Below are 72,089 nucleotides of genomic sequence, written 5' to 3'. Positions count from 1 at the left end.
TTATGGAGGATCATAATATTCCTCCGCTACTTCATGAACAAGATCAAGTCTTATCGGTTCACGATCGACCACCTACATCGATTATACAGTCCCCTGAATGCTCCGAGGGGTACTGATCAAGCTTACTCGCTGGGCCACCAAGCCCCCATTTTCGAGTATCGACGAAGATCGAGACAGGGGCTGGAAGGGACGCTTCATTCGAGTGAAGATCGCGGATTTGATCCCCCCCTCCGAATACATGTCTTTCCCTGAGAAGTGGAATATGGAAGTGCAATCTCTCTTTAAACGTCAAAATTCATTTTCTTCAATTTAATTCTTCTCATTCATGCTTGTGGTTGTGCAGCTGTCGCCCGGGTTCCGAATGCGATTCCCCGGCTAAAGGAACGGATCGAGGGCATCTGTACTCAAATGTCGTACTTTGAATGCTCGTGGCATGGACTCTCGAAGGGCCGATGGGAGGGCCGTTCTCATGGTAAGGCCTCCTTTTGAATAGCCAATACCATGTTTCTATCTTTTATTACACTAACTCCTCTTCCCTTTTGTTATTGCAGGTTTGCCAAAGACCACTGAACTTAGGCCTTCAGAAGGGGACAAGGATGCTCCCTCGTCCGTTAATCCCTCCATCTCTGCCACGGAGGAAAAGAAGAAAAGGAAGAGAAAACCTTCGGGCTCCCTGGGCTCTGAGGTGAAGAAACCAAAGAAAAGGGTGGACCGCAAGCCCAGGAGGGGCTCCAATTCCCAGGGTGCCGGATTCCGACTCGCTTCTCCGGCTTAGAGACGAGCCGGAGGATGAACCTATTTTTCTTACCCATGGTACGACTTATCCCAGGGAATCGGAGGCATCCAAGGGGAAGACTCATGAGATCGACCCCCCTCAAACTCAAAATATCGATGTGGATACCCGTAGTGAGACCAGGATACCGGCTCTGCTCGAAAGGAAATGCCCGGTATAATTGAGATCTCGGGGACGCCCTCCTACACTGAGTCCATGCTCGAGGAGGCCCAAGCGAGAAAGGAGAAGTCCAATGAGGGGGTCCATGGTGCGGACGATCCTCTTCACTCCTTTTTTGATGGTGTGGACTCGTCTGCTTTGGGAGACTTCTCTAGGTTGGGCGGCCTGGAAGTTCCGAAGAAGGACATATCCTCGAAAGCTAGCGGGTCGAGTTCGAGCCCGAAATTGATCAACCAGTTCCTCACTCCGAGTGTGGATCCCGGTCGCAAGAGATCGGTTATGCTGACCATCCCGAAGGATGCCCGATATTTGTCTGCTCCTGTGGGGGTAGCTAGCTACCTCTGATGCCTGGTGACCGAGGAGGACCAGGAAAAAATGAATGAGGTGAACGTGCCATGCCTTTTCAATGAGGCGCATCAGGCACTGAACCGGGTAAGGCATCATTACTTTCCATTGATCTATTATTATCCATGTTTAATATTTCTCACATTTTTTGCCTTTTTGCAAGCCTAGGTACTTCATCATAAGAGTTTCCTTCGGTACCAGGTTAAGGTCAATCAGTTTGAGTTCGAGATCAAAGAGCTTGACTAAAAAAGGGACATGTACAAGCTTCTCAGCGAGCAGCAAGAGGGGGTCGCCAAGAACCTCCATGCCGAGCTGGATGTAGCTCAGAAAGAAGCATCGACCTTAAGGCAGGAGCACACCGACTTGGTGGAAAAGGCAAAGGTTTTTGAAGTTAGAAACGAGGGTTTGATCGCAGTGGCTAACAACAATACCTCGTAGGTCCAGCAGAATATCGACTAGATCAACCAACTTCGAAAGGAGATGGACGAGATCCAAGCAATGGCCGACTGGTGGAAAAGCAAGATGGACATGCTGACCTCAAAGAAGGAGACCGCCCAGGCCAAGCTATCTTCGGTGGAAGTTCAACTTCGGATGGAGAAGGAGAAGGTTGATAAATGGGCTCAGCAAAATGAAGAGCTCCGAACACAACTGAATGTGATGCGCTTGGTAAAGAGCTCAAAATAATGAAGTCCAAGTTGGATACAATCTCGACTGATGCCAACGAGATGGTGGCTCAATACAGAACTGATGTCGAAGTAGCCGAGGCTCGCCTAAAGATCACTGCTGAGTACCTGAGGCGGCTATCCTGAAGGGAGACCCTTGAAGAAATTCATGCCCGAGGCTTTGACATGTCTTCCGAGATCGAGGATGCAAAAAGACTTAAGGTCGAGGCGAAGAAGCTAGCTGAACCCGAAAGTAAGGAGGTCTCCAAAGAATTCGAAGGCCGCGATGGTTTTGGTGATGAATTGGGCTCCGGCGAAGATCAGGCGTAAATGCCTTAGGAATTTTTAGTTTTTGTATTCTGTACATATTTTTTGTTCAATTCGAGGCCATTTTTGTTGGGCCTTTGTAAAGATATTCCGGAATATACAAACTTTCCCCCTTTTGGCAATTTCAAGTCTCTACTCTCTTAGCATCTTTTTATAATTGCGAATATTTCTAATGCCTTAGCACATAATCAGATGTAGTAATAAGTCATTTATTTTTCGGAGGTCCGAACAAAATCTGACCTCAATGCAATTTGTGCTCGAAACGTTTGAAAACTCGAAGTGACCAGAAGTTTTCCCAAGATGCTTAAGTGTCCTTAGATGATACCATTGCCGAGGGTAACCTTTTAATAGGTTTAAAGTTTTGTTTAAGGCCTTACGTTATGATTACAGGCTTCGGACGTCTCCGAACCATTTTTTAGGGTGGCCGTAGCCTTTTAGGTTTAGGCACTGCCTAATAGGTTTTGTGTCTCCGGGTTTTGATGACCCGAGCTGCCCGACCTTATTTCGGACGACAGTCCGCGAGTGGGGGTAGCCTTTTGGGCTCGAATAAGGGTGGCCCTTGGGATCGATAATCCCCGGGTAGGAATAGCTTTTAGGCTCGACGCTTTTTAAGAAGCAAAAGTATGTAATAGCAAGGTAGAAACTTCCTTTCATTTCTGTGTGTAACGTACAAGATTGAAAGCGTTAAATGCTTGTATTATGGATAAGGTGGCCTACGCGGGCACGGTTCACTTGACCGTTTGGCCCTTATAATAAATCCTAACCACCGAGCCTAGACTATTTAAGCATAAAATTTCCTTCCTTGCTTGCTAAGAAGCTCAACCCGAGGGTGATGGACCCCAGTATTCGAGGTCGATATTGAGAGGGCTCAGATACTGTTGATGAGACCATTGACTCCGATTTAAAACCGGTCTTCGATTCTAAGTTAGCACGATTTACTATTGCCTCGTTAAAAATCTTACCAAAAAATCCATTTGGGACAAAACCGGTTCAAGGAAAAAAGAGTGCAACGCGTGCTTTCAGACCTAATAGTCACATTCTCCTTTGGTTGTTGCTTGCAAGTGTTAGCCCGATTCGTAATATTATAAAAAAGGTGAATGAGGTCGTACCTTAGTAGTAGTACCGCTTTAAGTGCGTCACATTCCAGTTATTCGGTAGTTGTGCACCATTTCCTACTTTGAGTTTGTACGAACCCTTACCGGTAATCCCGATGACTTGATATGGTCCTTCCCAATTCGGTCCCAGCTTTCCTTCTTTCAGGTTCCGAGTGTGCAGTGTTACTTTTCTTAACACCAAGTCCCCGATATTGAAGCATCAGAGGTTGGTTCTTTGGTTGTAATATCTTTCTATCCGTTATTTTTGGGCGGCCAACCAGACTAGCGCGTGCCTCGCGCCTCTCATCTAATAGTTCCAGGCTCGTGCTCATGGTCTCACCGTTTGATTCATCGATCGCATATCGGAACCTGAGGCTTGGTTCTCCCACTTCGACCGGTAGTAGTTCTTCGACGCCGTAGACTAACAAAAATGGAGTGGCTCGGGTACTAGATTTTTGTCACGCCTAACCTCGGGAAGCGCGACCGGCGCTCAACCGAGTGAACCCGGCCGAGCAAGCCTTTTAGATACTTCTACCCAATTAACCCATGATTAAGAAAAGATGTGATTTCATTAATTATACAGTAGGAATCTCATTCATACAATCCTAAATCGTTTCATTAGTCATTGCGCCTTTAAGTCTCAAAATACACATTTCTTATAGTTCGAGTGGAACAACTGATCAAACAAAACATAACTTGTTTAACATTCCTAACACCCATATACAACTCACATAGTGTCTACGGAGCCTCCAAAGATACAAAAGAGAGTAAATATGGTGCCGGCAACAAGGCCCCCGGCTATACCTCAAAAAGTGACCACAATATAAACAAAAGTTACAATACATGACCCCGGAATAAAATGGGGCTCACCGAGTCCGCTGAGAAGAGGATGCCGCACTATCTGTGATCAACACTGTGTGCTATGTAACCACCTACATCCATTTAAAGATGCAGCACCCCCGACAAAAGGGACGTTAGTACCGTCGAATAACACTAATATGTAAAGCTAAACACAAACTCAATAGAATGAATAATAATACAAGAGGAACAATCAAGAATTCAATAAGGGCTTCAAATAATAGTAAAACAACAAGTTAAGGATCATATACGTTTTTGAGACAATTTCCATATTATTAGTTTGGGTGACCCTTAGTACCGATATTCCACAATTCACAATACCTCTATATTCTTACACGGAGTCCAATCTCAGCCCGATTGGCTAGGCCATCTCATTTGAGACATTACCACAATTTCATTATAATTTCCAGCACAGTGCCACCATGTGTGCGACATGGCGTCCGATTACGGCCCGATTGGCTAGGCCATCTCATTTGAGACATCAACCCTTTTCACAATTCATCCACAATACCACCGTATTCTTACACGGAGTCCGATCTCGGCCCGATCGGCTAGGCCATCTCATTTGAGACATCACCCATATTCTATCTGTCATCTCAATTCATATTTCTTTCCCATACTTTCAATATAATGGCACAAGTGGCCCCAATTATAAAGTTATTCTTAGCGCTAGGCCGTATTTCAAAATTCAAGTTCTTTTCCACATTCCAACATTTTTATTATCAACAACAATAAGGCTTCCAATTCAATATATTAAGTTCACATATGAGCAATTTGGGAGTCTTAGACACATAGAGGCTTTTCATACAATTTGGCATAACAACCTTTATTTTGATCTTGACATGAAGTCTTAACATTCTTAACACATATTTCACATTTTGAACATATTCTCAAACGGCAAGATGACATGGTGAAGCATTTAGAATAAACATTGAACAAACATCCTTCAATACAACCACATTAGGAATAACCAATTCAATAATGATCAAGGACTTACTCCAATTACATGAACACCATATGATTCGATTCTAAGAAGAGGGGGGTTTAGCCAACATACCTCAATTGAGCCTCTTAATACTCTAAGTTGTTCCGGACTATTAGCAACTTCAATCTATTTTAGCAGTATAACAAAAATTGAAACCAAATTAGAAAGATGAACATGGTTTTAGCTCATTTGAGCATATTATCAAACACTAGGTGTGCATCAATGTTTTAAGCCCCTTTTTGTGGAAGATTCCATCTTTTTACAACCCATTATCTATCACTTTTAGCTCACAATCTTCCCACATACCTTAGGAACAAAGAAATGCAAAGTAAGCACCCTCATCCCAACGAATTATCTTACTAATGGCCCATTCTAGTCACATTTTGAAACTAAGAGTTTGGGTGATAGAATCTTACCTCTTAGGAAGAAGACCTAGGTGACTCTCTTGATAATCTCCAAGATTTTAAGTGAGAATTGAAGAGCAATGTGATGAAAATTACTTCTCCCTCTAGGACCCTCTCTCTCACTCTAAAAATATCAAAAAATATGATCAAAATGGTCCATGGGATGTGTTTTAACGAGATAGGGTCGGGTTTAAAAACCCCAAAATTGAAGCTCCTGAACGGGTTCTGTGGTCGCATATGCGACCGCATAGTGGTTATGCGGTCTGCGAAACGACCGCGAAAATGGATGCCAAAACTGGGAAAATAACTGACCTGGTCTGCGGTCACTATGCGGCCCACAGACCTGTTCTGCGGTCACGTAATGCACCGCAGAACAGTTTTGTGGTCGCATAGTGCACCGCATAACCTCCCTCCAAAAAATTCCAAGGCGGGATATGCGACAAGAATGCAACCCGCGAAACGGTTATGCGGTCGCATAGTGGCCGCGAAATTGGGCATAAAAAATATCCCAGAAATCTGCCCCACTCTACGACCAGTCTACGATCTGCAGAGTGGTTCTGCAACCGCAGAATGGGCCGCAGAAATGCGTTCTTCTGCCCAGCATTTTCCTTCAACTCCCAGTGCATTGTTCAATCCAAAAAGTCCGAACCGCAGCTTGCAAGCTTGTCGCGAATAATTTTTACTATTATTAACCTCTACACCTACTTGGCATCACGGAACCCGGGTTTTTAGGAAATGTTTTACGGGGCCTTACAAATTTAAGGTTGTACGGTATGTCCACAAGACTTCGGGCAGAATTTCCTTCCATTTCCCTTTGGCATCGATCAACCTTTTCTTTAGGTTTTGAAGTATGGTCTTGTTTATAGACTCTGCATGTCCATTCCCACTAGGGTGATAAGGTGTTGACAAGATCTTTTTGATCTTATGGTCCTCGAAAAATTTGCTTACCTTGTTGCCGATGAACTGCTTCCAGTTGTCATGCACTATCTCGGCCGGTATTCCGAACCAGCATATTATGTGGTCGCAAATGAAGTCGACGACTTCTTTTTCCCGGACCTTCTTATACGCTTGAGCTTCGACCCACTTAGAAAATTAGTCAGTAATAAACAGTATGAATTGAGCCTTACCGGGTGCCCAAGGTAGGGGACCGACAATGTCCATTCCCCACTTCATGAACAACCAAGGTGACAAGACCGAATGTAGCAGCTCTACAGGTTGATGGATCATTGGTGCATGCCTCTGGCAGCCGTCACATCTCAATACAAAGTCCTTCGCATCTTTCTCCATGTCGATCCAGTAATAGTCGGCTCTGATTATCTTACGAACCAAAGATTCTGCCCCCGAATGGTTTCCGCAAGTGCCTTCGTGAACTTTTCTCAAAACATATTCGGTGTCTCCCGGCCCTAAGCATATGGTGAGTGGGCCATCGAACGTTCTTCTGAACAGAGTACCTTCGGATAAGCTAAACCTGGCCGCCTTCGTGCGCAGAGCACTCGATTCTTTAGGATCCGAGGGAAACATCCCAGTCTTCAGGTAGTCTATATACTTGTTTCTCCAGTCCCAGGTTAAACTTGTTGAGTTTATTTCGGCATGGCCTTCTTTTACTACCAATTTCATGAGATGTACGACCATTCCTGAGCTGAATTCATAGTCATCAACCGATGACCCCAAGTTAGCCATAGCATCGACTTCACTATTTTGATCTCGGGGTACGTGCTGTAGGATCCATTTCTTGAATCGATGCAGCGTTACCTGTAATTTGTCCAAGTACCTTCGCATTCGTTCCTTTTTTACTTCGAATGTCCCATTGACTTGATTTACCACAAAGAGGGAGTCACACTTAGCTTCGACCACTTCGCCCCCAGGCTTTTAGCCAATTCGAGACCTGTAATCATGGCCTCATACTCGACCTCATTGTTAGTCAATTTCACAGTTCTAATAGATTGCCTAACTACGTTACCCGTAGGCGGCTTCAACACAATGCCAAGTCCGGACCCCTTTGCATTCGAGGCACCATCCGTAAAGAGGGTCCAGATTACTGAGAAAGTCCCCGAGGTTAACAACAATTCCTTTTCGACTTCGGGTATTAAGGCCGGCGAAAAGTCAGCCACGAAGTCTGCCAAAATTTGAGATTTGATGGATGTTCGGGGTCGATATTCGATATCGTACACGTTAATTTCTATGGCCCATTTGGCCAATCGGCCCGAGAGCTCGGGTTTTTGAATTATGTTCCTTACTGGGTAAGAAGTCACGACGTATATGGGGTGGCATTGAAAATATGGCTTTAACTTTCTGGAGGTTCTTAGCAAAGCGAGCGCCAATTTTTCTAGGTGAGGGTACCTTGTTTCGGCCTCGCTTAGAGTTCTATTAACATAATAGATAGGAAATTGCGTACCTTCCTCTTCCCGGACTAAGACTCCACTTACCGCTATTTCGGATACCACTAAGTATATGTACAACTGCTCGTCTTCCTTCGGAGTATGGAGAAAGGGTGGACTCGAAAGGTATTGTTTGAGTTCTTCCAAAGATTGCTGGCACTCCGGGGTCCATGAAAAGTTATTCTTCTTCTTCAATAATGAGAAGAACTGATGGCTCTTATAGGAGGACCTCGATATGAACCGGCCCAGGGAGACTATGCGCCCGGTTAACCTCTGAATGACCTTGAAACTGTCCACCACAGTGATATCTTCTATATCTTTGATTTTGTCGGGATTGATCTCGATCCCTCGGTTGGACACCATGAATCTAAGGAACTTTTCGGATCCGACCCCGAATGCGCATTTCTCCGCATTCAGCTTCATATTATATTTCTTCAGTATGTTGAAGGTTTCTTGCAAATGTTTCAAATGGTTCTCTACTCACAGGGACTTAACTAACATGTCGTCAATGTAAACTTCCATTGATTTTCCTATTTGTTCTTCGAACATCCGGTTAACTAGGCGTTGATAAGTGGCACCGACATTTTTAGTCCGAACGGTATTACGTTATAACAGTAGATGCCGAATTTAGTGATAAAGGAAGTTTTTTCTTGATCTCGGAGGGAAAGGCTTTTGGACAAATTTTTTGGAATCCAGGCCTTTCAATATCGGGGGTGCTCCTGGGATTTGATCAACCCTGGAGTTATAGGTCTCCCATTTTTTGTCGTTGGCTTTGATCTTCTTTTCCCCCGATTCCCCCTGCTTTGTCAGTTCCTCAAGCATCTTTATTATTTCGGGGTTGGTCCTGGGTTCAACTTCACTAGCTTTTCTGTGGTTGGTTCATTTTTTCGGATATTTTTTCGGGATGGTTTGGGCTCAACTTTACTAGGGGCACGGCTTTGGTTCTGTAGCTGGGCTATCGCCGCTTGTTGAGCTTGTAACATTTCGAAGATCACCCGCAAATTGATCCCATCGCCTTCACCATCGTGCGTACCCCGGGCTATTGATCGGGCTCCTCCGCGAACGCTGTTCTCGGGGTCGGTAGGTAAGTTTGCGTCGATGGCCACATGTGAGTTGGCATCGATTGGGTCTGTGACCGGAACTCCGTTGGGGTCAACAGGGGGCACCTCATTGCTGGGCACTATATTGTTGTTCTCACCATGGTGGCCAGACTCAACATCAATGTTCAAGTGGGCAGATTGAGAGTTTGACATTCTTAAATTAACCTGAAATTAAAATCTGAAAGAACAAGCGTAAAACAGAGTGTGTTATGGAAATTTGTATCAAATTACCACTATTATCCTTAGCCCCACGGTGGGCGCAAAATTATTTACCCTAAAAAATGGATAACAATTAAATTTATACGCGGTTTTAAGGATATGTGAATTAATCCAATACAAGTGATCAACGACGTTAGATTAAGCAAAATAAAGATGTTATAAATGACCAAACCAATGATAAGAGTGATTCCGAGCTCGGTTAATGGCCTAACGAGGAACCTGCCTTCGGTCCCGAGCTTGCACTTATGAAGAACTTATGAACAAAAATAAGAACTTTGAATAACTTTTAGAAACAGAGAGAATAGAAGAAAATTGCCTGGGTATGCGTGTTACAATGTGTCTAATGAATAATTAGCTTCTCCTTTATATAGTAGGGGAGTTTTACCCTAAGTACAATCCTAAGAAAGGTTAAAATCTTTCCTTTCGCTAACCACTGATTTTCTGTCGATACGGGCCGAGATTCACGCCGTGATATCCGGTTGGGCACGGACATTACAGCCCTTTGTTAGTCGTGTGCAGTTATTTGGTAATACTCTCCGAAGTCTTGGGACTCGAATCGGATCCGGAGGACGTGGTCCCGATGCCTCTGAGGGCAGGTGTTTTGCTCGAACCCCGATACGAGGGGCTCCTCGCTCTGATTCCGATTCCTTACGGTTACGTCACTACTCCATTTGCCTCACCGGGAAATCAGGGTTCTCAGTTGGCTCGGTTTTACCCGTATACAGGGATCAATCAATTTTTTTTTGTTTAAAAAATAATCCATCATATTCACGATAAAAAAAGCTATATTCTCTTTACATTCACGACGTCTTTTGTTCTAATTCTTACACCATCACAAACAATAGTCAAATATAATTTTTTTATTTTTTGAATTACTTCAATTTTCTCTTGCTTTCTGTATCTCAAAAAATTGTTTACCTAAGAACGAAGATTGTATAAGGAATCAAGCAAGAGATGATACCTTAATAGATAAATTGGACAAAGAAGCAGAAGGGAAATTACTATTTGATTGTCATCAATTCCCCTGACGATGTTAATATGATCAAGCTTGTTGTGAAGGTAATAATGGTTCTGGCTTATGGCAGGCTTAAATAGACAAATACATTCACAATATAGATGAAAACTTCCAGGCAGCAAAAGGCAGAAAATTTCTAATAGTGACGAAAATTAAACTTGCAAAAGGCCACATTCACAAGAGGCAAAATACAGGAAAAAACGAAAAGTGAAATTGAAAGAGCATACAACACTGTGATTTCACACTAATTTCTTGATCAATTCAAAGAAAAAAATCTTCTAAAGCTTCTTCCTCTTCTTCGATTCAGAAACATAAAACGTCTTGATAATACTCAAACCTAAATAATCGATTTTCCCTCATATCTGGAAAAAAATTCAATAAAATCTTGATATAATACTCAAACCTATATTTAGTTCATCTCTATCACTTTATTCTTATACATGCGAGTAACTCTTTCAGATAATTAATCAAATATGTCGTAATCACATTAAATATACATGATATAAACTCTTGTATGCATTATTAACCAAACGAATTATAATTTTCCTAGTGCAAATATAGGGAGTGACGAAGTATCAAGTGGATAATGATGTAACATGCAGTCTACTCTATCCTACATCAATTGTACACATAAGTTGCTCTAATTGTATGAATGGAATTTAGGAGGTTAAAAAATTAAGCACAAACCTGATAACCATAAGTACTCTGAAACAATCAATAAAACTGGTCAGATGAACAAAAGGTGAATTGTAAAAAAAAAAAAAAACAATCAGGAAAAAAGAGAGGAAAGAAGTAAAAAGTAAGATACAAAATGAGCGAAAATGCAACAGAGCACGGCGGAGCCCCGGGAATAAAAATAACTTTGATAAAGCATGCATAACTTGGTTTTGAACAACTTTCTTTTTACCATGCTTTGATGTGTCCCCATAGAGATGTATATGTACGCTGATTGAGAGCTTCAAAAAATTGGATCAATTCCCTGTTGCAAATGAATTTCGGTAGCCAATGCAACATTTAATAAGGATTGTTTTTGAGTCTGATTAATTTAGCGTAGGTTACAAACGGTATTTAAGGTGGTTTATCGTATCAACTTTCGTATAATTATTGTTTAAATTTTTTCAGTTATCACCTCTGTTTTAAAAGACGTTTCTGGGGCGAGGCATACCAAAAACGCACCGGAGCGATGGTGTGGGCTCAAGAGGTGTACGCCCCGTAATTTGGGGCGTACGCCCGGGCGTTCGGGGCGCATTTTTTTAGTAAGGAGGAAGCCCTAGAGACTTTTTCAAATTAAAACAAAATTTATTGAATTAGTCCTTCATATAATACCTAAATTCTCAAAAGTCAGTTTGGTAATTACTCAAAAGGTTTAAAAAGGAACTCAAAAGTATTAAATTTAAAAGTAAAGACCTTTTTTATTGATTTAAGCCCTAATTCATGGTTTTCTCAATTTTTTTATCTTGTCCACTAGTCTGCTAATATCTCCCAAAAGCAACGAATATTTAATTTTTTTTACAAATAGAAAGAGAACTACATTTTTCTTCATAGCAGCAAATTCAAAGTTCAAATTGCAGGTTAATCATCATTTTTGTTCCTCCATATAGAAAACTTTATTCTTTTAGACTCAAATTACTTGTACTTGTACGTAACGTATAATAGATTGTTTTGATTAGTTTTGTGTGGGGATGGAGCACACATATATATAGTTTTCTTCAATTTTTATGCAATTTTACCTGTTTATAAATATTAACTGTCATTATATTATTTTATAAACTATTAAAAATTAAATACCTATGGGGCTTACGGAACTCCCGCCTCGGGACTTACACCCTGCTGAAACATATGTAAAACGCCCAACCTTACGCTCACACCTTTTAAAACACTACTTATCACATTAATTGAACGAAAATACTTAATTAAAAAGAAATTATAGGGTAAAAAGTGGGCCCCTAAAGTTGGGGGCCTAAATCTTGGGCTTCAAAGGCTTTACCCAAAAGCCGGCCCTGGCCCCAACAACAAAAGAAAGTCTGGCTTTTAAGGGTATTAATGTCATTGCATATATTCTAATCCTAAATTATCTGCAAGTGAACACGTTACATGCAGCAACAGTCAACACCATTGTTTGTTGTCTCTTCGGCTGGCTCTTTAGCCGCCATGGCAGCAACGCCGCTTGAGTCTCTTTGAATCTTAAATATCTTTCGTTTCACTCCTTCATCTATGTTACGACTTTAAAACAGTACTTTTTCCTTAAGCAACATCATATTCATTTTCCACTCCTCCCATTTGGTTGACGAGAAATTGTAAATGAATTCTAGTTCAACCGTTCATCATCCCGTTCTTTGAGCAGTTACTTTCCTATTTCTGGTGTTTTTTCAAGCGGATATATGGCTACTATTAATGAGATTGCATGTTTTACCTACCTCGGGATAACTAACGCTGTTTCTCCTAGACGACGTCGTTTGGTTGTTCCTCAGACTTGGTTGAAATTGAGGAGTCAATCATGTTCAAAGGTTCTGGGTGCAGATTGTAGTCAGAACCCTAGTTTTGTTACTCCGAGGAGGAATAAAATCTGGGAATTTAGATTGTATAATTCTGTTGAATTGGATAGGTTTGTGACAAGCGACGATGAGAATGAGATGAGTGAAGGTTTTTTCGAGGCAATTGAGGAATTAGAACGAATGACAAGAGAACCGTCAGATGTTCTTGAGGAAATGAATGAGAGGTTATCGGATAGAGAGTTGCAGTTGGTGTTGGTGTACTTTGCGCAAGAAGGGAGGGACTCATGGTGTGCTTTGGAGGTGTTTGAGTGGCTAAGGAAAGAGAATAGAGTCGATAAGGAGACAATGGAGCTGATGGTTTCAATAATGTGTGGATGGGTGCAGAAGTTGATTGGGGCGAAGAGTGAAGCCAGGGATGTAGTGGACTTGCTGGTGGATATGGACTGTGTAGGGTTAAACCCCAAATTTAGTATGGTTGAGAAGGTTATTTCTTTGTATTGGGACGCAGGTGAGAGGGAGGGAGCTGTGTCTTTTGTGAAGGAAGTGTTGAGGAGGCAGATTGCATACTCACATGGCAATGGAGATGGTCATAAGGCTGGTCCCACTGGTTATCTTGCCTGGAAAATGATGGTAATTCTTATATACTCATTGAGTTTAATGCTAAGTACTTGTTAGCAGTAAATATTTGGTGTATTTCTCCCATTAAAAAGGTGATGTCATAGAGTCCTGGCTTTGACTCTTGATTAAAAGAAAAAAGAGTCCTGCCTTTGACTATCTTGTATTCTTTTCTAGTCCTTCAGTTTGGTCATGTTAATGTCATGCTATCTTATGCTTAGTGACAAGTACTTATCTCCAGTTACAATCAAATCCAGCTTAGGATTTCTCTTCCTAGCTGTGTAATATGGTATTGGAATGAAACAAATAACCCCCATGATATTAATAGGACAGTTTCGTATGTATTCATTCTATCGTCGTGCATCCTTATTGTGAGAAACATGTGTGCCTTGTTGTGCCACTTGAAATAAGATTACCTGTGGAATGTTTGTTGGCAAAATTTTTGAGTCACTCTGATTGGATGGGTTGTGGCAGCCAAATTCATGAATTATGATTTCCAAATAAAGTTTGACAATTAATGTTGACGGGGGACTCTACTTTTTTGCTACGGGATCAAGGGTCACTTCGCTGGAAGTCCAGTAACAGCCTATGGCCACTGGTAGTTGAACCCAATAGGAGATTTACTGTGAAGCTTGCCTTACACAAATTTCACATCGAAATGGGAAAAGAAAGTTAGTACCATATAAAGGCGAGTGCATGGTTCTAATTGTTGAAGTGCTTTTGGGTTAAAGCTTAAGAGAACAAAGTCGTGAGGCATAATTGTTGGGCCAGAGTGGACAATATTTTAGCAGTTAGGCTAGACCATGACAAGTGGTATCATTGCCGGTACCTCCTCTAATATGGTGGTGGGGCAAACTCAGCACGACGTTGAGTAACATCTATGAAGTGCTGGCGGTTGAATTCTCTGTCAAGCTTGCCTTAGGCGAATTCCACGTCAAACTGGGAGGAAAAGTTGGGGACCATGTAATGGCAAGTACAAGAACCCAACCATTAAGGCGCTTTTTGGGTTAAAGCTCAAAGAGGAAAAAACATGAGGCCCCAAAGGTTGGGCTAGAGCGGACAATACTTTGCAGTTGGGCCTGGGTTGTGATAGGTCCTAATGCTGAAAGATCAAAATTGTTGCACTAGGGCAAGTGTGGTTGTATTTAGGAACTAGGTTGCAAGAATTTAAAACAAAAGAATATAACAGAAGCTGTAAATGCTTGTAGTGATAAAAAAATGACTACAAATGTTTGGAGTTAACGAGATCTTGATAAAGAAATTGAAAAGAAATGAATTATTCGACAGGTTATTGTTGTATATGTGTTATTAATGGATGATAGATGAAGGATGTTGTATGATCTCCATCATATATACAAAAGGTTGCGGCGTTTATGGGTTCGTACCACCTTCATGTTGTGATCTAGATTGTACATTTCAGTGCTGTAACAGTAACAGTTTTATGCTCGCTTGGTTTTCTCCTCTTTATACCTTAGCTTTCTTATTCTCATATTCAGTTGACATATCTGATCTTGTACGGAAAGACAATTACTTGTCCGATCAATGTGAGATAAACAAACCTTTACCGATGGGTCAGATACGATAATCCGTTTTACCCACTTTCTGAGATGGATGTTGGGATTAGTCCATATAGACAACTTGCTATAAATGATGTTGATCCCCTAGTATTTTTTTGGGCAATATTGGGCCAATTCATTCTCCATCAAAATATATGCCGATCCGAGTTTTCGTCCGTCAGTGCCAAGGGAGCATGAAGCAAGTAGGATCAATGATATCCAAAGATATGGGGTACGTTTGTCGAATTCAATGCCAGGTACTATTGTACTAGTAGTGCGGAAAGGGCTTCGAATGCCAATTGTGCAAACTCATCTAAAAAAAGCTCAAGAAGACTCGATCGGTGCGTTTTCAAGAACCAAATATGGACGTGTTACCTAAGACTGTTGTTCACTCACAGAATGTATTAGTAAAAGAGTATCAAAACCTAGGGAATTATCCATAATGTCCTCTGACACAACAAGAATGTGGGACTCTATTGATGAAATTTTGAAAGTGAGCTTGCATAGGTGCTCTATGAAAAAATAAGTACATGTTTAATGACATTGTTCTTGTGTATTGGTGTGCTTTTCAGAACATATGTGCCCCTGGTCATAGAATCGGGGAAGGATCCAATTGATGTGCTTTTTTGAACATATGTGCCCTGATTTCTTGATCCAACCTATCTTGATAGTAAGAACCATGCATTATTTTGTTATTCATATCATAAGACCGTGTCAAGACGAAACTATATACACAGCAAAAAGCTATGGAAGATGAAATCATGAATGCTTAGTATGTATTTAATAATCTTTAGATGAAATAAACTAGGATTATTTCACCAATTATTATGAGCCATACAAGTTGTATCCTTAAAACTTACTTAAAACATTTATTTTTATCACAAAAAATGATGCATGTTACATATTAATTTAGTTCACTCGAAGAACTTGATGAAAATAAAAATAGTAGATGTTTGGTTGAATATTTTTGTACCAAATTAATTTTTTGGCTTTGATACGATCTAAACCAAATTTAAAAACCCTCAAAACCTTAAACCTTAAATACTTTTTCAGTCAAAATAGATAGCCCCCCCGACACTTTTGTCAATACCACATGCAATGTAGCTAGCAATATTACAGTGAATGAATGAAAATCTACCAAAAATCTGAAATCCGAGACCAGATAGAGCGATGCTTAATTTGCCAATTATCTAAATATTTTTTATAGCACTCAATCCAATTCTTCTCAGCTACTCCTCCTTTTCTATTTAGATAATTGATGAAATAAGAGGGATCTCCAACTGAATAGTGTTTAGGGTTTGAGGGTTTTTTTGTGGGGGGGGGGGAGGGGGGGGGATTTGATATTACCTATTCAACTTGGTATCAGAGCCAAAAAATCAAATTTGGTAGCAAAAATATTCAACTGACTGTCTATTGCTTTTCTATCTATCAAGTTCGGGTTCATGCCGGGACGTTCTACTATGGAAGCTATCCACCTTATCAGGAGGTTGGTGGAACAGTACAGGGATAGGAAGAGGGATTTGCACATGATGTTTATTGACCTAGAGAAGGCGTACGACAAGGTCCCTCGGGACGTGCTTTGGAGATGCCTGGAGGTGAAAAGGGTGCCGGTAGCGTACATTAAATCGATAAAAGATATGTATGATGGAGCTAGGACACGGGTCAGGACCGCGGGAGGTGACTCAGAGCTGTTTCCGGTGGTTATGGGGTTACACCAAGGATCTGCGCTTAGCCCGTTCTTATTTGCCCTGGCGATGGACGCCCTGACACACCATATTCAAGGGGAGGTGCCATGGTGTTTGTTGTTCGCTGATGATATAGGCGATGGATGCCCTGACACACCATATTCAAGGGGAGGTGCCATGGTGTTTGTTGTTCGCTGATGATATAGTTCTGATTGATGAGACGCGGGAGGCGTTAATGAGAGACTGGAGGTTTGGAGGCAGACCCTGGAGTCCAAAGGTTTCAAGTTGAGTAGGACAAAGACGGAATATGTGGAGTGTAAGTTCAGCAGCGTGACGGGGGAAGCGGACATGGTAGTGAGGCTCGACTCACAAGTCATCCCCAAGAGAGAAAGTTTCAAGTACCTAGGGTCAATCATCCATGGAGATGGGGAGATCGACGAGGATGTCACGCATCGTATTGGGATGGGGTGGATGAAATGACGGTTAGCATCTGGAGTCTTGTGTGACAAGAAGATGTCACCGGAACTCAAAGGTAAGTTTTACAGAGCGGTGGTTAGACCGGCTATGTTGTATGGGGTTGAGTGTTGGCCAGTGAAGAATTCACATATCCAGAAGATGAAAGTAGCCGAAATGAGAATGTTGAGATGGATGTGTGGGCATACTAAACTAGATAAGATAAGGAATGAAGATATTCGAGAGAGGGTGGGCGTTGCCTCCATGGACGACAAGATGCGGGAAGCGAGGCTTAGGTGGTTCGGGTACGTGCGGAGGAGAACCATAGATGCCCCGGTTAGGAGGTGTGAGCAGTTGGCTTTGGCAGGGACGAGAAGAGGCAGAGGGCGGCCTAAGAAGTATTGGGGCGAGGTTATCAGGCAGGACATAGCGCGACTTCAGATTTCCGAGGACATGCCTCTTGATAGGAACATGTGGAGGTCGAGCATTAGGGTGGTAGGCTAGGGGGTGGTCGAGAGTTCTTCCTTCTTTGTACCGGGTAGTCTGATAGAGTTTTGTTTAGGTTTGTTAGCGGTCTATGTTGTGTTCATATTGTTGTTTTGCATAGTTTTTGTGTTATTGTTCTTTCACTTATTCGTTGCTGTTATTATCTTTCTTGCATCTTTTGTTATTACAGGTCTTTTCTTTTGTTTCTCTCCTGATATTATTGTCTCTTCTGTTGAGCCAAGAGTCTCCCGAAAAAAACCTCTTTACCCTTTTCGGGGTAGGGATAAGGTCTGCGTACACTCTACTCTCCCCAGACCCCACTAGTGGGATTTTATTGGGTATGTTGTTGTTGTTGTAAGTTCTTAAGATGCACTAAATTAATATGTAACATGCATCATTTTTTATGATAAAAATAAATATCCCAAGTAAGGATAATGACTCAAAGCAATTGGTGAAGCAATTGTAGTTTATTTTGTCTAAAGACTAATAAATCCATAATAAAGACTTATTTGATCTTTTGTAGCTGTTTGCTATGGATATAGTTTTGTCTTGCCATAGTGTAAGGAAAATTTCAAATATTATGATGCGAATAATGAGATTATGTATAGTTTTTACTATAAAGATAGACTGGATCAAGAAATCAATGCACATATGTTCAGAAAAGCATACAAATTGGATCCTTCCTCGATTCTATGATCAAAGACACAAATGTTCAGAAAAGCACACCAATAAAAAACACACAACAAGAGAACAAAGTCTTTAAACATGGACTTATTTTTATATTGTATGTATAATATGTGTTATATATAGGTCTTTTGTAGTTGTTTGCTATGGATATAGTGGTCTTGCCATAGTGTAAGGAAAATTTCAAATTTTATGACGCGAATAATGAGATGATGTATAGTTCTTACTACTAAGATAGACTGGATCAGGAAATCAGTGCACATATGTTCAGAAAAGCATACAAATTGGATCCTTCCTCGATTCTATGATAAAAGGCACAAATGTTCAGAAAAGCACACCAATCAAAAACACACAACAAGAGCACAAAGTCATTAAACATGGACTTATTTTTATATTATATGTATAATATGTGTTATATATGGGTCTTGCTAATCTACTATCGGTAGTAGGTTAGCAACTTAGCTCTGCATCCATTTTTGGATTATCCAAAATATCCTCACTCTTTCATTAACTATGGGGGCTTTTTATTTTTTTTAACAAAAAATTAGATCCAAACCAGCCCTTTCTTTATCTTCTCTCTCTTCGATCCCCTCCCCCCCTTCTACCGCCCACTTTTTCTCTTTCATTTCACAAGCCTTCTTTTTAAATTTTTACTTGTCCATTCTTTGTTTCTCTTCTCAACATTTTTGAAGAGATTAGCGATATAATCACTAATAAGGGATGAAACCTTTAAGTTTCTATGCCTTCAATTAATTCTCTCTCACTTCCATAATACAAGAAAATATGGCAAATAATGAAGAAGATCAAACTCTTATGGTGTTCAATTGCAGAGAATGCTTGATTTCAAAGGGGGATCACGAGTGATCTTAGAGGCTCCATTGCTGTTGAAACGTCGTCTTCTTCCCTAGGTCGTCCTAAAATCTCTATCATGAAAACAAAATGCAGTGATGAACGCGGGTTTAATCAAACATATTATAGGGGTTTACCAAAATTAAACATACGTTTTAGTTTTTAGAGATTAGACCATGATATCCATTTACTTTGATAATGCTCATGAGAATCTAATAATCTTAAATAGGGTGGGAAAGAAGAGAAGCAGAAGAGAGAGATAGAGGGGAGAGAGAGACTCATTAGGGACTAGGGAGAGGGAGGCTGGCAGTACCAAATATGTTGGATTTACTTTTTGCAAAAAGACGGAAAATCCTCCCATGTTAATGTACTCCAGTATACTGTTAAGGGTATTTTTGAGAATTCAAAATGGGTATAATTGTCAATAAGAGACGATGCTCATGGTAATGTTTAGATCGGTGAATAAGTTGATTGAGGCGAATAATGAGGCCGGGGTGGGTGGGTGTTGTACACCGGCTCATGGAGATGAACTGAGTTGATTGAAGCCCAACCTTACGATATGTTAACTAGGTCATATCTTCATATTGGTGGGTGTGAGGGAGGAAGCTGTCTTTTCTGTGAAGGAGGTGTTGAGGGTGCAAATAGCATACTCAGATGTGCATAAGGGCTTGTCCTACCAGTTATCTTGTTTGCAGGGCAGGACACACGTAGGCTCAAGCAGTGACACCGCTTAGTAGGAGAAGTTTACTAAATATGCATATGTAATTAATTTGCAGAAACAAAATATGGGATATGCACCAACTGCTTGATACAAGCTGCTCCATAGCTCGCCTGGTCGAGCACCTCTCTCTTCTAATTGAGGTCATGTGTTCAAACCCCGCCAATTTTACATGCATGTTGATTGAGATATTTTTGCCTTATCTGTGCTTAAAAGCATATATGTTAGCAAGGATTGAACCATTGACCTCTCGGATGGTAAGGACAAAACCTATTGGCATGAGTCCAAATTGTGTGATGTACGCAGAATAATTTATCTTTTTCTGCTGCTTCCATTGTAAGTGGTAAGAATACACATCTTCTTTTTCGGGATGAAGTTGGTTAAGACCAATTTGCAGAATCAAATAAATAATAAGCTTTTGAGTGATTATTTGGTTCGTTATATAGAAAAAGAATTATTTAGTATTATTCTTAATGAGGATAATTATGAATGTTTCAAAAATAAAAACTCGTCGAGGAGATAGCAATATACTTGAACTTTTTTATATGATTTGAATTTTGTTTTTAAAATATGATCTCACAGCAGTGATTTTCTTATCTGTTCACTCCTTTAAATATCGACACCGCTTATGAAAAATCCTGCTTATGCCCCGGCTTTCCTGGAAGGTGATGGTAATCCTGATATAGTCATTAACCTTTTAGTTAGCTAGGTGGAATTGTGTTGTTAAAAAGTTATGAGAATATCTTTCCTAACTTTTAAATTTAGAATGATTATATGTATAAAGTAGAAAATTTAGTGATACAGTGATAAAGCACTCTCCATTAGCTGATAGGTAAGAGTCTGAATGCCATTTGCTGTGTGCGATACTAATATATATGCTTATATATTCCATTTTACAGGTACATATAGCGTGTCATTCTTGATCTGCAATTGGTTTGTTTTCACGTAGAGATCATCCAACTATTGCATTTGGGTAATTTAGGAAAAGTACAATGTATTAATTATCATTTACTATTAATTTTGCATTCGTATTCTGAACTTTTCTCCATGGGGGGTATGTTGAAGCTCCGAGACTAGAATACATGTAGACTAGGAATATGATGTGAACCTAAGCTACTATTTTTTTTCCGACTGCTGATGGTGGACAAACACAGACGTGTTTTCTAATCCCGAATGGTAGAGTGCACCAGAAGCTACTGAATTTTTTCTATCTTTTACCAGAAAACTGCTCTAAAAATTAATCAAAAAGTCTATGTAGTTTAAATGTTCATAAACTTTAAACAAGCCGTGCACTTTATCTTTAAGGGCGAAAAACATATCATTCTTAATTAAGAAATTTGATTAGTCCCTTGCCCATCTCTTTTCACTCATATCCAAAGTGTACCCTATTTTGTCCAACTTAGCCGCTTTCCTCACCGTGCCACAAAAACCTCCCGCACAGCCTTGCCGGTCATATTTCATGCAACTTGCAATAGCAGTTCAGCCAACCCAACAAAGCCAAGTTATCTGGTTCTTCATATGTCACTTGCTTCCATTGCACCCCTTTTCTACTCTTCTTCCTTTCTTTTTCTTTGCTCTCTTCAAGAAGGCACTGAATGAGTTTGATTGAAGGGTGAAGAAAAAGGTGCTTGATGTGCTTTCTGGGTATGTGAAGGTTTGCATGTGACATGTGAGTGGCATAAGAATATGCAGGTGATGAGGCAAAAAAGCTACAAAGAGATGGGGGTGTGTGGAAGGAGGGAAAAGGTCCTCAAAACTCTTCTTTTTGTGTCCTATAATTCTTCTGTGAAAACTTCGTTGCTCGCATAAAACTCGTAAAAATTTTCTCCTTTAAGAAGCCATGTTTATATTGCCTTTATGGCAAATTACGTAGGAAGAGTGTTTTTCTCCATTTTGGCATTTTCAAAGGGTTTAATAGGTTGGATGGCAGGAACTTGGTATTGGCGTAAACAGGACATGGTCAATGTTCAATTAACTCTGATCTGTTTTTCCCACACCAAAATGGAAAAGAATACCAATAAAAGTTGAGAGGAGAGCATATAATGTAGGTGGAATTTTTCCTTAATCCTTAATGGTTGTAGAACTCCTTAAACTATTGACATGTTCTCTATCGGTATTTTAGATCTTTCACTAAAATGTGGTTTCTTTGGTTACTGTTACTCATCAATGCTGGTATTGGATTCAGCATGTTGAACTACTTCACTGTGAATTTATTGCTCCAAACTCTGTTTTCCAGTTAAACTGCTCTTTATTTTATTTTTGAGGAAGTGACATGGTCCAATATCTTATTATATAGCAGAAAGAAAGAGGTTAATACCCATTAGAGTGGAAAAAGGTCGGGTAGTAACTTCAGGTGTGGTACACACACACTCACATATATAATTTTAAAGAAGTACCTGCTTTTCCTTTTCTTTTAAATATAGACGAACATTAGTGTAGTATAGACTTTCAGAGACTCACTTTCTTTATAGACACCATCCCTTTTTTTCATTTTCCAAGACTTGCTTGTGTCTATCCTGGTTGAATTGTCCAAATTTACATGCATAAGTTAATTTGCTTCTAATATTGCTAAAGAATCTTGTGACCAGGAGAGCTCTCTTCTTCAATGATGCCGAAAGAGACTTTTGGTGAATATCAGCATCATTTACAAAATCATATCACCATTTTGGGATATCATATCTCTGGTCTAGGGCATCTCCTTGTTCCCAAGGTGTGGATATGATCTAATATTAGAAATATCTCAGATCTCGCTTCAGAGATTCTTTGGCAAATAAGAAAAAAATTAATTAAGAAAACTACTTAATCCGTTCTAGTTTATGTGAACCTATTTCCTTTTTGGTCCGTTCAAAAAAGAATGACCTCTTTCTAGATTTGAAGATAATTTTACATAAACTTTCAATTCTACCCTCAATTAGAAGCTTTTATAGTCACACAAATACTTTGGCATGTTTAACACCACTCGCCTCAAAAGATTTATAGCCACATAAATGTTATGGCTTATTTAGGACCATAAATTTTAGAAGTCTTCATTTCTATCTTAAATTCCGTTCTCAGTCAAATAGGATCACATAAATTGGAATAGAGGGAGTAGCATATAGCATAGTGCAACAAATGTTTTATGCAGTAAAGCATACCATGCGGGATTCCAAATGTTTTATGATTTCTGACATGAATTCTAGAGATTTTGAACAAAAAAAGTTTAAGTTTGAAAGACCTGAAGGTCTTGAGGACCAACAGAGAGATGAGAGATATATGTAGAAAATTTCTCTCACGCTGTAACCCGGTATCAAATGAAATGAACAACAAAAAAAAGTTGTGGTTGTGATTCATTACCTTATTTGCCAAATAATCTCTTAAGTGAGATCTAATTCCGAAAATGGTTCGTATACATGATTTAGAACAAGGAGATCTCTCGAACCAAAGACATGATTCCAAAATGGTGATCTGACTTTGTGAATGATTCTGAAATTAACCAAAAGTGTTGAAAGAGTTTCGTTCAACATCATTGAAGAAATAACTCTCTTGGTTATGAGATTCTTTAGCAGTAGTAAATGGAGCTCAAGTATCTGAGCAAGAAAGATACTTTGGAATTGACAATACATAAAGCAGATTAGTTTATGCGGGTAAATTTGGACAATCTGACAAGGATAGATACAAGCAAGTCTCGGGAAACAGAGAGGATGGTGTATAAAGAGAGTAAGTAAAAGTCTCTGAAAGTTTAATTCATGTATTTGGAAGTCTATACAACACCAATTTGGGTATATAATTAAAATAAGGAAAGCGGGAGAATCTTTAAAACAAACTGTTAAGATACTAGAATTTATTTATTTTTAGTCATAGAGTTGAACACATTTTTTTCATTGTATACACTAACATTTTATCAATGTATATTATTTCAATAACAAAAACAATAACAATAAGAACTGATGGGAAAAGCTTCTTTTAACTTTGTTAAAATTTGTTCGATAATTAATGATCTATAACAGCGAAAAGTAGAAAAAAATATGCGAACAACAATGTTCAAATTTAAATATAGTGCATGGGCCAATCCTAACTAGTTAAATTCTTTGAGGCTGGACATTTGGTTTTAAAATATTTTCTAAAATAGCTAAAAAGTTCAGTTGATGATGTCTTTTAGTTGTATAAGTTATTTGAGGAGTGAGAAGGTAAGAGGATTTTTCTGTTACTAATACGCAGTGCATTTTGTGCAAAATAAAATTTGTATACTCTTGGGGGGATTCTTTAGATTGAAGGGCTGTGATGCAGAATTTTCCTGCTTCCAGGATTTGCTTTGCCAAGTTATATCCATGTCTTATAAGCTTTGATCTTCCTGTCAGGAGGAGGGGAATTACAAGGATGCAGTCAAATTAGTTATTGACATTCGAGATTCTGGGTTGAAGCCAGAAATATACAGCTATTTGATTGCAATGACAGCTGTGGTAAAAGAGCTGAATGTTTTTGGAAAAGCTTTGCGCAAATTGAAAGGTTTCGCCAAAACTGGTGTCATTGCGGAGCTTGATTTAGAAAATCTAAGGCTCATTGAAGAATATCAAGCAGATCTGTTGGCTGAGGGTGTGCGATTGTCCAATTGGTTGATTAGAGAAGGAGGTCCTTCTCTTTTTGGGGTGGTTCATGAGAGGCTTGTTGCAATGTATGTATGTGCTGGGCGTGGAATAGAAGCTGAGAGACATTTGTGGCAAATGAAGTTAGTTGGCAAGGAAGTCAGCGGAGATGTTCATGACATTGTCTTAGCAATATGTGCTTCCCAGAAAGAGCCGGAGCTAGGCTCCATCTCAAGGTTGCTCACCAGAATGGAGGCTTCAAGCTCAGTACAGAAAAAGAAAACATTGTCATGGCTGTTGAGAGGTTATATTAAAGGTGGACATTTTGAGAATGCTGCAGAGACAGTAATTAAGATGCTTGACTTGGGTCTGTATCCAGAGTTTTTGGACAGAGCAGCTGTGCTGCAGGGACTAAGGAGAAGAATTCAACAATCTGGAAGCTTGGAAATTTACCTCAACCTTTGCAAAAACCTTTCAGATGCTAGTTTGATTGGTCCATGTCTTGTATATCTCTACGTAAAGAAATATAGATTGTGGATAATAAGGATGCTATGACCAACTTGGAGAAGCTGAAGCTATGAAAGAACAACAAGCTTTGATGTGTATACTATATATATATATATATATATATATATATATATATATATATAGTCCCTCAAGTTCAAGTTCAATTTCGTATATAATGTACATGTAAAACTACTCCACAACTTCCTACGTCGTGAGAATGAAAAATAAACTATGCCCTATATTTCAGTTTATTACTTTTCGAGCTGCCTACTATTTCTTGTTTTTCCTTCTCACAAACTAAACCAGGTACTTACAACTTAATCATGGACCCCCTGCAGAAGCATCTTTAGGTGGGGTCGTTATGTTATCCATCATGCTGTAGTTTTCAAATGAAGTGATCCTGTATCTTTTTTTAGGGGCCATTAGTGCTATATTCTAAATATATAATCGTTGTTTATCTGGGAGCCTATAGATGAATCTTTTAGAATTCATTAGGTAAGGAAAAATAGTACGTTATTTTGCATTGCTTCTGGTTTTCTGGTTTTGTACTAATCGGAGAAAAAAAAAAAACAATTTCTTTTTTGATAAACTGGAGTACTTTTGTTAATACTAACATTGTCTGGAAATGTTACAAGGCATTTTTATTGCCGAAATCAGACAACTTGGTGCAAACACTACACTAATTAAGGTTCCAACTTTATCCATCAGAACAGTGGCTTCGACAAACTTAGAGGGCGTTTGGCTAAGCTTATAAGTTGGTCAAACTAGCTTATAAGCATTTTTTGGCTTATCTACGAGTTTGGTAAAGTTAAAAATGCTTATAAGTAAAAAATAAGCCAAAAGCCATAAGCTGGTCACCCCCACCTTATAAATTTTTAGCTTATAAGCACTTTAAGTTTGACCAAACTTTTTACTATTTTATCCTTAAAATATTTTTTTAGAACAAAACTCTTGCATCGATACTCACTGCCTCAAGCACTATTTCAACCTAACTCCCCCTCCCCCGCCTCTTCAAGTCTGCAATGCTCATTGACTATTTAAGATAAGCAAATTCTCTATTCCTTTGCATATTTATATCTATGTGATTGTGTATTAATCTTTGAACTGTATGTAATAAATGAGAACATATCAAATTTTTGGTATGTTGCTTTCTAAGTGTTGTGGTGATAAAGACAATGTTTATTTCTTTTCAAATATTTTGTCCTATTTAGGTTTATTTTTTGCTGAGAAACTTTTCTCAATTTATTAATTATTATAACTTATGATTATATGCTTATCATAAAATAAATTATATTTATCATAAAAGTTATCTTATCTAAGCACAATTGTATTTAAAATAAAATGATAATAGAATATTTTGTATTTGGAATCTAAAATTTTGAAGAAATTACGCCCTTATAAGTGTAAACACTTCTAAGGTTATTTAAGTCATTTTAACAGAAAAATAGCTTATCAACACTTTTTTATCAAATACTGCAGCAACTTATTATCAATTTCAACACTTGTATCCAAACACGTAACTGCTTATTTATTAAATCAGTTTCAGCACTTAAAAGTGCTTTTCAGCCCCTAATGCTTATCAGCTACTTCAAATCAGCTAATCCTAACGGGCTCTTAGGTGAAACTGGAAAATGTATTAGCCTATTCATGAATGACTTGCTTGGAAGCTTATTGATAGAATTACGGATCATCTTTTACTTTAGGCGTCTTTCAATGAATGGCCTTCTAGATACTAGAGAGTTACATAAGTACCTTTGACAATCATAAATACAATCTGAGCGAGTGACACGACATCTATTATCTACTTAGAATGGATGTAATTTGTTAGTTAATTAAAAAAAATCTGAAGATCTCAAAGTAAAATGTGATTTGTTTTTAAACCATTCTGGAGCTTTGACAAGCTTTGGCATTTCTTTTTCCAAGTCACGGTGGAGGTTTGACAAGCCTAAGCTAATAATCAATGAACTGTGGACAACAATGACATTAGGGGTATATTTTGACTGGCAAGTTTGTGTTCGGCATAAGAGTTAGAGCTCGTCCTTGAAGCACATTTGCTAATGTTTGCCTCTTAAGTAATAAAGTAGATTACTATCTCCACCAAAGTAAATCCTTTTGGACTCAAGAGACCAAAATAGATGCTAAAAACGGCGAACAATTTATGTAAAATATCCATTGAACTTAAAATAATTATCTTTTTTTATCCATTTGAAAATTAGTTATATCCAATTAAAACTAACCCAGTTTACCCATCTATTTGACTTAGCTTGGCTTGATTTGGCTTGACTTGGTTTAGCTTGGCTTGGCTTGAATTGGCTTCGCTTGGCTTGACTTGATTTTACTTGACATGGCTTGGTTTAGTAGCTTCTTTGACTTCATTAACCGCATGGGCATGGGTGGGTAAATAGTTTCTGCCGCTTGGGTATTTGCCAAAGATTCCCTACCCCAATAAATTAAACCCCATCTTCTTCCCCAGGCAGACACGAATCCAAGAGGCCCCCTCCAACAACAACAACAATAACAACACCAAACCCAGTGATATCTCACAAAGGGAGGTCTGGGGAGGGTAGAGTGTACGCAGACCTTACCCCTACCTTACGAAGGTAGAGGTTATTTTCGATAGACCCCCGATTCAAGAGAAAAAAACTAAAAAGAAAGCAGAAATAACAAGTAGTAACCATAGCAAGTAAATGTGATATAATAACCGAAGCGAAAGAAACGACATATAGTAAAAGAAATATGCAAATACTAAGAAATGAAAATACGAGACTAACGCTAATGAGACCGACATATAAATAAGATACGCCCGTTTAACCACTACTCTTCTACCCTAATTCTCAACCTCCATGTCGTGCTTAGTCACCTCTCCCCAATAGTTCTAAGACCTACCTCTACCTTTCCTCAGCCCCCCCTCCTAGATCCAACCTCTCACACCTTCTCACTGGGTCATCTATACACCTCCTCCTCACATGCCCGTACCATCTCAATCTAGCTTCCTTCATCTTGTCCTCTACGGGTGCCACTCCCACCTTTTTCCGAATATCAACATTCCTTATCTTATCTAATCTTTGTTGATACCTAATTTTGCCCTCATATTTTTATAAATGTCATATATGCTTTGAATATCATTCCTGCACCATCACCAATTTACAAAGAGTCATACAAGTATTTTCTATAATTTTTCATAATTAATTTTCTTATATTTAAATTACTTGAATATTTACTAATTACCCTTTCAAACTATTTTGTGATGACTTAATCATCTAAATTTATTATTTGTATCCCCATATAGGTTTCATAATTTTATATAGTTATATCTGTATTTTTAGGCTATTTACATAATTTTACAATAATAGCCTATATGCTATGCATAATTATATTTTTTCACATCATTTGTACCAAATAGCATTTTTATATTTTTATAATGTTAAAACTATTATTTTAAAGCATTTTACTACATAAATAATATTTTATTATTTTGTTAATTACTTCTTATAAATTATTTTTTGATAAATTTTCATATATTTAAATTATGGCCCAGCTTTAATATGAATTTCAGGCCAAAATATTTGGCCCACTTCATTTTGCCTTCAGCAGCCCAAACCAAAGACCCTTATTACTCCAACCTGGATGGGACCCCGCTGACCCGCCCTATCTCTCTCTTTAAAATCACAGCCGTTGATCTCTCAAGGTCAACGGCTCACAACACCTCCCCCTTATATCCTTATAACCGCACAACCCCAAACCCTAACCCACTTTTTAAAACCGTCCGCCCCTATACTCTCTCAAAATCTCTCCTCACCTCACAAACCCTAGCTGCCACCCCAATTCTTCTCTGAATCCAACTCATCCATGGATTCTTACCATGATTTACTTACCTTTTCCGGATTATACCGCTATTACCTGTGTAAATATGGTATTACTTAGTACATGCCCATTTTTGGCAAGTACCAGTCTCTGAATCAAAGGAGATAAGCTTTACTCTCCAAGATCTGGATGATATTCCGTCCGTATACGTTCATAGCAAGGCTATGAGGATTTGATTCACCAAGATCTCCGGCCAATTTCTGATCCTAGTCAAACTAGGGTTTACCTGGTTTCTTCTCCTAATCTGATTCTAAATTAATTTTTGCATGTTCTTCTTTCCTTGTTTATGTTCGATTGACTGTATTTCCTTATTTGTGTGTTAATTTTTATTACTATATAAACCCATCTCCCAACTCCCCTAAGAGAGACTTTTGAATCGCAAAAACTACTATTTTTCTCTTATTCTTTCTTGTCCTATACTATTCTGAGGCTTAATCTTTTGGCCGACTGAAAGCCAAGGCCATCGAAATTTAATTCTCGAACCTTTCTCAGTGTGAGCACTGCCCGGGGTTCATTTGAAACCCTTGAAAACTTTGACACACTGAGATTCCTGGGTTCTACTGCTCGTTTTGCTATTGACATTGAAGTGTTGCTGAAATTACTCCCCTTGTTTACTTGTTCATCTGTAACTGGTAATGTGGCTATGACTCTTGCAATTTTATTTTTTTTCTTCTCGTTTGAATTCCTGCTCTGTATATCTATGCCTCTGAGATTTTATGAACCAACGTGCTATTGTATGCTTTGAAGCTATTCTTTGAGGCTCTATGACTTCTAGTAATCAAACTTGCCTAATTGATGCCTTGGTTCTGTTTCTTCTTAAGTCTGTTGGCTCTAATGTGTGTGCTCGAATGTTTATCATTGTTGTTTGGTTCGAGTGTAGCATCTTGCATGGTTTTGTACTCTTAGGATAAGTTGAATCATGCCCAGGACCTGTTCTGATTCTTGTTAAGGCATTTATGTGCATATTAATAATGTTTTATAGTTAACTCCTGATTATGTTATTAGCCTAAGCATGATTTCCTTGCTACTTGTGGATTAATGCGTATCCCCTACCTTGTCCTGTACCTTTGTGATAAATCCATGCATGTGTTTCAGACCTAGTTAAGTCGTTCCTGTCCAACCTGCTGAATTCCTGATGTTATACTGGTTAGCTAAAGCCTGTTTTCATGCCATTTAAGCTTTAATATATGTTTGGAACTTATGTAATCCTGTGCTTTTCAACACTGTCTGGGAGCTTAGGAAACCTCATAAACAGTCTCTCCTTTCCCATATAACCAACTAGTATCAGGTTCAATACTAGACTATCTTGATTCTGAAGATTGACATGCTTCTCGTATTATGATTAGTGCTCATCATGCTAAGATTTCCCTGTTCCATTAAGCAGTCACTTGATAATGAGTTTTGCTCTGTTAAGTTGTTCTTTTCATTGGTTTTCTATGATGAACATTCTATGTGTTGGCTGTACTTTGTTTGCTTCTTGCCTGGATCTGCTAGACCTTCATCTAAGGTTCCCTAGATTGACTCTGAATCATGCTTCCTTATAGAAACTCTTTAGAATGGTTTACTATCCTATATAGTCAAATAGGTCACTCTCAAACTTGTCACTAGAACTATGAGCATAAATTTGCCTTATATGTGTCTTGTATGCCTTCCAACTTAGCATGATTTTGTTAATATACCTTGACCAGAGTTGCTGCTAGTTTCACTTTTAAGAACTGAGTGTTTAAGTTGTTCAATTAATTCTATGAGTCGTTTGTTACTCGTTTGGTCAAGTTTGGCATCCATTTGTGTAAGTAAATTATTTGTTGGGCCTGGAAGGGGGCCATATGTATTGTTGGACTCGGTCACAGGATTCAAGGGCACTCTAGTTGTTTTCATATGAGCCTGTGGTTTGGGCCTACTGCTTTGTCCGGGAGTAAGGCTATTGAAGGCCTGGGATATCCAGGTTACTTTGTATTGGGCCTGTGATTGCCTTAGCGGGATTGTACTTGTTTTAGTCTATAGTTTGTCATCTTTAAGTATGTATTATTTCATTCTGGGTCTGTAATGATTTATAAGCTGAATGATGGGGAGATTAATAAAAGGGGGCTGGGGTATTCTAATGCTTGCATAAAAGGGTAGAAAGCATGCCTATAGATCTTTGTGTCATATTTGCTATTTCGTTCAGCATGCCTTATATGTTATTTCGTTTAATGTGCTGCACACTAATAGAAATCATACCTATAGGAATCACACACACACTTTACTTAACTTGTCAAACATGTTGGCTCAAGTAATTGCTATGCTTGTTTCTATGTGCACTACTACACGCTTTAGATAGCATGCCTATAGGATACAATAACACATATTTGCTAATATCCATCTAGATACCATGTCTATAGGGTTTCAATTAATCAATCAATCGACTGCTTCTATTGCTCTTAGTACGCTGCTCCTTTAGATAACATGACTATAGGATCTTAATCAACTAATCAATTACTTTGTTACTTCATCGCATTGCCACACTTAGACGACACGCCTATAGGGATAAAGTATATAAAATCAATTTAAGTTGTTAACTACTAGAAATCCTGCCTATAGGACACTGTCGTCTACCTAAGAAACATGTCTGTAAAATCAACATTGGTAATTCAGAGTTCTGGGATCGTTCTACTGCCTCATTAAGCAGATAACTAGAGATCATACCTATAGGTTTGTAATGCCTTTAATCTGCAAAATCCGTTAGCCTAAAGTTGCAACGCTGCTTATACACTGCTAGAAATCAGAATCGCCTAGAAATTATGCTTATAGGACTTAACAAATATAATGTGTCTTAATCCTGAAAACTGTCTATTGCTGAATCTACCCGTGTGCATCTGTTGTTTATATGTGGAGGCTAACTTAGGCCTCTGATTGTCCTTATGTGAAGTCTTGATTATTTTGAATGTCGCCTAGTTTTATCATTTTGAGCAACCTAGGGGAAGTCTAGGACCACCCAAATAGAGATCCAAAGCCTCCTGGATCATAGGCCTGGGACGGGTAGTGCACGCATAGGGTCCGTTTTAGAATTGAATTAGAGCGCCTTTAAGTAAACAACTTCAACATAGTAATTGGGTAGCAGGAGATGATAGTTTGTTCCCGTTGAATAAATGAGCAATCCTTACCTTAAGGGGGTTGCGAAGTATTATTTATGTTGCATGGGGTGATCCTTAGGCTAAAAAACTTAGGACCCCCCCTTTTTATGCACTTGTTATTCACACTTAGTCATTTAACATAGATCAATGTAGTCATTAAGATTTGTTTTGATTCTCATGCATTATAATAAGACTCTTCGACTTCTAAATTTACCTTTATTTATTTGATCACTTAGCCTAATTACATAATCCACATAGTTTAAAGTTTGGTCGGGACCCACAATTGTGGACCTCGAAGAGTGCTTAACACATTCTCTTTGAGGTAACTTGATCCCTTACCCAATCTTTGGTGACACAGACTAGTCAGAAAGAGTTACTCACAAATAGGTGCCCTAACGCACCTTAAAAAATCATTAGGTGGAGAATCTTCTCTTTTAATACCTCCTTTAAAAGAGTTGTCACATGTCGAAACCCGCTTTCGCGAGAAAATTGGGCGCGACAACATGGCGACTCTGCTGGGGACATACTTAGGCTCTTACCACAATGAACTTGACTTATGTGGATTACTTTCCTTATTTGTTTTAAAATATTATGACATGCACATCCCTTAGTCTACTCACCTTTGTTTGTTTTAAACTGCTACGACATGCACATCCTTTTCCTTATTCACCTTTATCTGATTTAAATTGCTATGACATGCGCATCCCTTCCCTTCTTCTCCTTTATGCGCTATGACATGTGTGACTTCCTTCCAGCTCCTTAATCTTGTCTAAGAATGCTATATTATGACTCTCCCACCCCTATTTCCCTACCTGCTTCATTACGTTCTCGCATATTTTAATGAGCTAAACTGACTTCTCTCTTTTGTCTTTCCTTTCTTTTCTTTTCATGTTCGCCTTTACTATGTTATTTATTTCTTTTTCATACTTTTATCATGCAAATACTTGGCAATATGTTATTATTTCTGCATAAAGCATGCTCCGCATCATACTCCACTCATGCCAATTATCAACATAGAGGCGCTTGATGAGTGTCCGCGCTTTCTTGAAATCATCCTTTTTAAATCGAAAAGGCTTATTTGCGGTAGACTAGTCGATCAGCAGTGCAGTCGATGGTCCCGTGCCTTTCCCTCCCAAGTTGTCCACTTGGGAATACCTGTCTAGACCCGTCTAGAATCCCCACTCCAATTTGAAATGTACATGCATCATGCCGAACCTAGTACGGGTTGAAGCATTATTAACGCAACAACCCGCTTAGAAAAACCTTGTCCAAAGTCCAATGGGATTTCTGTAATCCCAAAGGACACTATCATGTTATGTGTGTTACTTAGAGAAAATGTGCCAACATGTAGATCATTATTATGTAAGTAGTCAAATCTGGAGGGGAAAAGGGCTAACTGTTATTTGTTTGAAGAAAATGAAGCACGAAATCCCCAGGTTTGGTATGGTCCAGAATATCCCGCCTTTGATACTTGACTAGTGGAAAGACCTTGCACCTTGTGACAAGAATCATGTGAGGAGAGTACTTGGTAACCTGTCATCTTTGCTGAACGTTCAACCAAATAGGGAATTGATCGAGGCCGCTACCATATTTTGGGATGAGAAGCGAGCTGTTTTTCGATTTGGCAATATAGAAATGACTCCTCTCCTAGAAGAAATAGGAGGTTTCGCCAAGTTACCATGGGATAATCGAGGACTACTAATACCAGAGAATCGCACTCCTCGCAGTTTTCTAAAAATGTGGGTTTTAAGAAGAATGATGAACTACTATGTCTGAAGAAATCATACATCCCCTTTGATTTTCTTTACGAGCGCTATGGGCATAGCAAGTCATATAGTCTTCATCATGATGAACTAGCCATTACTTCTTTAGGATGGGTGCATCGCCGAATTTATGTTTTCATTGTCTGCTTCCTGGGTTTGTTGATCTTTCCAATGAAAGGGGGAGGAATTCATACTCGCTTAGCCATGGTCGCCAGGACCTTAATGGATGGTATCGAAGGAAAAACTTATACTATCATCCCAATGATCTTAGCTAAGATGTACCGTGCTCTAGATCGGTGCAAGAATGGGTTTAGACACTTTGAGGGTTGTAATCTATTGCTACACGTCTGGATGTTGGAACACTTTCAGAGGGGTGAGTATCGTCAACAGCTTCTGTGAAGGCCACTAAATGACTACATAGCCAACCATCACCCAAAGAAAATGATATTCATTCCAGACATGTTTGCAAAACCTAGAAATGCTGTAAGTTGGGTGCGTTTCTTCAGCAATTTGACAGACGAGCAAGTGCATTGGATGTTTGAATGGTTTCCTGGTAGTGAGGTCATCATCAGATCAAAAGGAACTACTCACTTGGTACTGATAGGGCTACGAGGCATCTACCCTTACGCTCCTATAAGGGTAATGAGACAAGCTAGAAGAAAACAAGTCATGGTTTCCAACATGGAACCAAAAGATCATTGTGGAAGGAGAAACTATTGAGCCAGACAAGTATCACGCCGGTCATATGTACTACTATCTATCATGGCTGGAAGACGACGTAGTTGGGGACGTCAAACCAGGAGTCAATCTGAAGGATATGATCATAGATGAGGTGGCTAAGGCACAGATGAAGTACAAGAGGCTACGCAAAAGGGTGTTCGAGTCTGAAGCTAAACATGTGAAGCAACACAAAGTGAACATGGAGGCGATAAGGGAATGGAAGAAGATTGCCACTAAGTCAATGGAAAGATTGGAATACCTGGAACAAGGACTGATGGAGCTAGAAGGGAGGATGAGAAAGAGACTTTCGGATTGTCAAGGCATGGACGACGATGAAGGAAGAAAGCTGGCAAAAGCTTACTTATTGCTGGATATGCGCGATCTGGGAAACATGATTGATGGGGTCAAGAGAGCCAAGCACGGAGAAGGTCCTTCAAGGACCAAGTAGATTAGGAGATGATGTTCTTTACTACTTTCTAGCTTAGACTAGATTTCAATATAATAAGGCTAAATGCCATTAGTAACTTTATTATATTATTGTCGATTTAGTAAAAGATTGTTTTGGCTCATGTTCGCATTAATGAAATGAAGAAAACGTTGGTACCAAATTTCTCCAAGTCTATGTGTCGCTTAGGCCTACCTCGGGCAAAATGAGGTCCCCAAATTAGGACGCGAATTATTGCATGACTTTGTGAAACATGTTTAAATATTACGAACACTCTTTTATTTCACCTTACTGACTTAGTTACCTTTTTTTTCCCTTCTTTCTTTCTGATTATTCCCAATCCCAAAGGTTGGTCCGTGCATACTGGCATCATCAGCATACCACACTAGATCCAGAGGTCCTCCACCTCCTCTCCACCTAGCAACTCGAAAAGCAAAAGCAAGGGAAAGGGGAAAATGGATGATTTAAGTGGTATCAGGAAAGACAACGCTGCTGTGGCAAAAAATGTTGAAACTTCAGATGGTAGAAGTACTCTGGGGTAGAATGAGTTGGTCTTACATTTGGAGCAGAAAATCCTGGAACTACAGGGCGAGCTTGAGCAGGTTCGAAATCTGGAAAACCTTTCCCTTACTCTCAATGTTCTCGACATCAATCAGCAAAACTCGACTACCCAGAACCAAACACCACCACAAAACATACAAAATCAGAATCCACCACCTATAGTTCCGAATCCTCCCGCACAACACCAGTATCATAATCCCACACCTCCCTAGAACCTCAACCCATCACCAATGCCAACCCCTCAATAACACCACCATCATCCAACTCAATACCTGCAAACTACTACTTATCACACTCCCCAAAATTCACCACAACCTACTCCCGATCCCCAAAACTCGACCAACGACCACCTATATACCCAAGTTCCAGGAACTCATCAAAGCAATTCGATATATGTGGAAACCTTACCCTATACCCCGTAGTAAACCCCATACATACCCGAACCAACCGAGAAGGACCTGTTCATTAGAAACATTGTGGAGGAACTCAAGAAGCTCACAGGGAGAGTCTAGAGTGTTGAAGGGGGGAAATGCATTAAAGTTCTAAACTATGAAGACCTGTGCATTCAGCCGAATGTGGAACTGCCAGAGGGTTATAAACCTCCCAAGTTCAAAATGTTTGATAGTACTGGTGATCCGAAAGTGCATATGAGAAAATACTGTGACAATCTTGTAGGAGTGGGTAAGAATGAACAAATCCGCATGAAACTGTCCATGCGAAGCCTTACATGAGACGCTTTGTCTTGGTATATTAGTCAAAACCTAAAGAAGTGGGTTAATTGGGTAAGTATGGCATCAGATTTCATGGACAGATTCAGGTTCAACATGGAAAATGCGTTAGACATTTTCTACATTCAAAACCTCAAGAAGAAGCCGACAGAAACCTTCCGCGAGTATGCTACTCATTGGAGATCAGAGGCCGCAAAGGTAAGGCCAGCACTTGAAGAAGAACAAATGAACAAGTTCTTTGTTAGAGCACAAGATCCGCAATATTATGAACGATTGATAGTTATCGAAAATCACAAGTTCTCAGACATCATCAATTTAGGGGAAAGAATAGAAGAAGAAATCAAGAGTGGGATGTTAACTAATTTCGAGGCGCTACAGGCCACGAATAAAGCTTTGCAATCAGGAGGTATTTCAAAGAAGAAAGAAGTGGGTGCCGTGATGGTAGCCAGGGCCCTAAGTCTCCCCTCACATACCAAACACCTCCACCCACATATCAACTCTCACCCCCAAAATACCAATACCCTGCCACAACCTACCATACCTATAACACTCTACTTGCATATTACCATTCACCTCCACCCGCTCGCCAAAGCTACCCAAAGCCACGTCCAAATTTCGCCGCGCAAGGTATTTAAACATTGCCCTCATCATTGCATTAAGGCTAAGCATTGCCTTGCTTTGCATGAGACTAAACATTGTCTCTACTCTTTGCATAGGGCTAAAACAGTGCCCTCACCTTGCATGAGGCTAAGCACTGCCTCCATATTGCACAAGGCTAAGCACTGCCTTTCCTCGCATGAGGCTAAGCACTGCCTCCATATTGCACAAGGCTAAGCACTGCCTTTCCTTGCATGAGACTAAGCACCGCCTCCATTCTCTGCATGAGGCTAAGCACTGCCTCCACACCGCATAAGGCCAATCTCTGCCTCACCATTGCATAAGGCTAAGCGCTACCTTTCTTTGCATCTGGCTAAGTATTGCCCTCATCGCGTACAAGACTAAGCCTTGTCTTGTCTCGTTCTCGCATATGATTGAGCATCACCTGTTTCCTTTATCAAGTGATCGATATTAACACATACTTGCATTTTATGGGCTGAAACATCGCCACATCGTCCAAAGGCGCCATAGTCCAAAGGCACCATCCTCATAGCCTGTAGACATTGTCCGGAGGATCTCTCGAAATTGCATATCATTATTCAAAGGCGTCATAGTCCAGAGGCACCATCCTCATGGCCCGAGGACACCATTCCATGGCCTGTGAATCCCTTATCATACGCTTCATGGCCCATGATGTCATGGTCTAAGGACATCATCTTCATCGTCCGAAAGACAACTCTCATGGTCCGAAGAAAATATGCATCATGTTTAAATTTATGCAATAACCCCATATATTCGCGTGCATCGTGTTTTAAGTTTTGCAGGTAACTCGGTAGGTAACCGTTCTACAAACAGGAGTAATTCTCGCTCCGATTTCCGTTCACAATGTTCACATCCATTGACTACCTCAAACGTAACCGATGATCAGCATTTGATTACCTTTTGTTCCATAACCGTTCAAATATCTGCCTTGTACATCCATAACGTCCAATTTGCATTCATAACCCCACCTAAAATTATCCGTTATTTACGACACTATCCTACCCGAAAGATCCTTTTTTGAAACATATGACCACTCTTATAACAACTTCATCAGTTTCGTTCGCCGTTGGATCTAGAACTACACACGACCTAATTACCGTAATACCAGAGATATGTAGGCAACTCAAGAACCATGGTTCGACCCCCATTTTTTCAAAACACATCATTCCTCACTCACTTCGGACAAAATTAGTCAACTCTTTCATCATTCCCGGGTAAAGAGGGGCAGCCGTTGATATCCAATTTTGCCCTCATATTTTTATAAATGTCATATATGCTTTGAATATCATTCTTGCACCATCACCAATTTACAAAGAGTCATACAAGTATTTTCTATAATTTTCCATAATTGATTTTCTTGCATCTAAATTGCTTAAATATTTACTAATTACCCTTTTAAATTATTTTAAGATGACTTAATCATCTAAATTTATTAATTGTATCCCCATATAGGTTTCATAATTTTATATAGTTATAGATGTATTTTTAGGCTATTTACATAATTTTGCAATAATAGCCTATAAGCTATGCATAATTACATTTTTTCACATCATTTGTGCCAAATAACATTTTTATATTTTTATAATGTTAAAACTATTATTTTAAAGCATTTTACTATATAAATTATATTTTATTATTTTGTTAATTACTTCTTATAAATTATTTTTTGATAAAGTTTTGTGTATTTAAATTATGGCCCATCTTTAATATGAATTTCAGGCCAAAAGCACGCCAAAATATTTGGCCCACTTCATTTTGCCTTCAACAGCCCAAACCAAAGGCTTTTATTACTCTAACCCGGACGGGACCTGGCTGACCCGCCCCAACTCTCTCTTTAAAATCACAACCGTTGATCTCTCAAGATCAATGGCACACAACACCTCCCCCTTCTCTCCTTATAACTGCACAATCCCAAACCCTAACCCACTTTTTTCAACTGGCCATCCCTATACTCTATCAAACCTCCCCTCCCCTCACCTCACAAACCCTAGCCGCCACCCTAATTCTTCTCTGAATCCAACTCATCCATGGATTATTACCATGATTTACTTAACTTTTCTGGATTATACCACTATTACCTGTTTAAATATGGTGTTACTTAGTACTTGCCCATTTTTGGCAAGTACCTGTCTCTGAATCAAAGGAGATCGGCTTTACTCTCCAAGATTTGGACGATATTCCGTTCGTATACGTTCATAGCAAGGATATGAGGATTTGATTCACCAATATCTCTAGCCAATTTATGATCCTAGTCAACTTCTCCTAATCTGATTCTAAATTGATTTTTGCATGTTCTTCTTTTCTTGTTTATGTTTGATTGACTGTATTTCCTTATTTATGTGTTAATTTTTATTACATTACAAATCAATCTCCCAACTCCCCTAAGAGAGACTGTTGAATCGCAAAAACTACTATATTCCTCTAATTTGTTCTTGTCCTATACTATTCTGAGGCTTAATCTTTTGGCCGGCTAAAAACCAAGGCCACTGGAATTCAGTTTTTGAACCTTTTTCAGTGTGAGCACTGCCCGGGGTTCATTCGAAACCCTTGAAAACTTTGACGCACTGAGATTCCTAGGTTCTACTACTCGTTTTGCTATTGACATTGAAGTGTTGCTGAAATTACTCCCCTTGTTTACTTGTTCATCTATAACTGGTAATGTGGCTACGACTCTTGTAATTTTATTTTTTTTCTTCTCGTTTGAATTCCTGCTCTGTATATCTATGTCTCTGAGAGTTTATGGACCAACGTGCTATTGTGCGCTTTGAAGCTATTCTTTGAGGCTCTATGCCTTCTAGTAATCAAACTTGCCTAATTGCTGCCTTGGTTCTGTTTCTTCTTAAGTCTATTGGCTCTAATATGTGTGCTCGAATGTTTGTCACTATTGTTTGGTTTGAGTGGAGCATCTTGCCTGGTTTTGTACTCTTAGGATAAGTTGATTCATGCCCAGGACCTGTTCTGATTCCTGTTAAGGCATTTATATGCATATTAATAATGTTTTATAGTTAACTCCTGATTATGTTATTAGCCTACGCATGCTTTCCTTGCTACTTGTGGATTAATGCGTATCCCCTACCTTGTCCTGTACCTTTGTGATAAATCCATGCATGTGTTTCAGACCTGGTTAAGTCGTTCCTGTCCAACCTGCTGAATTCCTGATGTTATATTGGTTAGCTAAAGCCTGTCTTCATGCCATTTAATCTTTAATATATGTTTGGAACTTATGTAATCCTGTGCTTTTCAACACTGTCTGGGAGCTTAGGAAACCTCATAAATAGTCTCTCCTTTCCCATATAACCAACTAGTATCAGGTTCAATACTAGCCTATCTTGATTCTGAAGATTGACATGCTTCTCGTATTATGATTAGTGCTCATCATGCTAAGATTTACCTGTTCCATTAAGCAGTCACTTGATAATGAGTTTTGCTCTGTTAAGTTGTTCTTTTCATTGGTTTTCTATGATGAACATTCTATGTGTTGGCTGTACTTTGTTTGCTTCTTGCTTGAATCTTCTAGACCTTCATCTAAGGTTACCTAGGTTGACTCTGAATCATGCTTCCTTATAGAAACTCTTTAGAATGGTTTATTATCCTATGTAGTCAAATAGGCCACTCTCAAACTTGTTACTAGAACTATGAGCATAAATTCGCCTTATATGTTTCTTGTATGCCTTCCAACTTATCATGATTTTGTTTATATACCTTGACCAGAGTTGCTGCTAGTTTTACTTTTAAGAATTGAGTGTTTAAGTTGTTCAATTAATTCTATGAGTCGTTTGTTACTCGTTTGGTCATGTTTGGCATCCATTTGGGTAAGTAAATTATTTCTTGGGTCTGGAAGGGGGCCATATGTGTTGTTGGAATCGATCACCGGATTCAAGGGCACTCTAGTTGTTTTCTTATGAGCATGTGGTTTGGGCCTGCTGCTTTGTCCGGGAGTAAGGCTATTGAAGGCCTGAGATATCCAGGTTACTTTGTATTGGGCCTGTGATTGCCTTAGCGGGATTGTACTTGTTTTAGTATATAGTTTGTCATCTTTAAGTAAGTATTATTTCATTCTGGGCCTGTAATGATTTGTAAGCTGAATGATGGGGAGATTAATAAAAGGGGACTGGGCTATTCTAATGCTTGCATAAAAGGGTAGAAAGTATGCATATAGATCTTTGTGTCCTATTTGCTATTTCGTTCAGCATGCCATATATGTTATTTCGTTTAATGTGCTGCACACTAATAGAAATCATGTCTATAGGAATCACGCATACACTTCACTTAACTTGTCAAACATGTTGGCTCAAGTAATTGCTATGCTTTTTTCCATGTGCACTACTACATGCTTTAGATAGCATGCCTATAGGATACAATAACACATGTTTGCTAATATCCATCTAGATACCATGTCTATAGGGTTTCAATTATTCAATCAATCGACTGCTTCTATTGCTCTTAGTACACTTCTCCTTTAGATATCATGACTATAGGATCTTAATCAACTAATCAATTACTTTGTTACTTCATCGCATTGCCACACTTAGACGACACGCCTATAGGGATAAAGTATATAAAATCAATTTAAGTTGTTAACTACTAGAAATCCTGCCTATAGGACACTATCGCCTACCTAAGAAACATGTCTGTAAAATCAACTTTGGTAATTCAGAGTTCTTGGATCGTTCCACTGCCTCATTAAGCAGATAACTAGAGATCATACCTATAGGTTTGTAATGCATTTAATTTGCAAAATCCGTTAGCCTAAAGTTGCAACGCTGCTTATACACTGCTAGAAATCAAAATCGCCTAGAAATTATGCTTATAGGACTTAACGACTATAATGCATCTTAATCTTGAAAACTGTCTATTGCTGAATCTACCCGCGTGCATCTGTTGTTTATGTGTGGAGGCTAACTTAGGCCTCTGATTGTCCTTATGTGAAGTCTTGATTATTTTGAATGTTGCCTAGGTTTATCATTTTGAGCAACCTAGGGGAAGTCTAGAATCACCCAAATAGAGATCTAAAGCCTCCTGGACCATAGGCGTGGGACGGGTAGTGCACGTATAGGGTCCGATTTAGAATTGAATTAGAGTGCCTTTAAGTAAACAACTTTAACATAGTAATTGGGTAGCAGGAGATGATAGTTTGTGCCCGTTGAATAATATGAGCAATCCCTTCCTTAAGGGGGTTGCGAAGTATTATTTATGTTGCACGGCGTGATCCTTTAGGCTAAAAAACTTAGGCCCCCTTTCTTTATGTACTTGTTATTCACACTTAGTCATTTAACATAGATCAATGTAGTCATTAAGATTTGCACTGATTCTCATGCGTTATAATAAAGCTCTTCGATTTCTAAATTTTCCTTTATTTATTTGATCACTTAGCCTTATTACATAATCATTATAGTTTAAAGTTCGGCCAGGACCTACAGTTGTGGACCTCGAAGAGTGCTTAACACCTTTTCTTTGAGGTAATATGAGCCCTTACCCGATCTTTGGTGACACAGACTAGTTAGACTGAGTTACTCACAAATAGGTGCGCTAACACACCTTAAACAATCATTAGGTAGCGACTCTTCTCTTTTAATACCTTCTTTAAAAGAGTTGTCATATGTCGAAACCCGCTTTCGCGAGAAAAAGGGGCGCGACAATCTTGTATGCCCATACATCCATCTTAGCATCCTCATTTCTGTTACTTTTATCTTCTGGACGTGGGTATTCTTAATAGGCCAACACTCTACCCCATATAGCATAGTAGGTCTAACCACCACTCTGTAAAACTTACCCTTAAGTCTAGGTGGCACCTTCTTAAGCGAGCCTCCATTTCATCCATTGTGCTCTAATACGACATGTGACATCCTCGTCAATCTCACCATTACCTTGTATAATAGATCCGAGGTACTTGAAACTCCCCTTTTTAGGGATGACATATGAATCCAGCTTCACTTCCACATCCGCATCATTTGTCACGTCTCTGAACTTGCACAAGTTCTATGTTTTATTTCTGCTCATCTTGAAACCTTTTTGACTCCAAGGTTTGTCTCCAAACCTTCAGCCTCGTGTTAACACCACTTCGCGCCTCGTCAATTAGTACTATATCATCTGCAAATAACATGTACCATGGAACCTCCTCTTGAATGTGACGCGTCAGAACGTCCATCACCAAGGCAAATAAAAATGGGCTAAGCGCGGATCCCTGATGCAAGCCCATCCCGATAGGGAAGTGTTCCGAGTCCCCTCCCATTATTCTAACCCGGGTCCTAACGCCATCATACATATCCTGGATCACCCTAGTATAAGCTATGGGCATACCTCTAACCTCCAAATACCTCCAAAGAACCTCCCTCAGAACCTTGTCATAAGCTTTCTCTAGGTCAATAGACACCATGTGCAAGTCCTTCTTCCTATCCCTATACTGCTCCACTAGTCTCTCGATAAGGTGAATGACTTTTGTAGCCGATCGCCCTGGCATGGATCCGAATTGATTCTCGAATACACTACTCCTTACCCTAACTTCCACCACCCTCTTCCAAACTTTCATGGTGTGACTTAGCAGCTTGATGCCCCTATAATTAGTTGAAATTTTGGATATCCCCCTTATTTTTGTACACCAGAATCATTGTACTCCACCTCCATTCTCCAGTCATCTTCTTCGTCTTATAAATTACATTGAACAACCTAGTAAGCCACTCTAAGCCTACTCTGTCTGCTGTCTTCCAAATTCCACTGGGATCTCATCTAGCCCGGTCGCTCTACCTCTGCTCATCGTGCGCATAGCCCCTACAATCTCTTCAACCTTGATACAACTACAATACCCAAAATCACGACGACTCTCGGAGAACTCCAAGTCCCCCAGCACGATGTCCCTATTCCCTTCACATTCAAGAGTCCTTGAAAGTACATCCTCCATCTACGTCTAATAAGTGCATCATCCACCAATACCTTGCCATCATTGTCTTTGATGCACTTTACTTGGTCTTGGTCACGAGCCTTTTTCTCTCTCATCTTGGATAGCCTGTACAACTTCTTGTACCCACCTATGGCCCCCGGTTCTTCATACAACCATTCAAACGCTGCATTCTTAGCCTCTGTAGCGGATAGTTTCACCTCCTTCTTAGCTTTATTATACCATTCCCTATTCATACTCCTTTCTTCCTCGTCTTTGCTCTCCACTAGCTTCAAATACACTGCTTTCTTGGCTTCAACTTTATCTTGGACTTGTCCATTCCACCACTAGTACCCTTTGATGACGTCTAAATCTACTACTAAAAAGTAAATGGACACGGTTTCATGTAATATAATTTACCCAACTATGAGTCGGGGTTGAATCTCACAGAGAATAATATGTAGGCAATTAGGGGTGTAAGAGAATTATCACTTATTATGCTAAGCCAAACACTTAGAATGGTTTTGAGAAAATATTTATAACTAATTACGAAAATATAAACTAACCTAGAAAGCAAATAAAATGATCAATGGCTATAAGCATGGATGCATTGGGAATTGCACTCAAGTAACGATCCAATATATTTTACGATTTTACAACTATGAGCGAGTTTATGTTAATTAGCCTCAGGTAATAATTTTATATTAGCTTCTTCCGAAGACTAACAAGACTTCCTAATTGAATTATTCCTAAAACAATTAAGAGATTAAGCTCACCCGAATATGGCTACAAGTAGTTCAATCCTATCCCTAGGTACAATCTATAAAGTGAGGGTTAACGCCTCAAGTTCTTGTTAATTAATCTTTCCCAACCCCAAATTATCTTTCCCAAAATTAATTCGAAGTGAATGGGCGAGTCCTAGGGTTAGCTAATCCCTTTGGAAACATTAAAGAACAAGAATAATTAAAGAAACAATAACTCACTTCATAATAAATAAAAATCGTTCAATACATAAGCACAACAAAATATTTAATCCACACTTTAAATATGAATATTCCCATAAACAAGATTTAAGTATTGGAAAAAATACTACACACTTAGATATTCAATACAAAGCAAGAAAATGAAGAAATGAACATAAATGAGCAAGAAATTGTCAACCAAAAGTTTCAAATCTTCAAGACCCAAGTGTGTGTGCAAGAACTCTAGCTCCAAAACTTGTGTTTTCTCTCAAGAGATGTTAAATATGTCCAGAGATATGCCAAAGATATTTTACAAATGAGCTAGGTCGTGTATTAAATGGCTTGGGGATAAGAATGTGAAATTCCATTTCTTCCCAGAATCTGCCCAGAAAATGTGCTATGCGATCGCATAGAGAGAACCGCGATCGCGATGAACAACGTCTGCAAAGCTACGCGATCGCCTAGAGACAGACGCGTTAGCGTAGAATGTTTGACCAGTGCTGACCAACTTTACTTCTTGGCGATCGCATGACTTCAACCGCGTTCACATAACTTCTTTTTCCTAGACTTTTGCGATCGCACAGAGCAATAACTGGCAGCAGTCCATTTTTCCCAATTTAACACATTTTGACTTGTTTTCTTCCGTATCTTCTCCAAATCATATGATACCTGAAATATGCCAATAAACCTCAATAAATATCTTAGTTTCTCAACAAAATCATACAAAAGTCTAAGTATCAAGAAGAGGTAAGATGGTATAATACCAACTTATCACCCTTTATGTCCATTAGGGTAACCCTTCGAGACCCCTAACACCTCTCTAGCAGCTTTCCGAATGCAATTTGCTGTCGAGGTACACATATTACTCGTGTCCCCGCTACTCCTCCAAGCCCCCATTGATTGCAACTTCTCCCCTAATTATAGGGCGATCTCCTTAGTCAAAGCTCCCCACTTGATCTTTGGTTGGCCACACGTGGCCCTCTTACTCCTCCTCTTAATCTTCAAGTCCATAACCAAGAGCCTATATTGGGTCACTATGTTCTTGCCCGGGATAACATTGCAATCGGAGCATAGACCTCTATCGCACCTTCTAAAGAGAAGATAATCAATCTGGGTCTTGGCCACCATACTACGAAAGGTGACTAAATGCTCCTCCCTCTTCTGGAAATACGAGTTAGCTTTAACAAAATTAAGAGCTATGGCAAAATCCAAAAGTGAAGTACCTCCTTCGTTTCTATCCCCAAAACTGAAGCCGCCATGCACTTCGTTGTACCCTCCAATAGATGCCCCAATATGGCCATTGAAATCTCCACCTATGTATAGCTTATCGAAGTGTGGAATCCCTCGTACAAACTCGTCCAGATTCTCCCAGAAGTGCCTTTTAACCTCCTCGCCCAAGCTCGCTTGAGGTGCATAAGCACTAATAATATGAATATTCCGTCCTCCAACAACTATCTTAATAGTCATTAGCCTATCATTCACCCGGCTCACATCTACCACTAGATCCCTGAGTTTCCTATCAACCAAAATACCTACCCCGTCCCTACCCCTTGCACCTCCTGAGTATCATAGTTTAAACCTATCTACATCCCGAGCCTTAGTACCCATCCATCTAGTATTCTGGACACAAGCTATATTGATCTTCCTATTCAGGAGAATCTTAGCTAACTCATTAGACTTCCCCGTCAATGTCCCTATGTTCCAGGACCCTATTCATAACTTAGAAGTACCCTTGCCCCCTCGCCCCCCACTCCCCGCTCCACCCGAGAAAATGACCTTATTCTACCATTATTTACCACTACCACTATAGGAATATTAAGTAAACCCTACCACAGTATAAGCTAATAGTCTAAATGAAATAAAAATGCCTAGAGCTTAAGGCACTAATTATAGGCCAAGTTAAGAAAAAATAAGTAAGTAATGTTCTTACTAAAGCACTAATTCGACTAAGCTAGACAAAGCAACAGGGGAAATATACAGAATACAAGAATTAGAAAGTAAGTACAAGCAAGCGTACAGAATACAAAAATCAGAAAGTAAGTACAAGCAAGCCAAGAACCTACACAGAATGGGTGCACCCTAAGGCTAAAAATACACCAATATACCCTAAAAATAAGCCAACAAGCACTGAACTATACGATGGTAATTTATGCACTTTGCAAGAAACAAGACAAAAAAAATCAAAAAGCAAGTAAGAGCAAGACAGAAAAAATCAGAAAGCAAGTAAGAGCAAGATAAAAACCAACACAGAATGGGTGCCCCTTAAGGTTAATAATACACCAATCTACCCTACAAATAAGCCAACAAGCATTGAACTATACTATGGAATTTTGTGCACTTTGCAAGAAACAAGACAAAAGGAAATTCAGCGGGCCGGAGGTACTAACTCCGGAAGAAAAGAACCTAGTTATGGTCTGCAACGTCGTATCATTGCTGGACACCTGGCTTTGCCCATGCTGCCACGTGCCTCTTCTGCCGCTAGCCTTCGCCGACGCATGTGCCTCACACACTTTTTCTCCGGTATCTTTGGAACATGGGACTCTTGGGGACACAACTGCATGAGCAATAGCCAAGGATGGAAGGGAGAATAAAAGAAAAGGAAAAGAAGAAGAAGATGAGGCATCACAAATCTGAAGGCGCCTGCAACCTTTAAGATGGAAGGAAGAGAGAATAGAGATAGAGGGAAGAAAGAGAAAATGGGAGAGAAGGAACAGAGAGAAGAGGGGAGGGAGGAGAGAGAGGAGCAAATAGATAAAAGAAGGGGAGCACTTACCTGGGTTTTCTGTCGGGCCGCCCGTGGTGGCGCAAGAGGGGGGAGGGGAGTGGCTGTAAAACGGCGATGGTGGCTTATACAAAATGATATTTGGATTTTCTATTACAAAATAAAGGGAGAGAGAGAGAGAGAGAGAGAGAGAGAGAGAGAGAGAGAAAGAGTCAGCGAGGAGAGAGAGGAAATCAACACTAGAAAATTCATGTGTTGGAATTCATTTTCGTCCCCAAGAGGTCCTCTCCCCTTTTCTAAATTATTTTTTTTCCATTGGAGCCCACAAGGGCCCACAAAAGGCACGTGTTACCATTTTTCTTTAAAAACAAATGCAAGATTGAAGGTATATTTGTGGCATAAAACAAGATTTTAGGTCGAATTGGAAGAAAAGGAGGTCCAAATTCACATTCAAACTTTTCAAAATATTACAAAATATAAGTATTTCACAAAAATAAATTTCGTATAAATTGTATACATTATGTGTATTACGTGTAATTCGTGTTTTTTTACTAATTGCTTTTTTAAAATTCTAGAAATTTTAAAAAAATCGAGTTTTTTTAATTCTAGAATTAAAAAAGAGTATTATTTGTAATTATGTGTAATTTGTGATGTTTGGTGGTATTTATCATTTTTTTTCATTTTTGTAATTTATACAGAATTTATGATATTTATTGATTTTGTTGAAAATATTTTAATTGGAGAAAGTTCTGAATTTTTTGTTTATTAATAATATTGAATTTACTTTGTGTAATTAAATGTAAACAATTATATGTTAAATGCTAAATAATTATTTGTTTGCTTGCCATAAAAGTAGTCCTTTGTTGTATTTCGGTTGTTGAACTACAAGTATGATCATATAATGATTAATTAAAACACGATAAATTAAACTAGTAAAATATTGTAAGTTTCTTTGACCGGCGAATAAAAATTTGAATAGTTGTCAGTACAAATGAGACTCTACTGAATTTTTATCATTAAATCTAAAAAATGAACGGATAAATCATTATGAATTAAATAAACGATAAATAATGCGTCATATCAAATAAATAAATAAAAAACTTAATATATTCGAATATGTTAAACAAGTAAAATATTGTAGGGTTCTTTTATTGATGAATAAAAAATTGAATAGTTGTTAGTACAAAGGAGACTCTGCTCAATTTTCATCGTTAAATCTAAAAATTAAACGTATAAACTGTTATGAATTAAATAAACGATAAATAATATTTCATATCAAATTAATTAATAAAAACATTTCAAGATATCCCGATAAGTTAAACAACTAAAATACTGTAGGGTTCTTTGATTGACAGATAGAATGTAAATAGTTGTCAGTACAAAGGAGACTGCCGAATTTTTATTGCTAAATCTAAATAACTAACGTATAAACCGTTATGAATTAAATAAACTATACATAATACTTCATATCAAATTAATTAATAAAAAAATTTCAAGATAACTTATTTATAGTTATGAATTAAATAAAGGATAAATAATACTTCGTACACTTAGGTAATACTCCTTACAATCTCAAACAACGGTAATAAATAAATCTTTTGTTATGAAAAAATTAAGATAACTTCATACGTTTAATTAACATTATTCAATGTATAAACATCATCATGGATCGTCTGACTGTTCATCCCGGACCCGTTTCACATGAGCTAGTTATGCTACAGGTGGGCCATAGATCTTTGCGTATATGGGATGAAGATTTACTTAGTTAGAACTTCCGCCCCCGATGTATTAATAATTTTTGGGAGCTCATCAACGAGCACCCACTACATCACCGCACTGTCGCGTGCCTGACTCGGACTGCTTTTTACCGAGTTGTAAAGGTCGACCAGTTACAGTTCGACTGGCCATTGACTACGGCTGCATTGGCGAGAAGTTGTGTCCTTGCTCCTCACTAAACTGTGGAGATACGTTCAGATCAGGCCAGACTCTTACATGCGGAACCTGTTATGATAAAACAGCTCCAAAAACACCTCTAGATGGTTGAGTGTTAGCCGTATTTTGCGGAACATTAGTCCGGTTGACGTCTTCAGACTTTACATATATTTCTAGAATGCTTATCATAAGAAAATCCCTGTGTTCATCCAGAGTCTTTAACAAATCTTGTAGATTTTTATCATTATTGATGTTAAACTCGGCAAAACAAGCCACACCTTATGGAGTAAGCGAATACAGATATATTCCAGTTACCTTAAGATTCATCGAACCTTTACTCACACTTATTCTTTTACAAATCAGAGATACCAATGTGTGGTACTCCAATATGAGTGGCAACTTAACAATACTTTATGGAGAAAAACTATAGTGTACCAAGTTATTCTCTACCACAGTCTCGCTGCCCCAGTATAACGTAACCCTAACTCTTTGCTCATTGATCATTGTAGAAAGATTCAAAGGGAACTTTGTATAGATTGATGAAGATGAAGAGAAATATAAATGATGTTGAAGAACAAAGGCAAATTGGCTCAAATTTACTCAAGAATAATTTCTTCAAGAATGGACGTCCGACTTAAGTAAGAAACTATAAGTGCCTTTGGCACCTGAAAAATATGCATATGATAGGTGCTTTGTCGTACAATTATCAGAGTTGTGATTTAACAAGTTAGAAAAAATGAGCATATAGTGCACGTATTACATGCGCTATATCGATGAATTATCATGGCAGTAATTCGGATAACTAGAATATTTGGATAGGGAAAAAGGAAGTGTATAGTGCATGAATTATATGCGCTATATATAAATTGGTTCAGCCTTTTTTTGCACCTATTTTGATTTCCTGACCCCAAAAAAAGTGTTACCTTGGTTCCGGAATTGATTCTCAAATCCAAAGGTCTTTTGTCTCTCGCGTGCAAGGTGATTTTATTTAAAGCACTTCTTATGCAATGCCTTTCTATTTTTATGACTAGAAATTCTTTCTTTATTTTTATACGAAATTATTTTCTAGACTTTTAATCACTCTGAGTTAATTGTAAAACAATATACATGTTTACCCTTAAAACGGATAGCAATTAAATTTGTACGCGATTTTTAGGACATATGGGTTGATTCAACACAAATAATCAAGAATGTTGGATAAACGAGTTAAAGACAAAATAGACAATCAAACCAGTCGAAATGTTACGGACTAGCTCGAACATAGGTTCAACAGTGATTTTGCCCTCGATCAGACCCTTGGTTCGAAGCCAATTATGAATGAAGAATAACAATAAAGTAAGAACTGTGCAATAGCCAGAAAGCAAAAAAATGAATACGTATTGCCTTGGTATGCATGTTACAATGTGTGTTATCAAAGAAAAAACTTCTCCTTTATATAGTAGGAGAGTTTCATACCTAGTACAAGTCTAAAAAAGGTAAAAATCTTCCTTTCTCGTTAATTACTGATCAGTAACCGTTATCGAGCGAGATCCGCACCGTCATATCCGGTCGGTTGTGGATATCACGACCCTCTATCTATAACCGTTCATTGTATTTTCCTGTCACGCCCCGATCTCGGGGAGTGCGACCGACGCTCAACCGAGATAACCCGGTCAAGCAGGCCTATACAATGCCTTTTACCCAAACTTATCCGTGTTCAAAGAGAAGATATATTTCATTAATTAGACAATGAGAAGGTTACATGAACCGTCTAAATTTCATTACCCTTAGTTACATCATTAACAAGTTTCAAAATACATACACTTTCATAGTTTGAAGTGGAACTTGTGATACAAATACAACATTTTTAGTTTGACTTTCCCAAAACAAAGGTACCACCCACACTATGTCTACGGAGCCTCTAATAGATATAAAAGAGTAGCATGATGTTGCCAGCAACAAGGCTCCGACTATACCTCAAAAGAATATAGATTGAGGACAAGAGATACAAGACCCCGAAATAAAATGGGACTCACCAAGTCAGCTGAGGAGAGGGTGTACTGCTATCACTGATCAATACCGCCTACATTGGAATCACCTGCGCCATCAAAGATGCAGCGTCCCCGGTAAAGGGGACATTAGTACATATGAAATAGTACTAGTATATAAAACTAAACACCCTCTCAATTGAACGAGTAATAGTAAAATGAGAAGGAAATATGAAATCAAGGAGAGCTTCAAACAGTATCAAGGCGTCAAGTTAGGAGAAAAATAATTTTCAAAAAATTTCAATATTTTTAAGTTGGGAGATCTTTAGTACTGATACACCACCGTGCTTTTAGCATGGAGTCCGATCTCAGCCTGATCGGCTAAGCCATCTCACCCCGAGACATCCAATCACAACACCACCATGTGCATGGCATGGCGTCCGATCTCAGCCCGATCGGCTAAGCCGTCTCACTACAATGCCGTGTGGGTCGACATCACATCACATCTCACTAGAAATAATCTCATCCCATGTAAGGGGTAATATCTTAACACATTAATCTCATCCCATATAAGGGAAAACAATCTCATCACATCAATATGGGAATTTACCCCTCAAACACTCCTACACAGGCACGTGTAGTTTTGGGGTTAAGTTATTTCGACCTACCCTTCCTCGGTGATTAAACGATACTCCCAAAGCATTTATTATTTAGAGAATTTATAACTCATTTCATAATATTTCACACATATTTCCATTTCTTTGGCACTAGTGGCCACAATTGTACTATCATTCTCGGCACGTCGACCGTATTTCATATTTCATACTCACCCCTATAACTTTCAAGCATTACCATGGATTATCATCAATAAGAGAATTTCAAATCAAGATTTTAAGTACACATATGGGCAAACAAGTGTCTTAAGCACATTGAGTTTCTCTTCCACAATTAGGCATACTAACTTGCAATTAAAACATAATTTTTAAATCACAACACCTTTGGTACATTGATCATACTAGATTACAATCTCAGAGGGAATTATGATATGATAGGAACATTTGGAACACATTTTGAGTACATACATCTTTCAACACAACTCTTATTTTAGAATAATCAATCTATTAGGAAGGACTCGGAACATGAGAAGTAAGAAATTGAGCCAATCGTAGACGCAACTTACGAGGACATCATGAAAATCAATTCTACAAGAGAAGTTTAGCCAACATAGCTCGCTTGAGCTTCCTTAAATTACTACAATATTTCGGAAATTCTAGCGACTTCAATCTATTAGAAACATGACAAATTTAAACCATAATTAGGAAGATATTTGGGATTTCAGCTCATTTGAGCATTTTATCAAGCACTAGGTGTGCATGAAGGTTTCAAGGTTCTCCTATGGTGGATTCCTTCATCCCACAACCCAATGTTTACCCATTTCAGCTTAATAACCTTCCCACCAACCTTGATGATACATGCATGCATAAATAATACTCAAGAATCACACTTCTCGTTACCTACTTTCAGTCTAATCCCGAAATTGAGGGATAGGGAGTAGAATCTTACCTCTTGGGTGAAGACCTTGTGAGTTTTCCTTGTTGAATTTCAAAGCTTGAGCAAGGGTTGATTAACAAAGTGCTTGGGGCTTCCTCCTCTCTCTCTCTAAAGCACTCCCCTTACTCTAATATGGCAGATTTTTGCCTTCTAAATGAGACCCAATGGCTTTTAATCAAATGGGGTCGGGTTTTAAAAATATGAAAATGGACTCTCTGAACTCAACTCTGCGTTCGCAGAGTGCACCCCAAATCAGTTCTACAACCCGCAAAATGGACCGCAGAAACGGTCCCAAAAACTAGGCTGGTCTGGTCCAGTCTGCGACGAGGTCTGCGGCCCGCATATCAATTATGTGGCCACAGAATGGACCGAGAATCTCCCTCCAGAATTCTTCATGCTGGCTCTGCGACGGATGTGTAGCCCGCGAAACAATTATGCGGTCGCATAGTTGACCGCAAAATGACCTCCAAAATTGGCCATTTCTCTGCTTCATTCCGCGGCGGATATGCGGTCCGCGAAGTAGTTCAGCGGTCGCATAATGGACCGCAGAAACATCGAGTTTTAGGTGAAATTTTTACGAGACCTCATATCCTCCCCGCTTAGGATCATTCGTCCTCGAATGAGGGTCAAAATTCGCCATTGGCATCCAATGTGACCCAACTGTTACTTCACACACCAGCAGTTCTAAATTTTGACTAACTCCCTAAATTTCCACAACATTCTCAGAGTCTCCCCTGTAATTGGGCCTATCCACCTACTAGAGAATCCCAAAAACAGTCCTAACATCATAATCATAACACAACGATGTAAAATAACATGGAAACAATACCGACCACAATGCCATAAATATTATATTACCAAAAAAGGAGTATCCTTAACATAAGCTGTACGGGGGAAACATAATTTGTAGAAAGTTAGCTTTTAACATTTGTTTATGGACACAACTACATAGCTATTCAAACAAATGAGGATACTTCTTTTTCGTCTCTTCCTCGGCTTCCCAGGTGGCCTCTTCGACCTGTTGGTTTTTCCATAACACTTTCACAGAGGCGATCTCTTTGTTTCTTAGCTTTCGGACCTGCCTATCATGAATGGCAACTAGAATCTCTTCATAAGTCAATTCCTCATTAACCTCAATAGTCTCATCCGGAACAATAAGCGACGAATCTCCAACCACCTTCTTCAACATGGATACATGAAACACCGGGTGCACCAAAGACATCTCTAGAGGTTGTTCAAGCCTGTAAGCCACCTGACCAATCCTCTAAATGATTCTGTACAGTACGACATACCTCAGACTTAATTTTCCTTTCTTACCAAACCACATTATACCCTTCATGGGGGAACTTTCAAGAATACCCAATCATCCTCTTGGAACTCCAAATACCTACGATGTACATTCGAATAGGACTTCTGACGACTATGGATAGTTTTCAATCATTCCTTAATGATCTTAACCTTCTCCATAGCCTGATGCATGAGGTCTGTCCCTATCAACTCTACTTCCCCAATCTCAGACCACCCAATGGGAGATCTACATCTCCTGCCATATAGAGTCTCGAACAGCGCCATCTGAATGCTTGCATGCTAACTATTGTTGTAGGCAAATTCTATGAGTGGTAAATGATCACCTCAGCTACCCTTGAAGTCGAGAACACAAGCGCGCAACATATCCTCAAGTGTCTGAATAGTTCGCTCTGCTTGCCTGTCGGTCAGTGGATGGAAAGCTGTACTAAGATTCACCTGAGTACCCAACTCTTGCTGAAATTTCTTCCAAAAATTAGCTGTGAACTGTGCCCCTCGATTTGAGATTATAGAAATTGGAGTGCCATGCAACCTGACTATTTTCTTGATATACAACTGAGCATACTGTTTTGCTGTGTCAGTAGCCTTAACAGGTAAGAAGTGTGCTGATTTCGTGAGTCGGTCCACAATCACCCAAATCGAGTCGAACTTGTGAGGCGTGCGTGGTAGTCCCACCACAAAGTCCATATACATCATCTCCCATTTCCACATCACAATTTCTATGTTCTGTGCCAACCCACCGGGCCTTTGATATTCGACCTTTACTTGTTGACAATTTGGACATCTTGCCACAAAGTCCGCTACATTCCTCTCCATATCATTCCACCAGTAAACTTTCTTAAGATAATGATACATCTTTGTAGAGCCTAGGTGAACGGAATATTTAGAAGTGTGAGCCTCGATCATGATTCTTTCCCGGAGACCATCTACATTAGGAACACATAATCGCCCCTGGTACCTTAGTGTACCATCATCTATGCCAAGAGAAAAAACCATGATCTTATGTTTGTGAATCCCCTCCTTCAACTATACCAACAATGGATCGTCGTATTACTTCTCCTTGACTTCCACAACAAGCTATGATTCAGCCCTATTTTGCACAACCACCCCTCCTTCACTAGAGTCCGCAAGACGAACTCCCAAACTAGCCAACCGATGAACCTCCTTGGCCAACGGCCTTTGATATGCTGCCATGTGAGCCAAACTACCCATAAATTTCCGGCTAAGAGCATCCTCCACAATATTAGCCTTCCCCAGATGATATAGAATATCGATGTTGTAGTCCTTGAGTAGCTCAAGCCATCTTCTCTGCCTCAGATTCAATTCCTTCTGTTTGAAAATATATTGAAGGCTCTTATGGTCCGTGAATATATCCACATGGACCCCATACAAATAATGTCGCCAAAGCTTCAATGCAAACACTACCGCCGCAAGTTCTAAGTCATGTGTGAGATAGTTCTTCTCATATTTTTGAGTTGCCTAGAAGCATAAGCGATCACATTGCCATGTTGCATCAATACACACCCTTCCCGATTCTCGAAGTATCACAATATACCACAAACCCATCCGTACCCTCTGGTAGGGTCAACACCGGTGCCATAGTCAATCTTGATTTCAACTCTTGGAAGCTCCTTTCACAAGTATCTGACTATTGGAACTTAACTGCCTTCTGCGTCAATTTAGTCAACGGAGAGGCAAGAGTAGAGAACCCCTCCATAAACTTTCTGTAATACCCAGCTAAGCCTAAAAACATGCGAATCTCTGTTGGAATTGTAGGCCTCGGACAATTCTTCACAGCTATGATATTCTGTAGATCAACCTTAATTCCTTCTCTGGAGACGACATGACCCAAGAATGTGACTGATTCAAGCAAAAATTCACACTTCAAAAACTTCACATACAACTTGTGCTGATATAGAGTCCGTAGAACTGCCCTGAGATGATCGGCATGGTCCTCTCAACTTTGTGAATATACAAGAATATCGTCAATGAACACTATCATAAAGGAGTCAGAAAAGGCTTGAAGACTCGATTCATAAGATTCATGAAAGCTGCCGAGGCATTTGTTAGCCCAAAAGACATTACCAGAAACTCAAAGTGCCCATACCGAGTCCTGAAAGCTGTTTTAGGAATATCCTGCTCCCTGATCGTCAATTGGTGATATCCGGATCTTAAATGAATTTTGGAGAAGTACATAGCACCGTACAATTGGTCAAACAAATCATCTATCCTTGGCAGTGGGTACTTATTCTTGATCGTGACCTTGTTGAGCTGCCGATTGTCAATTCACATTCTCAGTGACCCATCCTTCTTCCTTACAAAGAGGACCGGTGTGCCCCAAGGAGACACACTCGGCCGAACGAAAGCCTTCTTTAGCAAATCCTTCAACTGCTCTTTTAGTTCCTTCAATTCTGTCGGTGCCATTATGTAAAGTGGAATAGATATAGGCTACGTGTCTGGCATCACATCAATACCAAAATCAATCTCCCGGTCTAGTGGAATCCCAGGGAGCTCATTAGGAAAGACTTCCAGAAATTCATTCATAACTGGAACAAACTCAAGTGTAGGTAACTCATCATCGGTGTCCGTAACCCGGACCAAATGGTAAATACACCCCTTGTTGATCATCTTCGTGGCCTTAAGGTAGGAAATAAACCTACCCGTCAGCACTACATCATCCCCCTTCCATTCAATAACTGGCTCATTTGGGAATTCAAACCTAACGGTCCTAGTTCGGCCATCAAGTTTGGAAAAACATGAATAAAGCCAGTCCATCCCTATTATTACATCAAAATCGACCATTCCTAATTCAATGAGATCGGCCATGGTGTCCCGTCCATGCACCGTGATGACACAATCCCTATAAACCCACGCGACCATAATAGACTCACCAACCAGAGTAGATACAGAGAATTGCTCATGAAGCTGTTCTAGTTCTATCCCAATTTCCATAGCAACAAAGGGAGTGACATATAACAAAGTGGAACCGGGATCAATAAGGGCTTATACAACATGATATTGGATAGTTAATATACCTGTGATAACATTTGGAGAAGCCAATGAACTCTGGAGACCCCTCATAGCATAGAAATGGCTGGGTCCTCCCGAACTCTGTGCTCCACCCCTAGCTGCACCACGCCCTACGGGTGTTGGAGTGCCCCGAGCTGGAGCAGGTGCTGCGGATGTAGTGGCTGCAGAACTGGCCGTCTGTGTCGTTCCCCTGCCCCACACTCTGGCGGAACAAACGATAATCCATCTAAATATGACCCCTGATACCGCACCCGTAGCATATGGGCTGGTCCATGAAGTAGGCCCCAAAATGCATCTTCCCACACCTAAGGCATGGGGTCCTCCGCCACTGTTGGAATCTCTCTCCAGGACGACCCTGCTGGTAGGATCCCCTGTTGCCCTGAATGGGCCTGGAACGGCTCCGCTGCTTCTGACTGGCCCCTGCTGGCTGTGCATTGACCGAAGACTAAGAAAAGGACTCGGATGGCCCTGACGACCCTCCCCTAAATGCTGTCCTATCACCACCACCATAGGAAGGACCACCAAAGTTTCCCGTGTACCGGGCCTTGTTTCTATCCTCTCACTCTATTCTATTCTTCAATTTGCGGGTCTCCGTAGCTTGAGTGAACGCCACCATCTTCCCATAGTTCATATCAGAATTCAAGGCAGCTGTAGCAGCCTCATTAATAACCAAAGGGCTGAGGCCCTGCACAAATCGGTGCACTCTTGCCTCCATAGTGGGCAACATGTAAATGGCATACTTGGACAGGTGCGCGAACCTCATATGGTACTCCCACACACTCATGCTACCCTGCTTCAGGCTCTCAAACTCAGTGGCACGGGCCGACTTAGTCTCGACAGGCAAGAAATGGTCAATAAAGGCGTCGACAAACTCACTCCACCTCGCCGGAGGGCTCCCCTCTTCACGGGAGTCCTCTCACATCTCAAACCAGGAATAGGCCACCCCTTTTAGACGGTAGGAGTCCAACTCCACTCCCTCTATCAAAGTTGCTCACATAACTCGGAGGGTCTTGTGCATCTCATCAATAAAGTCCTGGGGGTCCTCCTTAGGATCAGTACGTGTGAACACTGGAGGATCCAACTGAAGAAACCTGTTCACCCTAGAACTAGCAGAATCCCCTTGTTGGCTGGAAGAAGCAGGTGCAACATTCGATCTCTGGGCTTGTGAAGCCACTATCTAAGACAACATCTGAATGACTCCCCTAAGATCCCCATCATAAACTTCGAGACCGGAAGCTGGGGCTAGAGGTGGAATAGCTACATCCTCAGTAGGAGTAGGGATTGGTGCAGTCAGAGCAGGAGTAGTAGAATCAGGCGGTGTAGTAGCTGGGGGAATATCCTCAGTCCTCAGATGCTCACCCGCATTATCTGGTATAGAATCATCTACCACTCCTGGGGTGGCATTGGCTCCTTGGCCAGTTCTTGCTTTCTTCCTAGGCACCATATACTGAAATTTAGAGCAATGCATGAGTTAGAGGAGGAACAGTCTTACAATCAGCTCTATCACACGATCTAGAACATCAAAGAAGGGTATTATTTCTAAATGCCCAAGTAGCCTCCTAATTATAGATATGGTCGACAACACATCGATAAGAAGGACTCTACTAGACACGGCTCTGAGACATCCAAGGACACTTTAAAACCTTAGGCTATGATACCAAGCTTGTCATGCCCCGACCTCGGGGAGCACGACCGGTGCTCAACCGAGATAACCCAGACAAGCAAGCTTGTACAATTCCTTCTACCCAAACTCACCCATGAAAAAAGAGACGATATATTTCATTAATTAGACAATGAGAAGGTTACATGACAATCCAAATTTCATTACCGTTAGTTACGTCATTAACAAGTTTCAAAATACATACACTTTCATAGTTTGAAGTGGAACATGTGATACAAATACAATATATTTAGTTTGACTTTCCCAAAACAAAGGTACCACTCATACTATGTCTACGGAGCCTCTAATAGATACAAAAGAGTAGCATGATGGTGCCAGTAACAAGGCTCCGGCTATACCTAAAAGCAATATACATAAAGGATAAGAGATACATGACCCCGAAATAAAATGGGGCTCACCAAGTCTGCTGAGGAGAGGGTGTACTACTATCATTCATCAATACCGCCTGCTGTGGAATCACCTGCATCCGTTAAAGATGCAGCGCCCCTGACAAAGGGGACGTTAGTACATATGGAATAGTACTAGTATGTAAAACTAAACACCCTCTCACTAGAACGATTAACAGTTAAATGAGAAGGAAACATGAAATGAATGAGAGCCTCAAACAGTATCAAGGCGTCAAGTTAGGAGAAAGATAATTTTCAAATAAACTTTAATATTTTTAAGTTAGGAAATCTTTAGTACCGATAAACCACCGTGCTTTTAGCACGGAGTCCGATCTCAGCCTGATCGGCTAAGCCATCTCACCCCAAGACATCCAATCACAACACCACCATGTGCGCGACATGGCATCCGATCTCAGCCCAAGCGGCTAAGCCATCTCACCACTATGCCATGTGGGTCGATATCATATCACATCTTGCTAGCAATAATCTCATCCCATTTAAGGGGAGATATCTCAACACATCAATCTCATCCCATATAAAAATAAACAATCTCATCACATCAACATGGGGATTTACCCCTCAATCACTCTTACACCGGCACATGTAATTTCGGGGTTAGGTTATTTTGACCTACCCTTCCTCGGTGACTAAACGATACTCCCAAAGCATTTATTATTTAGAGGATTTACAACTCATTTCATAATCTTTCACACATCTTTCCATTTTATTGGCACTAGTGGCCACAATTGTAATATCATTCTCGGCTCGTCGGCCGTATTTCATATTTTATACTCACCCCTATAACTTTCAAGCGTTACCATGGATTATCATCAATAAGATAATTTCAAATCAAGACTTTAAGTACACATATAGGCAAACAAGTGTCTTAAGCACATTGAGTTTCTCTTCCACAATTAGGCATAATAACTTGCAATAGAAACATAATTTTTAAATCACAACACCTTTGGTACATTGATCATACTAGATTACAATCTCGGAGGGAATCATGATATGATAGGAACATTTGGAACACATTTTGAGTACATACATCTTTCAATACAACTCTTATTTTAGAATAATCAAATCTATTAGGAAGGACTCGGAACATGAGAAATAAGAAATTGAGCCAATCATAATCGCAACTTATTAGGACATCATTAAAATCGATTCTACAAGAGGAGTTTAGCCAACATACCTCGCTTGAGCTTCCTTAAATTACTACAATGTTTCAGAAATCCTAGCGACTTCAATCTATTAGAAACATGATAAATTTGAACCATAATTAGGAAGATATTTGGGGTTTTAGCTCATTTGAGCATTTTATCAAGAACTAGGTGTGCATGAAGGTTTCAAGGTTCTCCTATGGTGGATTCCTTCATCCCACAACCCAATGTTTACCCATTTGAGCTCAATAACCTTTCCACCAACCTTGATGGTACATGCATGCATAAATAACACTCAAGAATCACACTTCTCATTACCTACTTTCAGTCCAATCCAGAAACTGAGGGCTAGGGAGTAGAATCTTACCTCTTAGGTGAAGACCTTGTGAGTTTTCCTTGCTGAATTTTAGAGCTTGAGCAAGGGTTGATGAACAATGTGCTTGGGGCTTCCTCCTCTCTGTCTAAAGCACTTCCCTCACTCTAAAATGGAAGAGTTTTTCCTTCTAAACAAGACCTAATGGCCTTTAATCAAATGGGGTCAGGTTTTAAAAATCAGAAAATGGTTCCTCTGATCTCAACTCTATAGTCGCTGTGTGCACCGCATATCAGATCTGAAGCCTACAAAATGGACCGCAGAAACGGTCCCAAAAACTTTGCTGGTCTAGTCCAGTCTGCGGCGAGGTCTGCGACCCGCATATCAATTATGCGGCCACAGAATAGACCGCAGAATCTCCCTTCGGAAATTTTCATGCTAGCTCTACGACGGATGTGCGGCCCGCGAAATGATTATGCGGTCGCATAGTTGACCACAAAACGACCTCCAAAATTGGCCATTTCTCTGCTTCACTCTGCGGCGAATCTGCGTTCCGCGGAGTAGTTCTGGGATTGCATAATGGACCGCAAAAATGCCCTATTCTGCAACAACTTTCTTCAACTCCCCAACACTCTGATCAACCCAAAAGGTCCGTACCATGACACCACAAAACTCTGGGTTTCAGGTAAAATTTTTACGGGGCCTCACATTTCTAAAGTCTCAAAACTCGTCCTGAGTCTGGGGTGCGTCGTTTTATCAGGTTCGATGGCGAGCTCTCTATTCACTTTTCACGGGCCTTGATACAAAGTGTTCCTAACTTTGATTTCTATCTTATATATTCAGGCTCTTACTTTGTTTGATTCACTAGGAGATCGGGGTATGTGTTATCCCTGATTTCCACCCATATACAGATAGTCCCCTCATTTTCTAGAGAGTAGGTTTTCCGAAATGGTGGGAAACGATAGATGAACCTGGTTCCTTCCTTCGTATGCTACAACCGAGGTGACAGATAAGCTGAAACATCCCGACAGTTCGTCGTTCTAACTTCAGACACGTGTCAATCACCGGCGGGCTGTGTTCGAATGTGAAACGTCGTGCGTTGACTATTTTCCCCCTATAAAATCTTTGACCCTTTGCATTTCTTACACTTTTCTATCCTAGCTTTTACATTCAAATTTTCTAACGGCTTTTAACTTTTTCAAATCCTCATACCCTGCTTCTTGAACCTTCATATCTTCATCTCTGATCTTCAAAACTTCATATTTGTTCTTGGATTTCCAACCCAGATCTTTATATCTTCATCCCACCTTCAAACCTTTATACTCTTTTCTTCAAACTCTCATACTTTTCCTTTGTATCTTCATACTTCCCTTCAAATCTTCATATTTTCCCAGATCATGATGGCTAAATCTTCCATGTTGGTGCCTCAGCAGGCTGCCCCTTCATCTTCCCACCCGGCCACAGATGCCGAGGTGGCTCCAGAGCCCCCCAAGAAAAGCATCATACCCGGGGGATGCTTTATAGGGGATGACTTCAAGGTCGAGAAGTCTTCTAGCCAATAAGACCGAGGCGAGGGAGCATCGAGGTACATATGCTCTGTCACCGAAGAAACCCTACCCGTAGTCCGAGTGGACTGTAAGTGGAAGGGTAAGGACGTGGTGATCCCTGGATCCAATGACGATGTAACTAATCACGTGAAAGGGTATTTAAATGTTTACACTTACCCCTTCATGATTGCCCATGTGGATCTCACAGTTCTTGCTTTCTGCAAGAGGTACAAGGTGTGCTTTGGGAAAATCCACCCATCCTTCTGGAGGATTGTGATCCTCTTGCGCCACTTTGTAAACGACACCGAGTTTCCCTGGTTCACCCTCGATGACTTCCTCCGCCTGTACAATCCCCAAATCTTTCGAGGGGTACTGATCAAGCATGTCCGCCGAGCAAGAAAGTCTCATTTCTCGAGCATTGATGAGGACCGAGACCGAGGTTGACATGGGAGGTTTGTTCGGGTGAAAACCGAAGACCTGATTCCCTCGAGTTTCTGCCGTTCCCCGAGGAGTGGAACGCATCCCGTAAGTATTGTCTTTCTTGGGTATTTTTTCTTTTTTATTTATTTTTCTCATCACTTGTGTTTGTGGTCGTGCATCCGTTTCCCAAGTTCCAGATGCAATCCCCTGATTCAAGGAGTGGATCCTGGGGAATTGTAAGCAGATACCTTACTCTGAACGCGTATGGCACAAACTTTCGAAGTGCAAATGGGAGGCCCGTTCTCATGGTGAGGTTCTTCCATGAAATAGTTACCATCACGCTCTTAACGTTATATTGATAACTTTTCCTTTTTTCTTGCTGGTCTGCCTAAGACCACTGAACTTAGGCCGCTTGACGAGGATGAAGATCCATCTTTGCATGCCAAGCCTTCCATCTCAGGACAGCTCGGGGATACCGCGAAGGAGGAGAAGAAGAAAAAGAGAAAGTCCTCGGGTTCCCTGGACCCCAAAGGGAAGAGAAAGAAGAGGATGCCCACCTGGGCCCAGAAGCCTAAGAACAATACCAAGTCCATGGTACAAAATCCTGGTTATCTCTACCGGCTTAAGGAGGAGCCCGAGGAAGACGACATCTTCGCCGCTCATGGATCAACCCCTACTGGGAGTAGGCAACGATCGAGAAAGGGGACCATGAGGTCGATCCCCTTCAGGATTGGGAACCGAAGGGGGAGATGGAGGCCGTGACCTCCCAGGAAGCCGCTCCCATTCCGAAGGAGGCTACCCGTGTCTTTGATATCATAGAGACACCTTCCTATACCTAGTCCATGTTCGAGGAGGCCCAAGAAGGCAAATAAAAGTCTAGTGAGGGAGTGCGGGGTTCAGATGATCCCCTCAACTCCTTTTTCGACGGCATGGACATGTCCACATTGGAGGATTTCTCTGAGCTGGGTCGCCTAGAGATCCCGAAGAAGGACATACCCTCAGGAGCTATTTCGAGCCAAAAATTATTGAAGCAATTTCCCGCACCGAGCGTGGACCACATGCTCAAGAGAATGGTCGTTCTCATAGTCCTGAAGGATGCTCAGGTCCTATTTGCTCTGGTGGGTGTAGCCAGCTACCTCCGATGCCTGGTGATCGAGGAGGACCGAGCCAAGATGAACGAGGTGGGCACGTCAAGTCTTTTTAATGAGGTGCAAAAGGCACTGAACCGGGTAAGGCGCCAACACCTTTATACCCCTTTATGGATTCCACTTAAGTTTTGATGTCTCTTACTACTTTTATTGTTTTACAGGCCTCAGGCTTCACCATGAAAGCTTCCTCCGGTACCACTTTGAAATAAGCCATCTCGAGTTTGAGCTCAAAGAGCAGGTCCAGAAGAAGGACATATACTTGCTTTTTGGTGAGCAACAGGACGAGGCCCTTAAAGACCTTCCGATTCTCCAAGCCGAGCTGGAAAAATCTCAAAAGAAGGCCTCAAACCTGAAGCGGGAACATGTCGACCTGGTTGAAAAGGTAAAGGTCTTTGAAGCTAAAAACAAGGAGCTAGTCGTGGTGTCTAACAACAAAACTTTGCAGGTCCAGTAGAAGATTGACCTGATTAGCCAACTCCGGGCAGAGATGGATGAGGTCAAAGCCATGGTCGAGGGTGGAAAGTAGGATGGACTTGCTGGCTTCAGAGAAGGAAATTGCGAAGGCGGAGCTGGCATCGATTGAGAACCAACTCCGGGTGGCGAAGGACAAAGATGATAAGTGGTCTCAGCTGAATGATGATCTCCAAGCACAACTGAGCTTGGCCGTCGTAGAACGGGATGCCCTCGGAAGAGAATATGCGGCACTGAGGTCCAAATTGGACATAACCTATGTTGATGCCGAGGAAATGGTGGCCAAGTACAAGGCCGATGTGGAGGCAGCCGAGATCCGCCTGAAGACAAAGACTGAATACATGAAGCAGCAGTCCCGAAGAGAGACCCTTGAAGAGATCCATGCCCGAGGCTTCGACTTATTGGTAGAGATAAAAAAAGCTAAGAAGCTTGAGGCCAAGGCAAAGGAGCATGCCGAGCCTGAGGGTGCCGAAGGCTCCGAGGGGTTTGAAGGCTCTGAGGGATCTGAGGGCTCCGACGGTTCTGGAAACGAGTCAGGCCCCGGTGAAGACCAGGCGTAGATGCCTTAGTATATTTTTTTAGTTTTTTGTTTTTCCTTATGTATTTAATTTTTGTTTATTTTGAGGCCATTTTATTGGGCCTTTGTAAATATATTTTGGAATATATATATGAAATTTCCCCTTTCTGGAAATATCACGTCTTTACATTTTCATCATCTTTTATTCATGTATTGTCTTTGGTGCCTTAGCATAGAATCAGATGTAGTTCTGGGGCATTCATTTTTCGAAAGTTCGAATGAAGCCCGACTACGATGCAACTTTGTTTGCTCGTGGCTTTGGATCCTTGATGAGACCGTATGTTCCCAAGATGCTTAAGTGTTTTTAGATGATGTTTTTGCCGAGGGTAACTCTTTAGTAGGTTTCTAATTTTTTTTGTAAAGGCCTTACTTTTTGGTTACGGTCTTCGGACGTCTCCGAGCCATTTTTAAGGTGGCCATAGACTTTTGTATTTAAGCACCGCCTAATAGGTTTGGTGCCTCGGGGATACGGTAGCCCGGGTCATCCGGATTTTCTTCGGGCGACAGTCTCCGAGTAGGGATAGACCTTGGACTCATTAGTCACTGAGTAGGGGTAGCCCTTGGGCTCGATAGTCCCCGAGTAGGGGTAGCCCGTGGGCTCTAGGATCCGGAATCGAAGAAGCAAAAAATGCATAATAGCAAAGCGGAACTCTCTTTCATTTCTATGTGTGCAAAGTACATGATCAAAAGCGCATAAAAACTTGTGTCATGGCTAGAGTGGACTATGTGAGCACGGTTCATATGACCATTTGGCCCTTACGTATTATCCTAATCACCAAGCCTTAGCTTTTAGCATACAAAGTTTTCTTTTTTCCTTGCTAAAAACCTTAATCCGAGGGTAATGGCCCCTAATATTCGAGGTCGAACTCATGAGGGCTTGGATACTGTTGATATGAAGTGAATAATCATTGACTCTGGTTTGAAACCAGTCTTCGAATCTAAGTTAGCATGTTTTACTATTGCCTCGTTAAAAACCTTGATGAAAAACCCATTTTGGGTCAAAATCGGTTCAAGGAAAAAAGAGTGAAATGCGTGCTTTCAGACCTATTAGTCGCATCCATCCTTGGTCATTTACCTACAAATGTTAGCCCAATTTAACATATTTAAAGAGTAATTGAGTTCGTACCTTAGTAGTAGTACCGATTTAAGTGTGCCACGTTCCAGCTGTTTGGTAGTTATTTGCTGTTTCCCGCTTCGAGTTTGTACTAGCCTTTGCGGGTTATTCCGACAACTCAATATGGTCCTTCCCAATTCGGTCCCAGCTTCCCCTTGTTCGGGTTCCTGGTGTGTAATGTTACTTTCCTCAACATCAAGTCCCCGACTTGAAAGTGTCAGAGGCTGGCTCTTCGGTTATAATACCTTTCTATTCGCTATTTCTGGGCGGCCAACTGGACCAGGGCAGCCTCCCGCCTTGTCATCGAATAGTTCTAGGCTCATGATAATGTTCTCGCCATTTGGCTAATCTGTCGCATATTGGAACTTGAGGCTTGGTTATCCTACCTCGACTATTATTAAGGCTTTAGCTCCATAGACCAATGAAAATGGGGTGGCCCTGGTGCTAGATTTTGAAGTCGTTCGGTACGCCCATAGGACTTCGGGCAGGATATCCTTCCATTTCCCTTTCGCACCGGTCAACCTCTTTTTCAGGTTTTGAAGTATGATCTTGTTTGTTTATTCTGCCTGCCCTTTCTCACTAGGGTGATAAGGTGTTGATAGTATCTTTTTGGTCTTGTGATCTTAAAAAAATTTACTTACCTTGCTGCCGATGAATTGTTTTCCATTATAGCAAAATACCTCCGCCGGTTTCCCAAATCGACATATTATGTGATCCCAGATGAAGTCAATAACCTCTTTCTCCCAGAACTTTTTGAATGCCTGAGCCTCGAACCATTTGAAAAAATAATCGGTCATGAATAGTATGAATTGACCTTTTGCGGGTGCCCATGGTAGGGGACTGATAATGTCCATTCCCCATTCATAAATGGCCAAGAGGACAAAACTGAGTGGAGCATTTCTCCCGGTTGATGGATCATCGGGGCATGTCTCTAGTAGTCATCTGATTTCTGTACGAAATCTTTCGCATCTTTCTCAATCTCGGTCTAGTAATAGTCAACCCTAATCGATTTTTGAACCAAAGATTCTGCCCCCGAATGGTTCCCGCAAGTGCCTTTGTGAGCTTCTTTCAAGGCGTATTCGGTCTCTCCTGGTCCCAAGTATCTGGCTAGCAAGCCGTCTAAGGTTCTCCTGAACAACGCCTCTTCGACCATGCTAAATCTGGCAGTCTTGGTATGCATGGCTCTCGATTCTTTGGAGTGCAAGGGTAATTTTCCGGTCTTCAAGTAGTCTATATACTTGTTCCTCCAATCCCAAGTTAAACTCGTTGAGTTAACTTTGGGCTGGCCTTCTTCTATCACCGGCTTCATGAGCTACACCACTATTCCCGAACTAAATTCATCGGCATCGACCGACGAACCCAAGTTATCTAGAGCATCGGCCTCGATGTTCTGATCTCGGGAAATGTGCTGCAGGGTCCATTCCCTGAATTGATGCAGCGTTACCTGTAATTTTTCCAAGTACCTTCGCATCCGTTCTTCTTTTATTTCGAACATTTCATTAACTTGGTTTACCATAAGGAGGGAGTCGCACTTGGCTTTGATCATCTCGACCCCAAGGCTTTTAGCCAATTTCACACCTGCAATCATTGCCTCATACTCGGCCTCATTGTTAGTCAATTTCACAGTTCAAATAAATTGCCTAATTACATTTCTCGTAGGCGCCGAGGCCAGACCCCTTCGCATTCGAGGCACGATCCATAAAAAGGTTCTAGATTCCCAAGGTGGTCCCCGAGGTCAACAGTAATTCCCTCTCGATTTCGGGTATTAAGGCCCGTGTAAAGTCGGCCATGAAGTTTGCCAAAATCTGAGATTTTATGGCTGTTCGGGGTCGATACTCAATATCGTACCAGCTAATTTCGATGGCCTATTTGTCCAACCATCCTGAGAGCTCAGGTTTGTGCAAGATGTTCCTCAGCGTGTAAGAAGTTACGACACATATGGGGTGGCAATGAAAGTATGGATTTAGCTTTCTATAAGCGCTTAGCAAGGCGAGCGCTAATTTTTCCAGGTGAGGATACCTTGTTTCGACCTCGCCTAGAGTTCTACTGACATAGTAAATAGGAAACTACATACCTTCTTCCTCCCAAACTAAGACTCCACTTACCGCCACTTCAAAAACATCCAAGTAAAGGTACATCTATTCGTCCGCCTTCGGAGCGTGGAGCAGGGGCGGACACGATATGTACCATTTGAGTTCTTCCAAAGCTTGCTGGCATTCTAGGGTCCAAGAAAAGTTATTCTTCTTCTTTAACAGTTAGAAAAACTGATGGCTTTTGTCCGGGGACCTCGATATGAACCGGCCCAGGGCAACTATATGCCCGACCAGTCTTTGAACGGCCTTGACGTTGTCTGCCACAGTGATGTCCTCTATGGCTTTGATTTTGTTGGGATTGATCTCGATCACTCGATTGGATACCATGAACCCGAGAAATTTTCCCGATCCGACCCCGAATGCTCACTTCTCTGGCTTCATCTTCATATTGTATTTCTTCAGAATGCCGAAGGTTTCCAGCAAATGTTTCAAATGGTCCTCTGCTCGCAGGGACTTGTTACTAGGCGTTGATAGGTGGCACCGACATTCTTTAATTTGAACGACATTACATTATAACAGTAGGTGCCGATATTAGTGATAAAAGAAGTCTTTTCTTAATCGTCCGGGTCCATCCAAATTTGGTTGTACCCGGAATAGGCATCGAGAAAGCTAAGTATCTAATGCTCGGCCATCGCGCCGATCATCCGATTGATGTTAGGCAAAGAAAAATAATCCTTGGGGCATGCCTTGTTTTGATCTTTGTAATCTACATACATTCTTAACTTATTCCCTTTTTTAGGCACTACCACTATGTTAGCAAACTAGTCCGGGTATTTAACTTCCCGAATGGACCCTATTTTAAGGAGTTTGGATACCTCGTCCTTGATGAATGCATGCTTGACCTCGGACTCTGGTCTCCCTTTCTGCTTAACCGGATGGAACTTTGGTTCCAAATTCAGCTTTTGAGTGGTTACTTCCGGTGAGATCCCTGTCATGTCAAGATGGGACCAAGCGAAACAGTTTATGTTAGCTTTAAGAAAATTAATGAGTTTTTTTCCAGAGCTCGGGAGTTAACCCTGTGCCCAGGTATACCTTTCGATCCGGTAGGTGTTCGGTCAATATGACTTCCTTCAACTCCTCGACCGTCGATTTCGTGGCATCGGTATCATCAGGACTTATGAACGATCTCGAAACTCCATAATCATCCTCCTCGTCTACTCCTCACTCCTCCGGTTCGGTCGAGACTGACATTGGTGATTGCTATTTAATTTCTTCTTTTCTGGCCGGTTTCATGTTCCTTGATGTTGAAATCACGGGCACCGAGATTACCTCGTTGACTGCGAACATTTCCTTTGTGGCTGGCTACTCTCCGTAGACCGTCTTGACCCATTCTGGCAAAGGGAACTTCAACACCTAGTGTAAGGTTGAGGGTACCACCCTCATGTTGTGAACCCACGCCCTTTCGAATAGGGCATTGTACCTCATATCCCCTTCAATCACGTAGTACTTTGTCTCTTGGATCATCCTGAAGGTGTTTACTGGAAGGGTTATCTCCCCTTTAGTGGTTCCGCATGCCATGTTACTATTCAACACCCGAACTGCCGGCACTATTTGGTCCTGTAACCCCAACTGCTTTACGACCCTCGATCTGATGATGTTGGCCGAGCTACCCGGATCAATCAATACATGTTTAACTCGAGATTTATTGATAAGTATGGATATTACCAGCGATCATTGTATGGTTACATGATGCCCTCGGCATCCTCGTCGCTAAACTAAATGGTTCCCTCCGGGACATAATCTCGGGTGCATTTTTTTCCTTGTGATAGATATTTTCTGTGCTTTATCATTGGTCTTTGAGGGACATCGACCCCTCCAATGATCATGTTGATGACGTGCTGAGGCTTCTCTAGTTTGACCTGTTTGTTGGCGTCCCTATTCCTGAAGTGGGTTTTGGCCCGATCACTCAGAAATTCTCGAAGGTGCTCGTTATTGAACAACCGGGCAACTTCTTCTCTCAATTGTCGAAAATACTCGGTCCTGTGGCCATGAGTGCTGTGATACTTGTACTTCAAGTTAGGATCTCTTTGGGTAGGGTCTGATTGCAATGGCCAGGGCCACTTGGTCTCCTTGATGCATCTGATAGCTGACACGATGCTGGAAGCATCAACGTTGAAATTATACTTTGATAATCTTGGTGTTTCCCTACCCTCGAGCGACCTGTCAAAACCATTTTTTCTCATCAGACCTCGGTTAGCAGGCTCTCGATCGCCTCTCTTTTTATTCCTCATGGGCTGACGCTCAGACCCATTTCCCATTCGATCCACGCTCTATGGTTGGTACCGATCCCGGACCGGCCTTGGCTCATGATCGACGTCTCTCTTGGACCTGTCATCAGCCCTGATGGGATAAACAGACCTAGAAGGGGCTCAGAGTTGGTCGTCCTCCACTCTGATCTTTGATGGGTACATGTTATAGACGTTAGCTGCTGTGAAGCCAAGGAGCTTCGAGGGTTAAGTCCATGAGTAAATTCTTGAACGGACCAATCATCTGCGAACGGAGGCAAGTCCATCCGTTCCATATGGAACCTCGACACGAACTCCTTGAGCATCTTGTTGTCTCTTTGTTTAACTTTTTGGTCTCGACCTTGATGGCCCCTGCATGGGTCTTCACGAACGCATCAGCAAGTATAGCAAACGAGTCAATGGAATTTGGGAGTAAATTGTGATACCATATCATTGCTCCTTTGGACAAAGTTTCCAAGTCGTTTCCTTTGATTGCGCATGTATAAGAGGTCACATGCTCATTTGGATCCGTGGTTCCGGTATATTTTGGGATGTCGGGCATACTAAACCTCTTAGGGATCGGCTTTGGTGCCGCATTCGGAGGAAAAGGCTTCTGGATAAAATTCTTGGAATCCAGCCCTTTCAATATTGGGGGTGCTCCCGGGATTTGATCGACCATAGAATTCTATGTTTCCACCTTCTTGTCATTGGCCTCAATTTTCCTTTCACCTGATTCCACCCGCTTCATTAATTCTTCAAGCATTTTCATTACTTCAGGACTGACAACGAACTCAGCTTCACCCCTTCTCTCGGTGATCTGCTCATTCCTTTGGATGTTCTCCTGGGACGGTTCGAGCTCAACTCTGCTGAGGGCGTGGCTTTGATTAAGCAGCTGCGCTATCACCACTTGTTGAGCTTACAACATTTTGAATATTAATTGTAGGTTAACCCCATTGCCTTTGCCTTCGGGTGCTTCTCGAGCCGTTGGTCAGGGTCCCCCGCAAATGTTGTTTTTGGGATCAGTTGGCAGGTTGACATCGATGGCCACCTGAGAGTTAGCATTGAATGGATCGGCAACTGGCACTCCATTGGGATCAGCTGGAGGCACCTCATTGCTAGGCACCAGATTGTTGTTTTAGCCATGATGACCAGACTCAGCATCAACATTCAAGTGGGTAAACTGAGAATTTGACATTTTTTAAAATGACTTGAAATTAAGACTTTAAAGAAATAGTGTAAAATAGAGTGTGACAGGGTGATTTGTATCAAATCATCACTGTTATCTTTAGGCCCACGGTGGGCGCTAAACTGTTTACCCTTAAAATGGATAACAATTAAATTTTTATGCGATTTTAAGGATATGTAGATTGATTCAACAAAAATAATCAAGAATGTAGGATAAACGAGTTAAAGACCAAATGAATAATCAAACTAGTCGCAATGTTGCAGACCAACTTGAACTTAGGTTAAATAATAGTTTTTTCCTCGATCGGACCCTTGGTTCGAAGCTAATTATGAATGAAGAACAACAATAAAATAAGAACTTTGCAATAGCCAGAAAGTAGAAAAATGAATGTGTATTGCCTTGGTATGCATGTTACAATGTGTGTTATTAAAGAAAAAACTTTCCCTTGATATAGTAGAAGAGTTTCATACCTAGTACAAGTCTAAAAAATATAAAAATCTTCCTCTCTCGTTAATTACTGATCCGTAACCGTCATCGAGCAGATCCGCATCGTGATATCCGGTCGGTTACGGATATCACGACCCTATATCTGCCGCCTATAATAATTCATTGTGTTTTCAGAAGTCTTAGAACTCGTCCT

The 72,089-nt window shown here is 40.4% G+C and overlaps 6 protein-coding genes across 6 annotated transcripts; 1 reads left to right on the top strand and 5 right to left on the bottom strand.

The window, feature by feature from the left end:
- Nucleotides 1-12,429: 12,429 nt before the first annotated feature.
- On the top strand, nucleotides 12,430-25,200 carry LOC104091750 (pentatricopeptide repeat-containing protein At2g30100, chloroplastic). The gene is made up of 2 exons (XM_009597153.4): nucleotides 12,430-13,464; nucleotides 24,218-25,200. Exons 1-2 carry the CDS (start codon nucleotides 12,721-12,723, stop codon nucleotides 24,995-24,997), a joined length of 1,524 nt encoding a protein of 507 aa, XP_009595448.1. The 5' UTR covers nucleotides 12,430-12,720; the 3' UTR covers nucleotides 24,998-25,200.
- Nucleotides 25,201-42,768: 17,568 nt separating this feature from the next.
- LOC138896005 (secreted RxLR effector protein 78-like) lies at nucleotides 42,769-43,242 on the bottom strand. Its single transcript, XM_070180778.1, has one exon. The coding sequence runs from the start codon at nucleotides 43,240-43,242 to the stop codon at nucleotides 42,769-42,771; it is 474 nt and encodes a 157-aa protein (XP_070036879.1).
- Nucleotides 43,243-43,550: 308 nt separating this feature from the next.
- Nucleotides 43,551-45,515, bottom strand: LOC138896004 (uncharacterized). The gene is made up of 2 exons (XM_070180777.1): nucleotides 45,435-45,515; nucleotides 43,551-44,003 (listed from the first exon to the last, which is right to left on the bottom strand). The coding sequence occupies exons 1-2, from the start codon at nucleotides 45,513-45,515 to the stop codon at nucleotides 43,551-43,553; spliced, it is 534 nt and encodes a 177-aa protein (XP_070036878.1).
- A 21-nt stretch (nucleotides 45,516-45,536) lies between these two features.
- LOC138896003 (uncharacterized) lies at nucleotides 45,537-46,085 on the bottom strand. Its single transcript, XM_070180776.1, has one exon. The coding sequence runs from the start codon at nucleotides 46,083-46,085 to the stop codon at nucleotides 45,537-45,539; it is 549 nt and encodes a 182-aa protein (XP_070036877.1).
- Nucleotides 46,086-53,742: 7,657 nt separating this feature from the next.
- LOC138896002 (uncharacterized) lies at nucleotides 53,743-54,362 on the bottom strand. Its single transcript, XM_070180775.1, has 2 exons — nucleotides 54,249-54,362; nucleotides 53,743-54,042 (listed from the first exon to the last, which is right to left on the bottom strand). Exons 1-2 carry the CDS (start codon nucleotides 54,360-54,362, stop codon nucleotides 53,743-53,745), a joined length of 414 nt encoding a protein of 137 aa, XP_070036876.1.
- A 2,181-nt stretch (nucleotides 54,363-56,543) lies between these two features.
- LOC138896001 (uncharacterized) lies at nucleotides 56,544-57,047 on the bottom strand. Its single transcript, XM_070180774.1, has one exon. It carries the CDS (start codon nucleotides 57,045-57,047, stop codon nucleotides 56,544-56,546), a length of 504 nt encoding a protein of 167 aa, XP_070036875.1.
- Between the last annotated feature and the right edge of the window lie 15,042 nt (nucleotides 57,048-72,089).

The sequence above is a fragment of the Nicotiana tomentosiformis genome, chromosome 7 (genome assembly GCF_000390325.3).
Source record: "Nicotiana tomentosiformis chromosome 7, ASM39032v3, whole genome shotgun sequence".
Classification (NCBI taxonomy): domain Eukaryota; kingdom Viridiplantae; phylum Streptophyta; class Magnoliopsida; order Solanales; family Solanaceae; genus Nicotiana; species Nicotiana tomentosiformis.
Note: the sequence above shows the minus strand (reverse complement) of the source record. Positions and strands in the feature narration are given on the sequence as shown.

Coding starts and splice junctions, on each gene's coding strand:
- LOC138896005 (XM_070180778.1), bottom strand. CDS start 43,242: ATGCCAGGGCGATCGGCTACAAAAGTCATTCACCTTATCGAGAGACTA.
- LOC138896002 (XM_070180775.1), bottom strand. CDS start 54,362: ATGGCGCTGTTCGAGACTCTATATGGCAGGAGATGTAGATCTCCCATT. Junction 54,043..54,248: donor TGCATCAGGCTATGGAGAAG/GTTAAGATCATT, acceptor AGGATTGGTCAG/GTGGCTTACAGGCTTGAACA.
- LOC138896001 (XM_070180774.1), bottom strand. CDS start 57,047: ATGGAAATTGGGATAGAACTAGAACAGCTTCATGAGCAATTCTCTGTA.
- LOC138896004 (XM_070180777.1), bottom strand. CDS start 45,515: ATGGGGGCTTGGAGGAGTAGCGGGGACACGAGTAATATGTGTACCTCG. Junction 44,004..45,434: donor TTCGGAAAGCTGCTAGAGAG/GTGTTAGGGGTC, acceptor AAAGGGTACTAG/TGGTGGAATGGACAAGTCCA.
- LOC104091750 (XM_009597153.4), top strand. CDS start 12,721: ATGGCTACTATTAATGAGATTGCATGTTTTACCTACCTCGGGATAACT. Junction 13,465..24,217: donor ATCTTGCCTGGAAAATGATG/GTAATTCTTATA, acceptor TCTTCCTGTCAG/GAGGAGGGGAATTACAAGGA.
- LOC138896003 (XM_070180776.1), bottom strand. CDS start 46,085: ATGACTATTAAGATAGTTGTTGGAGGACGGAATATTCATATTATTAGT.